Raw genomic sequence first — 72,089 nt, forward strand, 5'->3', positions numbered from 1 at the left:
CAACCAACTCGTGATGGCGTCGTTAAAATCTACGAAGGTGGATTTCAACTTTACCATTAAGATCGCTTGATTTGATAGCTTCCTAGTAAGCTGCAACATTCTATCAAGCAAATCATGATAGGAAATAAAGCCCGGGAATTGAAAGTTAAAAGCTGAAATCATCTCTTTTGTTGCAAAGTTTTGTTTTTATTTCAACTATTGCTAATTTGCTCAATTGTTATCTTTTGTGGGTGATGTATCTTACCTTAGAAACTTCAGCAAATATTGAACTGAATTCTGCGGCAGTCATTGAACCTGAGTCGGAATGAACAATTTGATTCCTGTAAAATTTTATTCTGGATATAGCCGCTCCTTCACTCAAATCAAATGGCTGTGGAAGCTGGTCTTGAATGATTAGTTTTGTCAGGTTTCGAAGAAGACAAACCATCAATGTTAGGTCGAAGTAAATCGATTGTGGATCGGAACCTAATACATAAAAAAAGAACTTTAATAGATGTCTATTTTAGTATCAGTTATTAAAACAATGGTGGAAGTTTCACATAATTCACGAGCCCGGTAGTCAAGCACTTTCTTGTTGACATGAAATATCATCGGTATATATATTGCAGTGACTTGTATAATCAGTGAGTATGGAGAATCCCAGAAATTTTCAGGGTATATGTAGAATCAATAGAAAAATTGTCAGGGATTCTACATAATAACTGAAATGAAAAAAAAGTTTTATTTATAAAGAAAATCAAATAATTTATCCTATATATCATATCAAAACATCATTCTAAACATAGATTGTAAAATGTTAAGCGCAACATATCAAAATGATAACCCAAATTTTTAAAATGTTAAGATGCTAAACACAATATATATTAAAATGTTAAACACAATATATTAGAATAATATTCTTCACATCTGTTTTCACCACAATATCCTTTATATCGAATCAGATTTTACGACACACCTAAGAGAAAAAGTTCAGTAAAAACATCTTAAAGTACACAAAAAAGGAAATTAGCAACCTAGAACTAGTTAAAGCAAGATAGCATGTTTTGTGGCCAGGCGATATCTTATTCAGGACTTTCATAAACAATTCCCATAATGATTATGTTTTTTTCTGATTTCCCGTTCCTTTTAAAGCTTGCTATGAGAATATTACACCAAATGCCAGCTTCCTCTAAAATTTTGATTTATCTGTCAATCCTTAGTTTTGCTTTTTTTTCTGTTTTTTTTTTATACATTTAGATGCGTAAGTTCTCTCAGTTTGACTTTCTTGTCCGTTTGAGAAAAAAAAAAAAAAAAAAAAAAAAAACACCGAAAAAAAAACCACCCCCCACAAAAACAGATGTTCCATAATCTTCTCCACCATTTGTTTTACATGTACCACAAATGACATGCTCTGTGGATTTAAATATCCCTTTGACACTGTTTTTTTTTTTATTGACAAACAATAGTAAAGTAAACGCTACAAAGGGAATGTTGATATTATTATCTCGAAACCCGGTGTTGGTTATATCTTTAAGATTATCCTCTGTTTAAAAGCAAAATTATTTCATCTGGCAAGGAATATGATAATTTGTCTATAATATTAATTATTTTATCAAACCAAGGATCCTTAAATTATTGACAATCCCTGAAATCATATTAGGGAATTTGTAGAATAATTATTATAATGTTCAGTAATTATGTAAAATCACTGGTCATTTTCAGGAATTATATATAATTAATAATGATTTTAGTGAGTCTACATATTCTCTGAAAAATCAGGGATTCTACATAATCCCTGATTAAACAAATTCACTGAAACATATACACTTTTTCAAATTTTAATCGTTATATGAATTTGAAATATTTGGAATACGAATGTTAGTCTATACCTAAATATAGATTTTCTTGGACTTATGGCACAATTTTTGGAAGTTTCAGGATTCAAATGATCTTTAAATTCGTATTCGATTTTTGTATTATACATATTTTGATTTGGACGCCATGTAGACTATACACACTTCTTACATATCAAATTGTAGGCCTAGTATCGCTGATTAATGTAAAATATGAACCAAACACGTCTTAAAAGAAGCATAGTCACCTGAAGGAAACAATAAACTCCATTGTGTCTGCGTAATAACATGTTTCTTCTTCAGCTTATCCAATTTCGTCAAGTTCTTTGACAAAACTGATTTCAAACCACCTGGAATAAACTCTCTATCAAATACGATTCTAACAGCTTTTGGTGAAAGTTTGATCAACAAGTTGGCGACTCTAAGAAAATGGGTTTCCTCTATCGAAAGTACTGGTACTGCTGCTGCCATACTAAAAGACAAGAAAATTGGTAAATATGGTACAACTGATAACAGATTTTGAGGTTTATGATTTGATAATTAATAACCTTTGATTTGAGAAACTTTTTGCAGCAATTGAAAAGCCAATTCTGATATTTTGAGCCTTTAATTCTTAAAACCTATCTACCTGGATTTACCTGTCTCGTGATGCATCATAATCATGTCTGAACGTTAAAAGTTACTTAACAATCTAAGATGCATAAACTCGATATTATGTATCAACAGTTCGTGTGTAATTTATTCTAGACGCCATCTAATTACCCACTGATGTGACCATACGAAGAATGCCGACGGTTATATAGTCCGATATTAACATAAACATAGATGTTAATAAATAGTGAACTCGTGCAATTGGATTTTTCTACGTCAGTTTAAATTTCATATTGTAGAATAAAATATTTCTTAATCATAGTCTTTACTTGTATATGGAAGAGTTTTTGTGGATAGAAACCATCGATCAAATGATTTGCCTTTGTTTTATTTTCAATGTTGACATTCTTTTCCGTTTGATATGAACACGCATAATTCATGCGTAATCCATCCCCATCTAAGGGGTTTAATTGAAGGTCACATAAATATGATTTTAATGAGGTCGAATTATTCACTTACAAGTGAATAATTCATGTGCGGTGTATATCTTTGCTTATTTTGACAAAACAACTGGACCAAATTGGATACTCAAAGCGAATTATTATTTCATTATTTCAATTTCATTAATAATTTATCTAAAAAAAAAACCAACAAACAATCATATCTCGTAGCTAGTGCACCTTTAAAAGTACATCAGTAGAATGAAAACAACTCGGATATTTTCCATCTGTTCCAAAGCTTTGTAATATAGAATTCGTATGTACAAAAATAGGTAACAAAGAAGTTTGACGTTGACACAAGTCAACGCTCCGGATCCATATATCATAATATGCTAAGTTTTTTATTTTGTTTACTTTTCAATTTAGCGATCCCCTCGGGTTTTAATTGTTAGTTTGATTTGTGTCTTCGTTATCAATTTAGGAAATTAAAACATTGGTAATCTGCTGTCGTATAAATTTAAACTATAACCTATATATATAGCTATTGAAAGTTAATACTAAACATTACATTTTTTCACATTATGAATGTTTTCGCGATTGATTTAATTGAAATGTTCCTCGTATTTCCTATTTTTGAAAAGACATAACTATATTGTTAAACACTTTTGATATCTATAATGCAAGATTTCGCGAAGAGTAAAGTAGCGACAGAAAATGAGTTACAGCTGCATTGAAAGTTGTGTAACTTTGTTGTCCTACATCAGCTGTATGTTTAGTTCATACTGCTTCCGGTATGAAATTTAACACAGGATTAGAGTAATTCTATACACCCACTAGTAACTGACACATACATTTAACACGTTTTTTTGTAAAACAAAACAAGCCTTTATTTGTTGCAGCTGTTTGAAAACATTGTCATGAAGCTAAAGATAACTGAAAAGATATGCCAAGGAGTTGTCCGTTTTAATCATACGTAACTCGTTCTTATTCTGCAGATATGAAGTCAATATATTAATTTCTTTTCATCTTAAATATAAATATTTTTGACGAACCGAAATAGGATCACCTTCTTTTCTCCGTACGCACATAGTTATAACATGTGCCTGATCACGAGACACTAACGATTATGTGTACATGCATAATACGTATAGGATTTTGACGTTTCATTTAAATGAATGTAGTTGAACATGTGCGTAGATAATTGTTGCGTACGAATAATTCTGTTTCTATGTAGTCTATAATGAGAATTGTGCGAATATTTTTCTATTCAAACATCGTGTTTCGTTGGTTGTATTGTATTCTAGAACATTGTAGTTGCACTGAATGTGTGATGGGAAAACAATGCAGGGAATAGAGATAATGCAGTTTACAAAAAAAAGTTAAACGTACACATAACAAGAACACAAGAAGCGGAAACGCACACAACTATATTTAAATTACAACAAGTACTTAGCAATTTGAAAACTTATAAAATAGCCATTCATTGTTTCGAAATATAAATTTTATTTATTAATAAAGTCAACAGTAGTTTACCGTTGTTCGAAATTAATAAATCGATTGAGAAGAAAACAGATCTGGGTTACAAACTAAAACTGACGGAAATACATCAAATAAAAGAGGAGAACCACGACACAACAGAAAAACAACACTAAAATGAAACTCACACAGAAACGAATTATAATATAACAATGGCCATTTTCCTGACTTGGTACAGGACATTTAAAAAAATGGTGAGTTGAACTTGTTTTTGTGCCTAGCCAAACCTCCCGCATTTATGGCAATGTTAAATATAACATTAAAATAACAACATTACATGACAGGACTACAGTACAATTAAATGGGAGAACATACAGGACAGAGAAGCACAATATAATAGCTATCAAAAGGTACCAGGCTTATAATTTAATACACCAGAGGCGCGTTTCGTCCACATACTTGTAAGACTCATCAGTGACGCTCAGATTAAAATGTTGGAGAACCAAAACAAGTAAAAAGTTGAACAGCATTGAGGACCAAAAGTCCCAAAAAGGTGTGCCAAATATGGCTAATTATCTGCCTGGGAAAAGAAAATCCTTAATATTTAGAATGATTCACTTTTTTCAAACAGTAAATTAATAAAAATGACTATATAATGGATATACATGTTAAAACCGAACGGGTGACTAACTCCAGAATAAAAACGAATACTTAAAACAACCTAAAGACTTGAAAAAAATAAGACAGTGAAACTTTGCCGAGAATTTATATCCTGTTTTGAGCCTTTTACAAATAAAATTTATGTATCGAGACAGTGTTTGTGTGTATTCTTTATAAAATGCTAATGCGAAAACTGTTCGAAATGAAAAAAAAATGGGATAAAAACAATCATTTTATTATTCAAGTTATTTGAGGGAACCACGTTAAAAAAATCCGCGAACCTGGACCTTTTGAATGAGGTCATAAAAAAAATTCTACGGGAACGCATTGCAAACATTTTGAATATCGTGCTACACGTTCAGTGACTGTAAATCTAAAAAGATTATGGTCTCTCTTTTTTTAAACAAGGGAGTGTAACCAAATATGACAGAAAACTAAAAATAAGGAGCCTAAGGCATAATTGTCCAAAAATTTTATAGAAACAGGTTAATCGTACATGAAGAAGCGTATCATACATAACACATAGTTCGCTTTCAAAATGAATTCATTACTAAAATAACAACAAACTTGTGAGCCGAAAGACAAAAGAAATAATTACCTCAACGACTTATGGATACGCTGGAGATATAATGAACAATATTTTAATATCTTCCACCAAAACTATAAACTTTAGGGCTATTATTAAAACAAATTAGTAAAGTGTTAGATTTTGTAGAGTTCATGCTGAGGTCAATATCGTTTTCCTTAGTCTGTAATGGTTCATTTCGAAGGTATATTTGATCGTCAATTTTCCTACATTATATGTTAACAGAAAGTGGAACACGACAGTGTCAAAGAGGGCAAGAGTATCTTGCTATCAAACCTTTACTTTTATAATATCAAATCATAATCAAAGTTTTACAATGGTGTAACATTGACCTGAATATCTTGCGAAATGTGGAGGTGATAATAATTTGTCAAAGAGAGACGAAAGATACCAGAGGGACAGTCAAACTCATAAATCGAAAATAAACTGACAACGCTATGGATGAAAATGAAAAAGACAAACAGAGAAACAATAGTACACATGACACAATAAAGAAAACTAGAGAACAAGCAACACGAACCCCACCAAAAACTAGGGGTGATCGCAGGTGCTCCGGAAGGGTAAGCAGATCCTGCTAGACATGTGACACCCGTCATGTTGCACATGTAATAACAAATCCGGTAAATAGTCTAATTCGGTAGGTCCCATGAAAGGGAAGGGGATTGTAAACTTGTCAATATAGTTTCTTGTTCCATTTTCTTATAATCATTTAGTTTGTTGCCGGTTGTGAACATTAAGTACTTTTTATACTAAAATAGTTTAATGAATACCTTCAGATATTCAATACTACCTATATTCAAATAAAACCAGTCCTCATTACCAACGTAAAATGGCGACCAGGATATATATAATTAACTAAGAAAGTTTTAAAATAACTTTCGATGACATTTAAATTCTTTTATATTTATATGCAGACGCATACATTTATTTAGGGTGAAAATTTCTGCACCACTTCATTTTTGTGTAATAGGTATGGTATATATCTTAACTTGTGACTCATGCATTCGACCAGTTTTCGATAGATTTATTTTTTTCTCATTGAAGTAGTCCATAGACTTTTTTTTAAATATGTTTTAATGCAATTCTTCCAGTGGTGTCAATAAGTACTATATGATGCTAACACTAATTCAGAAATTAAAAAAGAAACAAAGGTTTTAACTCACAGAAGCAAAATTGGCCTTATATGGTTTCGGCTTTTTTTAATGTATTTGTTCGTTGTAATTTAACCGTTGCGGTTGCTATTCATCCTTGGCTTTTCCAATATTTGGCTTTCAACGTTCCGGATAAAAGTGAATCCAGTAAAAGACGTTTCAAACGCATTAGTGTTGATTTCGTTTTCATAGCACTTGCTTGAGAGATACCGCTGCTAGTGTACCATAAGTCCTTGAGTTTATCATTAGCTCGAACTGAAATGATTTGTAACAACCCTTCCCTAAAATGTACGCCTAATATTTTTATAATTTCATTCTTATGCTGAGTAAAATCTGTCGAATTGAAATCAATAAAACAATGTACATACTATAGAGAGAAAAATAAGTAAATATTTTGTACTCAGGAATGAAAGTGATTTGCTATAATCATACCTGATACACAAGGTAATATAAGAGACAGAACATAAATGTCTAGTGCCTGACAGCCAGTTGAAATTGCATTGTCTCAATAATAAAACATTTTTGAGTTTATTGGCAACATTTTGATATTATTGAGTTTGCACGAATTTAAATCTAAAACTATAAGACGATATACTCGTATCTATAAATATACATTAATAATCTATAGCAGAATTCAGACATGGGGAAATTATTTTAAAAAATCTGTTGTAGTGCCATACTCTTGTTTGCTTAAATGTTTCGTGCAATTATTTCATGAAAATTTTCCAAGAATATGAAAATAACCACATGACAATTGACAAAGCATTAAACAAGAGATAAGCATATGGACCAAATGAGGTCGATCTATTATCTTGCTTGACGATGATAATCAACATAATGTATTTTATCTTATTTTTACAAAATTGAACCAACTAGGCTTCTGATATCAATACTTTATATAAATAACACTTGAAAATTGTGTGCATCCGATGTTTTTTTTCTTATTTTTCATGGTTTGGAACGCGCAAGTACTAACTTTTAAAAGCCAGTGATATATAAAATAATTGAGAAATTATTTTCGTGTTTATTGGTAACCTTTTGATGTTATTGACTGTGCACGATTTTTCGATATAAAATGATAAGACAATTTCTGTGTATTTATATATATTATATATACATAGATAGTTCATAGTAATTTCATAAATTTGCAAGCAATTCCGGCAATATACAAACAATCTGAGGATCTATAATTGATAATGGGAAATAAGAAGAAAACTATGTATCATTGGTACAGGATTCGCCCATAAAGTACGATGTGATAAGATACAACGGATAAAAAATATCTTTTTTGAAGAAAAAAAGGGGGGATAAAGTTACATGGTCCATATATAGTGTACATTTTAAGAGTCAAGGAAGTTTATTCCAATAAGTATAAATAATATACATACAGTGTTTAACTATTCAAGCCTTTTTTACATAGTAAATATTGCTGAAGATACCTTGTTTTATTTGTCATTTCCAAATTTAATGATCGACTTCATGCACAATGCATTTGTTAACCTAGGATTTGTTGATCAAATAACTACACACCTCACTGTGTCGTTGGTAAGTTGAATAAACCATCATTGATGCATAAACGCTATTTTCATCAACGTATCATTTGAGCAATTTGAAAATTCATACTCAATGGAAATACTTTAGAACTGAGAAATAATAGAGTGTAGAAAACATTGAATTGGCAAAAATATTGAAAGTTTATAGTGAGTGTATACACAAATATTCCTCAATGCTATTTTTATGCAAATACAAATAATTAATAAAACAAAAAAAAGCGAAAATAAAAACTGTTGTTACTTACTCTTTTATTACTAGGTTTCTATTTTAAAAGTCGAACATAACTCCTTTGTATGATTTACGAACAACAAACGGTTTTTTGAAACGCTTGAAATTATGAAACATTACAAAAATGCAACTTAAAATGTCCAACTATACATTTGAGTTTAATATTAAGACATTTAGAATATTCGGACTAAATCTTAAAACAGAGGAAAGCAAAAAAATACCTACAATGAAAAATATAGTTCTTTTTGTAAGAACGTTACCTCCTTATTGTTTCATGAATTTAAAAATGTTTTGTAGACCAATACCGTCAAATTGACATACTGTCAACCATGCCTCATTGCGTTACATGTTCAAACTAACGTTGCATGGTAAAAAAAGAGTGAAGACTATAAAATAGCAGCATTGCACAAACATTGTTAACTATATGATAGTTAAATACGCATAGCGTAAAAGTTCAGTAAAATAACAAATTTACGTTCTTTAATTATTGCGAATTGCAACGATGTCTATGAAAATAACTAATCCAACGACAATAGAAATAAAGATCACCCCAACATAGCCTATATATTCTGATGATGGACGCTTGTCTTTTGCACTGTTATGCTTTCGGACAAATGAAGACAGCCTCTTTTTGTCTACAGTCAGATTTCTCTGCAATTCTAACAGAACTGGTTTAAGTATTTCTCTCAATTCCTCAAGTGTGTGGTTTGTTGCGTTCAAGGTAGACCAGTATTTTAGTTTTTGTTTGTACTCACAGGAACACAAACATAGTGGCTCTGAAACAAAATGAACATTTTTAGATTGATCATTATGTTTTATAAAAGCTTTAAAAATGACGGCGCATGAATATAAGGTATAACACTTGTTAAATTTACTTGTTATTTACGCCGTTTATTTTGCCATTTAAAACAAGATATACTGTAATTATTAAAAAACACTGATATGTGTTAATAGTTGGAGAGAGAGCTCCGAGCTTCATCATATCGTTTACATTCTTCACTTCGCCCATATCAACTGATCAGTCGCTCCGTAATCCTCGTATTAACCCTGTAAAATGTGAGAACACATTATCAGCAACGTCACAATATCGGAAGAGAATATATCAGCGACATCCGAATGAATGAGGAGATATTATCAAAATTGCTTTTATAAACCTGTCTATGGAAAGGGAGCAAGACCAGTAATAGAGCGAGCAGTGATTACGATATCACCGAGCAGAAACACAATAACCTATTCAATTTTTTAGCAATACTGAACAAATGTATTTTCTTATTACTGTAGACAGTCTTTAGGCGCATCGGCTATGTATTACATACCTGGATACGTTTTAAAAAGCTTTTTTTGTTGATCCGAAATTTTCTAGATAATGAAAGATCATATATTCCAAATAATACTATGATAGTGCAAACACAGTATTACAAACCTTACCTGGTATTAAAATAATCCAGTCACCAGTATTTCCATATCCAGTCATTATACCTATTGACTGGATAGGGAACGGATTAGGATCTATCCAGGTGTAATATTCTCCAGTGTGTATTGAACCACCTTTTCCAAATTTTAAATGGCCGTTATGCCAGGAAATCCATAATTGACGAAAATTGTTACAATCCAGCAAATCTTCAACTGAAAAGCGATTTATTGTTTCACTTTTTCCATTCTCTCGTCTTCGTAAATAAACTTCGTCATTTGCACCGGCAATAAGTAATATTTCATAAAATGTTTGATGTGGATCTTTGCCTGGTTGCTCAGTCAAATATATTCTAGCACCTTTACATCCTTTAAATTCAAAGACAAGTGAGTCTTTAAAAAGTTCTGAGTTATTCAAGAATAATACGTGATCAAGAACATCTGGACTACCTGCAGAGTATGCACCAGCATTACCGGTATGGACTTGAATTTTATCCTGATCACCTGAAAAATAAACTTGTATTTCAACATGTTCAAAGAATAACTCTAGCTTGAAGACAACAATACAATAACGATATGATGGCAAATATCATTAGCATCGGCTATATGGTGCAACTTTATAACCACAAAGTTTCTTCATGAAGGTACATTGTAAATTAACTACGTTGTGACATTGTTAAGGACTCATTGATTATAAAACGTCTGAAGGTTACAACTGGTATGCATTTGAAGTTGTAATTGACCTTGATGACCTGTACCAAGTTAAGTAATGTAGTCTGTAATTAAGTGGCTAGTTGTGCTATAACAATGACAAAATTCCTAACTGAAAACGAATACCTTTCAACAGAGAAAACTGACAAATATAAAAGAAATATAAAATTAAATTAAATTATATAGTATTGCCCTTGGAAAATCATCTTAGCTAATTTTGAAAATATTTTTGCTAATTATGAAAATATTTTCCTGTCGAAGTTCCTGCATTCTAAGCTGTTGTAAAGCGTAGTTTTCGCGAACTATTGATGCCTGCGAAACAGTTGTTGACAGGAAATTCGACATGACCTGGGGGATAAAAAAATGTCAATTAAAAGAGTGACCAGTGATAAAAAATGCAATGAATTATTTTTGGTAAGACAAGAACTGATAACGAAACTGATCGAAACAAGAACACAGCGTTATCTATCAAAATAATTTCAATAATTATTTTAACGGCTATGGTCTGACCGCTATTTTGACTGCTAAGCTATAAAATTCTCGACGAGACACAGAAACATAAACAAACATCCAAAATTCGTTATGGATCATTAAGAGAAGAACTTCTTAAACGAGCCATTAAATGCAGCTGTCGAAGTACATGTACATCAAAGAATCCTATACTTAGCGTATACAACATAAGGTCTGTATTGACATAACTTTAAGTTAGGTGATGGCTCTACAGGCCGACGCAAGCACAACTGGTTTTGTGATTTTGATTTTCATTTAATGATACATTACAAGAATATCAGGTTGATTTACTTTTTTGAATTTTGGGTCCGCAATGCTCTTCAACTTTATACTTGTTTGGCTTTATGACTATTTTGATATGAGCATCACTGATGAGTCTATTATACACGAAACGCGCGTCTGGCATATTAAATTATGATCCTGGTACATTTGATAACTAATTAATGACCTTGACTGGCTAGACAGCCCTTGCACGGTCATTGTTTTACAACAACAGCAATATTTATTGACTTTTGTTTTGATGAACTTTTTTTTGAATTATTTGTGTTGTTAAGAAAACCATGTGGTATGATTGCCAATGAGACAACTCTCCACATGAGACCAAATGACACAGTTATTAACAACTATAGGTCACCGTACGGCATGCAACAATGAGCAAAGCCTATACCGCATAGTCTGATATAAAAGGCCCCGAAATGTCATATGTACAATTATTCAAACGAGAAAACTAACAGCCTTATTTATGTACAAAAAATGAACGAAAACAGATATGTAACATATCAGCAAACGACAACCATTTCATTACAGGCCCCTGGCGACTTGGGACAGGCACATACATACATACATAATGTGGCTGGGTTAAACATGTTATCGGAATCCCAAACCCTTCCCTAACCTCTAACAGTACAACATAAGAACGAACTATAAAAGCCAGTTGAAAAAGTCTTTAATACAAATAGCAAAACATGTAACATAAACACAGTATGACCGTGGCCGGGGACTTGTATATCCCAACAATAACAAAACACAAAGTAAAGAATAGAGAGTACTCGCTAGATCAAAGCCACTAACAACTAATAAAAATATCATGCATCTAAGACTAACTGATCAATCAGTTCACATCCAACATTTAATGGATTTAGTGTAAATACTTCATAAACCGTCAAAGAAAATCATGACCTTGTGCAATGCCAAGATACAGGTATTGACAGATTGTAGAACCATGAATGTGTATATGAATATAAGATTAATATATTCAGTTTGCTTTAATTTACTGTTAACAAAATCAATATTAATACCAAAGAAAACAATATCAATGACCTTATTACAGTTACTGTGTTGAATTAGAAAACCGTTAGAATAAGTTTATTTGAACGATCAATAAGTTTACAAGAATCGTGTCTAAACTTCCGGGCACAATAAACAACATTTCCGTAAAAATGCGGATATGCTATCCCGTTGGAAATAAGTTTGCTACAGGTACAGCCAAACTTTAAAGCCAAATCTTTATGATGTACACTTATAAGACGCATATAACATACAACTATAAGTAAGAATAAAATCTATTTTTAGCCTCAAATCTATGTTCAGTCTCAAATCGATGTTCAGCCTCAAATCTGTCTTCTTTCCTCAAATATGTCTTTTCTAGACGTCATTTTTTAAAACTATAATATTTTAATGTGAATTCACTTAAATTTGTGCTTATTGGTTTACCTCCAAACTGTTTGACCATTTGTGCATCAACGCTTCGTAACGTATGTAAACATCCTACGAACAGTCCTGACAATATATATCACATATAGTATTTATCAGCCTCGTTGTTTAGTTTTCTCAACTTTGCATCATCTTTTGTTAAATTGTTTGCTACTGACACCCTAAGGAATCATAAATGGTAAGCAAACTCACGAATCTCCTATGGATTTAACTTTCCCGATATGGTTCCGTAGGGGATCAGTATTGAACACTTATAACGAATTTATCCCACGCGGGACTTTTCCTACTGCATTTTATAGAAAGAGAAACAAGGAAATATAACAAAATCAATAGATTTCGTCACCTTTAACAGTAGACGTGACAATATGAAACCCATATGAATTTTATAAACCCCCTACAGATCCATAGAGTTCACCACGTGTCGGTGTTAAACCAATCACAACGTCATAAATTACCTCCGGTTCGATAATAAATAATTTTATTTATTATACTTATATATATAGACAATACTAAAACCTGCATATATATATAACGTTTTCGTCGCGCACGTTTATAATGGGTAAAACCTGTCCAGTGAAATATATACAGAATATCAACTTATTAAACTGTGCATTCAAAATAATAATACTCAATTGACAGTTCTTTGTATTGTTACTTTTTCGCATTTCTTGTCAGGGTGATTACATGAGTAGACTGTCTAGTATTATAATTTGCTAGATAAAAACAAAACATAACTCGTTTTTTTTCTCTACAATTACAAGAAATCTTCGTGATATTTTGTAAAAATCTCATATATAACATAAGGAAAAAGGTATAACAACAATAACGAACTCTTAAGGCAAACTCTGAAAGAGAAAACCATAAAAACTAACAAAATCAAACGCACCCAATTAACGTAATTAGTGGGAAATAACTACCATATTCCTGGCTTGGTACAATCATTGAATTAGTGGGAAATAACTACCATATTCCTGGCTCGGTACAATCATTGAATTAGTGGGAAATAACTACCATATTCCTGGCTCGGTACAATCATTGAATTAGTGGGAAATAACTACCATATTCCTGGCTCGGTACAATCATTGAATTAGTGGGAAATAACTGCCATATTCCTGGCTTGGTACAATCATTGAATTAGTGGGAAATAACTGCCATATTCCTGGCTTGGTACAATCATTGAATTAGTGGGAAATAACTACCATATTCCTGGCTTGGTACAATCATTGAATTAGTGGGAAATAACTGCCATATTCCTGGCTTGGTACAATCATTGAATTAGTGGGAAATAACTGCCATATTCCTGGCTTGGTACAATCATTGAATTAGTGGGAAATAACTGCCATATTCCTGGCTTGGTACAATCATTGAATTAGTGGGAAATAACTGCCATATTCCTGGCTTGGTACAATCATTGAATTAGTGGGAAATAACTGCCATATTCCTGGCTTGGTACAATCATTGAATTAGTGGGAAATAACTGCCATATTCCTGGCTTGGTACAATCATTGAATTAGTGGGAAATAACTGCCATATTCCTGGCTTGGTACAATCATTGAATTAGTGGGAAATAACTGCCATATTCCTGGCTTGGTACAATCATTGAATTAGTGGGAAATAACTGCCATATTCCTGGCTTGGAACAATCATTGAATTAGTGGGAAATAACTGCCATATTCCTGGCTTGGTACAATCATTGAATTAGTGGGAAATAACTACCATATTCCTGGCTTGGTACAATCATTTGCCACTAAAAAACCTGTTTTTATAGCCAGCTTTATCATATACTTGACATATAGCAATTGTTTATAGTTCAATGAAACATATTTCGACTAGTGATGACTCAATGCTCTTCAAATACTTTCATTGTTGTTTTCTATTCTTTTTTATTCGATTGTCACTGGTGAAACGCGCGTCTGACCTACAATTGTTTTATGCTTATAGCTATGATGAATTTATTTATCTTCTTACAGTTTACGCTAAATATGTATGTATTCCTCATCGTTACATATATATGCGCAAACAATGTAGACGTAATACAACACGGAAAATAACACATGACAATTGTGTGCGTCTGAAGTGTTTAACTGATTTCTAGCCTGAACAAGAAAAATCCAAGGATGTGCAAATATGTTGAAATGTTAGAAGGTATATGACCAAAAAGAGTACTGAGCTGTTGAGAACAGTCGGAGACACACAGTTTACAAGTAGTTGAATAGTTCAGCTACTTATATGTGAAAGTAACTTTTGGTAAATATTCTGCCTTCGTTGCGCTTTAATGGATCAATGCTCGAGCCTAAATTTTTTGAAAACCATTTGAGTTTCAAATGTTAAAACGTATGAAACATACTATTTTCAAGTTAGTCATGGATATTAAGAAACCTGTCAAATATCATGATTGGAAGCAATGTATTTTAAATCGTACCATTTCCAAAACTGTTGATTTGAACAATGATGGAAAATCCACAAATTACATATGTTCACCTAGATAGCAGTACCGTCTAAATAAACTCATCATAGATACCAGGACTAAATTTTGTATACACGCCAGACGCACGTTTCGTCTACAAAAGACTCATCAGTGAAGCTCAAATCCAAAAAAGTTAAAAAGGCCAAATAAAGTCCGAAGTTAAAGTAACAGTGTTTTGTTTTGTCTTTGTTTCTAATCTAATTCACAATATCAATTTCTTAGAGCTTATTCAGTTTCAATTTTTTTTTCAATTGTTAATATACCCACCACATGGCAGACAATTGGCATACATTTTCACCTTGAACAGAAGTTTACAAAAGCAATGATACTACGTTCACGATTTTTTCCTTTCATTAAAATAGCAAAGAATCAAATGGGAGTTTGTGATCATTTAGGGACAATGACATGAAGACATCTTCTATTTTATATTTCAATACCACCAGAAACAACAGAAAATGTATGTAAAAGTGAAGACAATTTGAACTCCCTTAAAATATTAAATTTATTAAATACGTCAATCACGGTCATACTTTAATTTATCCGTAGTTTCTCAATTTATCAACCTGAAAGGAGTAGGCCCTAAAATGGCCCTGTTTTAGCTGAAATTTCAAATTAGAATGTATTGACCAATATCGCAACGAAAGATTGGTAATACAGTGACTAGATATGAAAAAAGCCTTTTGATAAAAAGTTACGTTCCTGTGTTTTATTAATGACATCACTAAAAGTACTCATTTTACTGTTAAACGGAAAAAAACAATGAAAATGGCAAATTTCTTTTTATTATCGGACAGGAAACAATGAGCGCATAAGTCGACAAAAAATCTTTTGAAAACCTTTGTGTAAAGACATTATGCATGTCTAACTTGAATATTTAATTTGTCTGCTCTCTATGTTTCCTGTTCCTCAATTTGGTTGAAAATCGCTAATTTCGTATTTTGACCTATTAGGAATGTAACAATCAACGCTTTAGAATAGAACTTTGATATTTAACTTTCTCATATGTATTTTAGCCAGCTTAAAACATTTTTCATCTTGTAACATTGAACTTTATAATCGGGACCAAATATGGTCCTTAACGAACTTACATCTTTTAGAAAGGCATGTATGATCATGTAGTATTGTGTCGAACGGAGTAATGAGTTCTGAGCTGCTCAGAACACTCGGAGACTAACTTCAGCAGTTGTTTCGAACTAGGGCTAGTAAATCAAAGTGACCCTTTTGAGAATTTATCTTTAAGAGGAACCCTCAAACCTAAATAATTGGAAGTACTCAATGTATTAATGAATGAAATAAAAATAATCACACTGTATATATTTGTAGCTAATTCGTCTTCGATATTGCTCTTTGTAAATACAGCTGTTTCACAAGCGAAGCCTCTTTTGGGGAGATATACAATATTCAAAGATATTTTGATTTCTTAACGTACTGGTTTCGAGATATGATCTCTGTGTTTAATCTCATAGAGACATAATTTGGAAATGTTATCAGTTTAGAAAAACATAGTAGCGCCGATAATTCAATTCTTCTGAGGTCTACAAGTGGAGGTAGGTGTAGTAAAAAAATTAAGTATAAGTTTAAACTCTTAGAAGTTCAGGGCATAAAAATGTTGCAAAGATGCCTTTGAATAAAATAGAAGTGCAAATCAACTTTCCGTTCTGGTATATGGTTTTTCACGAAACTTCATAGTAAGAGTGGCACAGTTTTAGCCGCAAAAGGAGTTCCTATTCGAAATACCAATGTCTTTATTCACAGAACTTTTACCTCAACGCACTTGACGCTTTTATCTTGATATTTGTTTAAATTAAAAATATTTTCTATTGGTGTTCGATAACTGCTGTACCCATAGTTTGACTATTTTATTTATTATGTCTGTTTAGTTCACGCATCATTGTAAATATAACGGAATTTGATGAGACTGTTATCAAAGTGAGAGGTTTAGCGCTATAAAGCCAGGTTTAATATACCATTTTCTACATTTAAAAATGCCTGTACCAAGTAACTGTTGTAATTTATTTCAATTTCTGTTATTTGATCTTATTTTCATCACATAAAGGCAACAGAAGTATTCCGCTGTTCAAATTTCAAAATTTGATTGAGAGAAATCAAATCCGGGTTACAAACTAAAACCGAGGAAACACATCAACTATAAGAGGAAAACAGCGAAACAACAGAAACACTGAAGTGCAACAAAATACAAACGACAATACAACATACATAGAACTATTAGATAACAATTCAATCTGTCACTTGGACTTCGCGTGTATAACATCGACTGAGCATACACGAAAGCATATACGACATTGCTAATAACGGTCTCCGAATGTGGATATTTTAAAAAAACAGTGGCGTTCTCTGTGGAAAACGGTTGTTCCAAAGACAAATTAGGAAGTAAAAAACACTACATTTATACCTCATATCACAAATATTTTTAACTTGGTATGGTTTCAGAGGAGTTGCGGCTCAATGAAATTGGTCTCTTCCTTTAGTATTCTAGATTAAATGTTGAATAACGAACATTTATATGTTATTACAAGTTACCTGATTGCGAGAATTTCCTGAACATAAATGAAATTAATGGATTAAATGAGTCTGAAGGATTTCTAAAAGACTAACAATTGACTGAAATGACTGCTTTGTTCCGTTCATATTAAAATTACCGTTTCGGATCAAAATTAGTGCTCTCATGGATTATGATGCATAATGTAACAGTATGTAAACGCATTATGTCGTCATAAACAATCAATTATCTCTAAAATTGACGTTTGATGTTGTCTGAGAATATTTTGAACTTCTATTTTAATACATTATATTGTAAATTAATCAATTATAATGATAATGATCGATAATATCAATTGATTTAGTTTCAGGGGTCCTGCTCGATGATGTAGTTGGTTTATTTTACTTTAGCCGAACGAAATGTATCAAATGTAAACTTTTATGTACTAGTCAATGATAGATACGTCTGTCGATGGGCTGTTGTTATCCGATGGTATTATTTATTCAGTTTTCAGTCCTTCAGTATTGCCATTATTTAAAAAAAAAATGATTAACTCAGAAATTGTTAAGAAACTAGTGTTCTATCGGTTCTATCTCCCTCAGGCAAAGTTGACCTGAGATATATTCTGCTATTTCTTAAAGTCATATTTGATCATATATCTATTCGCATGTTTAGGTCCGTTCAAATATTTGAATATGATCGTTAATGATGCAGATTTTGGAAGCATAAAGTTTATCACGGGTTATTTTCATTTTCTATCTGGTACACTTATGTACAATCTTGTATTTCAATTTAATTTTCGTGTGACAAGAAAACAGAAACTTTCCTCACCCCTCACGAGTGTTTTATTGGTACATATGTAAACTTATTTTACATGTAATCGACAAGTTTTCGATATATTCAAATATTGCTTATAACAGTTCATAGACGTTTCTAAATATGTTAAATAGGATTATTCTAGTGGTGTTAATAAAGATTATGTAATGTGAATGATTAAGTCAAATTGTAATCAAGCCTATTTTACGGTAAACTATCGGTATCAAAGAGTAGAAACAGAAATGGGTACTTTGGTATTGATATGAATTTTAACAAACCTTGCTAATATTGTTCTTTCATAAATTTTGAAATTAAAAAAAAACCTACGGTTTCATCTTTTTGAGGCGAAGTTTGTCTCTGATGGTTTCGACATTTTTTTAATATCCTTTTTGGTCATATAAGTCAGAAAGGTCTTCAACTGTTTCTAAACAATTATGTTTAATATAATTCAATTCTAATATTCGAGCGTAACGTTCCTGAAAATTAAAAAATGCATAAAAATTATTCGGACGCATCAAATGTTTGAAGTGTTGTTCATTGCTCTTCAACTTTGTATTTATTTGGCTTTTTTTTAACTATTTTGATCTGAGCGTCACTGATGAGTCTTATGTAGACGAAACGCGCGTCTGGCGTATAATATTATAATCCTGGTACTTTTGATAACTAGTTTCATTTTTTACAGCATTATGTTGATACCTATACTGATGGACTGCTAGTCCCCGAGTATATCACCAGCTCAGTAGTTTGTGCTTAGGAACAAAACAGATTTTTAGCAACCATTTCTAAAATAGGTCGCTTTTAAAATTTAGAAATTATAAAGAACCTTATCCAGTAAAGCTCTTCGGACTACCGATATAACGACTTTTCATGTTGGTATTTAATTTTTAAGTGTTTGTTAACCCTTTCGTGCCTTTTTATTTCTAGTTCGTAAATTTGATCATTTCATTTGTAATTTGTTATTATGCTGATCAAACTCTGTCGAGATCAAATCAATGAAAACAGTGTTCATGTTATAGATATAAGTAAATATTTTGTACTCTGGAATCAAAAATATTTGCTAAAACATTCTTACCTGATGCAAAATGTAATTGAGAAACTATAACATAAATCACTAGCATAGTGCATGACAGCAAGTTAAAATTGCGTGGTGTCAAAAGTAAAATGTTTTTCTATAATATTTCCAACCTTTTTATGATATTGATTTTACACGAATTTAAATTCAAAATGAGGAGACGATCTCCTGGTATCTATACAAATACATTAATAATTCAAAGCAAGTTTCACTAAGACATAACTCATTCAAGAATTTAAGTCGTGTCGAGTTTATTGTTCCATGTAATCACTTCCTGCAAAATCTCTAGAGTGATGTTTTAAAACAAATGATAAAATAGGTAATGAATATCAAAGGGACACTTAAACTCATAAGTCAATAATTAAATTGACATCGCCACGACTAAAAAAAAGTTCACAAACCACAACATAGAAAACAAAATACCGAGCAACACGAAAAAAAAACAAATGGAGCGATCCTGATTCACATGGGTCGTCGTCCTGTTGCTCATGTACATACAAATCCGGTGATAAGTCTTCTTCGGTAGATAATATTCGGGGAAAGGGGGAAATGGATTGTAGTTACGATAATTGGAACATATTCGTTGTCATTTGTGACACGTATACTCCATAACGGTCATCAAGTCGTATTGGTGGCAGGAAAATGGACGAATAAACTCATCATAGATTCCAGAAAATTTGGTATGATGTCAAATTAACCACTTGAAACCCTTGTTTTAATAGCTTCCTTGTGGCAAGTTACCCAATATCAAGGAAATCATAATAGGAATATCGAATCAACTGCACATCAATAACCTTATAAATATATTATTGATTTTGCAGGATTTACAATCAAAAATGATAAAACGATTTCTTGATATCTATACAATGTACATATACATTAATATTTTATAGCAGTTCATAAAGCAAGAAATCATTAAAAGAAAGTTTTTTAATTTCAAATTGGGAATACTTGTGTTTAGTGTAGAAAAGTCAAATGCTTTAATACTATTACAAAATGAGAGAGCCTTAGATTTTTTATTCTGTTAAAGATCATTAATGTATTGTTTTTAGTATCTACATCTTATTGTTTATTTAAGTTATTCAACAATAATGCAAATGAAAATGTTAATGAAAAATTAAAGATGGTCCGTGTATATTTGCACCATTTTGAAAAATCAAAAACAAAAAACATCAAACGAGAGTTTCTTCATTTTTTTAATTTTTTTATTTCTCAAAAACCGAAATGAAAACAAAAGTGTTTCCTTTTTTCGTTTTTGATTTCTCTAAAACCAAAATAAAAATCAAAAGTGTTTCCGTTTTTCGTTTTTGATTTCACCAAGGAAGAGATTTGTTTTTAGTTTAAGTTATTTCTCGTTTTATAATGTGCAAAGATTTCCTATCTTGTTTTATGCGGGGTTCACACATTGCCGATTATTGCTCCCGTTTGAGATCAGACAGCAATACGACACGAAAAGTGAAAAAGTCGGATTAGTATCCTCAATTATCTGGAATGTCCTATCATTGTCTGAACGCAGTCGTTTTAGTTCGTAACAGATTCCTACTGGTCGGGAAGGGTCCGAATAGTTCGGCAAAGCACCCCGACAGTTAGGTGCGTCCCGTAGCATTCGGGGAAACTCAGCCGATTTTGTCTAGTCGGATTACAATCGTGCCTATGTCGTGACAGATTCTGCTGTATCGGATCGAATTCCTAACAATGTTCTGTGTATTCAGCACGGTGTCCTGTGGAACGGGAATGATCTGGAGAAGTCCCGACAATAACAGAATACAATACGACTGAGACCAGACAAAGCCGTTTGCAATACGATAGAGCGGACCGTGATAGGATTACGTTCCGACAGTACCTGATCATCCCGATTATGCCGACAGTTTTCGAACGGATAACTTCCGTCAGCGTCGGTTCACTGTCTTGTCACTATCTGATTTCTGTCGGATTACATTCGGTAGAATCGGGACGCAGTCGTGACAGACTCGGTCGAATTTTACCTGGCGAAATATACAAATCGAATTTCCATCCACGATTCACAGGATCTTGATCAGACTTTTGACAAATTTTAATCGGGAATGGTCCTGTCAAGGACGGCAGTAAAAATCGTGAGTGTGTGACCCCAGCTTTACAGTCATTGATAGTAAACATTGCCAATGTAAACACCCCGGTGTTCTTTCAAGATAATGTAGACAAAATAGACCGCCTGACTTCTGAATTGAACTACAGTGATAAATGACTCAAAGACTTTCAAATTACCTTGTTTATATCTTTGATAAAAAATAAATAAGTAAATTTAGATATTAAACGAATCACAAATTTAAATTGTACAATATAATATTATCTAAAGATGCTACATATATATAGATTGATTACAATATCACACTAACAAGGGAGGTTACTACTTATAAAACTGATAATAAAAACTAGCCCGGTCTTTACAGTATACATTAAGGGCATACGATACAGTTACAGGGGAGGTAATGACGTTGCTAACGTAAAATGTTATTTTCGCGACGTCAAACTATGACATATCGGGAAAAGATGCATTTTTCGACTATTTTTTATCATTCAAACTGATTTAATTTAAAAACGAGTGAATGGACCCCTATTTTTTAAAACGACATTTTGTTTCATTTTGCATGGAGATTATGTGGACCAAATTTTATAAAACTGTAAATAGAGGATTTTTTTTAATTTTGATAAATATACAGCAAAAAAATACGATTTTTTCTTAATTCATGACCATTTTATAAATATGAGTTATTTCTGAATAAAAAAATGCATAATTTTTTAGGATACTTATAAAATACAAAAATTACAAATTATCTAACAAAAAACAATTTGTTTTTATCTTTTAAAACAAAAAAGTTATGGCTGTCTTTCGAAAGGGAAAATACGGCCACAAATCCGAATTTTGAGCAAATATACAAAATTTCGACCTCATTTAACTCAAAAAGTAGCACATGAAGGTATATTTTTTATTACATATTTGATTTAAGCAGGCAAAAACTAGCCTATATGGAAATTTTCATCAAACTGTAAATACAGGATCAAAACTGTATCGTATGCCCTTAACAGTGGTTATCAGATCAATAGTGTCTAAATCAAAGATAATGTCGACGGATGCATCGATCTAACAAAAAAAGTGAGTGATCTTTACTTTTGAGTATATAAAGGTTGATCTAAGATCACAGGCACTTATCTCAGAAATTTTTTCCCCTTTATACCTTAATATAACATTAACACATGATTAAGGTATCAGATTTTTTCCCCTATATATCTTAATATAACATTAAAGTATATAGGAAAAAAAATTATGAGACAAGTGCCTGTGTCTAAGATGATTAGACAGGGCCGTAACTAGCCTCTATTACAAGTGAAGCAAAATATATTTTTGACGAGGGGTCTAGGGCTCATTCTCCCTAGAACATCTGGAAGAAATAACACAAAATCGTTTCTTTCAGAGCCTTTCTTAATCTAAAACGCAAGTTTTGTTTAATTTATTTGTTTGACAATGTTCTGGTCTCAGAGTAAAATATACAGATTCAGTGTAAGACCTCTTTTAGTATTTAGGGACAACATTGAAAGACATATGCAGGATAAAGCGAAACATTGTAATCCACATAGTAAAGTGTGTGGCTGTTATTTTTAGGATATGCATGGTTCGTTTCCTCGTTGAAGACTCTCCAGCTACAGTGGGGATCAATTCTAACCTCTCATCAAATCTGCCAGATTCAGTCAGGAGAACTGTTTTAGGGCAGTATGTAGAACTGTCATCCTGACACCTTTCAGACAGTTCTAGCTAGAACAGTTGAACTGATTTGGTCAGTTCTACTTATAACTGATTTAGACAGTTCAACCTAGAACTGCTCCTGTCAGTTCTACCCTAGAACAGTTGTATACAATTCTACGACTAGAACAATTCTACTTTAGAACTGTAATAGTCAGTTCTACGGCTAAAATTGATTATGTTAGTTCTATCCATCTTTGTCTCTTTCAAATATAAATAAGTCATATCATATTTACTAAAACATTCTCATCACAGCACTGTTTTAACATTTCTCATTATAGCGGAAACTACAATTCTGAAAGGTTTGGTCAGTTCTACGGCTAGAACAGTTTTAGACAGTTCTGCCGACAGTTTTACGGATGGAACTGTTTTAGTAAGTTCTGCTGACAGTTCTACGGTTAGAACTGATTTGGAATGTTCTGCTGACAGTTCTAGAACATTTTTAGACAGTTCTACCCTTGAACTGATCCTCACAGTTCTAACTAGAACTGATATGGTCAGTTTTGCCTAGAACTGATTCTGACAGTTGAAGTTCTACTTACAACAGTTCTATGGTAGAAGTGTTCTAGGTAGAAGAGTGCTATGACAGATTATTCTGACAGTTCTAATGATAGGTTAGAAGTGATCTCCACTGTATAAGAAAATGTGGTATGAGTTCCAATGAGACAACTCTCCATCCAAGTCATAATTATTATAGTTCAAAGTACGGTCCTCAACACGAAGCATTGGCTCACACCGAACAGCAACCTATAATGGACCTCAGTTCAAAGTATATGTACGGTAGGAATACTGAATCATTGATGTCGCAATGAACGTTGTGCTAGCCTCGACTGTAGGAGGTTATTGATATCTTTTTTTACACTGCTACCCTCTAGTCTATTCCAAAATTCACTGTTACTCCTAAATGAAAGGCGCTGGGAAAACCAAATAGTTCTGAAGTATTCGTTTCATTTCGTTGTTTACTGGTACCCCTCTATTCGCCCCTTTTCTATTTTTCATATTTTAATAAAAAATTTAAAAAATCAAACTTTCAAAAAGCGAAATAATCAAAACTGCACATTAAGTTTAGAACTTTTTAAGATCGATCAAATATCTAAACTATCAAAAATAAAAACGTAATGGCACAAAGAGAATAAATTTTGATTTGCTACGAACGAGATATTTTTCCATTGATTTTGTTATTCAATTTGTCGGCATAAAGATTTTTTTTAACATAATACATAGATCCATTACAGATAGCTTTGCTTTTTTCTGATCTGCGATTTTAATGGAGACATTGATAATAGGAACGTATCTGAATAAATAGGAAGATCTTGTATGAGTGCAACTGTCGCAACTATCCAACTTAATCCAAATATTTAAAAAAGTAAACAGTTATAGGTAAAAGTACAGCATAGAGCATTGGGTAAGATCGAAAATCAAGCTAAAAAGGGTTACAATATTACTAGTGTAAAACTATTCTGAACAGCAAGATCCCGATTTAGGTCATGTGCATACAAATACAGCAGGTTGAATATTAAAGCAGGCGCTTTTTTTTTAATTATGAGTATATTTATATTATATATAAGTACGTCTGAACTAGTAACAACTCTACGACAGATTATTTCCATCGGATAACCAGTGATAAAAGAGTGAAAACACATTCTGTATATATAATTCTTCTAAATATCAGCGCAAAAATATTACATCTGTAAATTTGCGGAAGCATTTTTCCCTCCCTGGCCGGGATTCGAACTCATGCTACTGAGATATCATGACACCTAATCGCCTTGTACTCTGCCCCACGCGCTAGACCACTCGATCACAAAGCCTCTACAATTTGGTGCCACGACATCTCAGTAGCATGAGGTAGAATCTCGACCACGAAAGAATACATATACATATATAATTTTAATTTGGATGTAACACGTCTTCTGATTGGCTGAGAGAATTTGTGTATCAGCTCTTAGACACAATTTTGACGTGTGACTGTGATGTTATCAACGTTTTTTCATGATTCACACCTTAACACTGGAATTTAGAATTAAATTATTAGGAATGATTGTAATATTTTTCTCTGTCTATTCGAAATAACATACACAAAATTATTATACTTCACGTTAAAATGCCATATTTTGATTGGTCAATACAAGGGTGTTAATTTACTCTATCACATGGCTGAGCAGGTGACAATTTTTTTTGAATGTCACCCGCTCGTCCAGACCAATCAAAAATCGATAATTTAACGGACAATGAATTGAATCTACATCAAGTTATTAAAGACAATGCTTCTACGTTTTGGCTCTGATTCAAATATTTTACTGTCAAAATAAAAAAAAAACATCTTGCTTTACTTCTGTTGATTTTTCTAATACCGTAACGTTGTTATGTACGTGGCGTCATAAAAAATACTTTTAGATAAAATCATCCGTAAAAAACAATAACGATAGGACATTCAGTATAATAAATTAAATAACACATAGCTGAGAGGGTGATGGAGCAGATTGGTAACCCTTGGCTTCATCGCGGTTGACGATGTTTACTCGGGGTAACAATCTTCTCTATCACCCTCTCAGTTATGTGTTATTTATATAGTGGTGCACACTGTTAAATAAGCCGCTGTGCGCGTTATTCAGTGTGAACGTATTTAGGACTGGAACAGAAAATACCCCTGCAGAGCAGCCAGGTTGATTGAAAGGACAATATCTCCAAAAGTTCCATAGAACATGTTTGTGAAAGTTAACAGACAAAGACGAAAGACAGCCGCTAAGTGATGAGAAAAGTTCACTTGTCCCGTTGGCTAGGAGAGCTAAAAATTGACAAAGAAAAGAAACATAACAGTGCTTTGACAGGAGAGGCGTCTCCAGCTAAAGAGGGACCACCCGTCAAGGGCAGGTCTGCTTCAGTCTGTTTAAAGCTATAAGTCAAAAGATGCAAGTTAAATGAATCATAATAATATTCTTTGATTGTTTTGGGAACATATGAAAAATAAGATATGCATATGTGACGTGTGTGCTTATTGCAAACATTATGTTGCCTAACGTTACGTATTTTATCAGTAAAGGTAATGAAAGAGCTAAAAGTGGGAAAATCCAGATTTCTCTAAATGTGGTCTGAGTGCTAAATCAGATTTTACGCCAAAAAATATATTTATTTAGTAAAAGATCAGGAGAAATTTTGTGTACAGTTCTGTCACCCAAACATTTTGAGAAATTAAAAAAAATGTCAAGTTCTGTACTTGTGTGAATTGGAATAATTCAGTAGCATGTATTCTTGATTATTTTAGCTCTTCTTTTTTAATTCAGTAATTATCATTATAATGAAACTGCTCTGGTATTCAAAGCTTTAAATTGTTTTTCTTAACATTTCATTCTATAAAATAATTTCAGGCATTTTGTAAAGTGCCTAGAAAATTTAGTCAATATGTACAGTGACTGAATCTTGCAGGCAGTTTAGAAAAATACCAAAAGTTTTCAGGCATTTTATAAAGCCTAAATTCATAAAATGCCTGTAACATATAGATATAGTTACGATACTGTTGTCAAGTTTAAGGATTGCATATTTTGGTATTTTCATTGATTCACTCATAAGGTCTTTCATCGGAAAGAAACACATTTATTCTAAAACCAGTTGTTTGGCATGCTACGGGTTATATTCTTCTTATATATTGTATGATGGTATGATACTAAACCCCAAACGGGAGGTATTGAGAACTTGATTTTCATATTATGATTCATAAGACAATATCTTTCAATCAGTTAAATCGAGGAACTGGCATGTCAGTGGGAGTTTTTAACGACTTTGACTGGTTATACAGCCCTTGCACAGTCGGTATCATTACACATTTGCATACTGTACGATTCCTTGCGACAATATTGTATTTGTCAAATGAATTTCGCATAAATTGAAGTATACACTGATATGACTTTAACCAATATATATGTTTACAAAAAAAATACCACCATAACATGCATACAGCAGCATCTATTAAATATCTGTTGTGTAGTTGAAATACTCTTGGAAGTATTTTAAACATGTATGTAAAACGTTTCAATATTTATTTATGTAAATTGGTAGGAAAATACAATTGCTCGGCAAATGCAAATATCATTGGATGAGCATACAGATATCGCGTCCCATTGCTAATTTGATAGCATTTTTGTAAAATGTTCAACAATATTAAGCAAATACCACGCCGTATAGGACCGTAAACATGGTAAAGGACAAAAGACGTGAGCTAATTACAAACAAAATATATCGAAACTATATTACCACAAAAAATGAAAACATCCAAAACATGGTAGACACCAATCATAGTTCTGGTTATTATAAGTGTCTTAAAATCAGTTCCCACCCATATGAATTTCATTCAAATTTTGCTTTATGAGTAAAACACCCTCATCTTCATGAAAAATCACCAAACGAATCAATCTGAAGAATCAACGACTCTTAATAGAAGTAGCATTGTTTTGGAACTTGTTCTCTAGGAGAAAATAATTAGAAACCCCGACCAACTCTGTGTTTCTTAATTTTTGCTAACTTGATTAGTCCGAGTGAACTAACATTCGAAAATAAAGTGTGGTAGTATTTCTGGTGAAATACAGATACGGTGTTATCATTGTCAGCAATCATAAGCATTTAGAAACACAAAAAGTTAGTGACTTTCAAAAAAATTGCCATTTTTACAATTGTCATCACGATAAGAATATTAGCGTTAAAATAGGGCTCAAGTTTCTGCATATTTTCTGTTAACTTAAAACATAAGGTAGAAATGACTAAACAGATTGACTCATGGACGTGCAATATGATGGATTGTTATTTTCCTAGCGTCCTATTGAAAATATTTCATGCATGTACATTATCAATTATCAATAAATACAATATAAAGGTCCTATGATAAAGGTTAATCGGGGTGAAATGGTGTTTGTGGTGGTGGTGGGATTAAGACTGGCCCTGCAAAATGCAACATATGGGGTCCTCAAAGAGTTGTTGTAATGGTTCTTAATGTGCAAAGGACATGACACTCCTCAAACAAGGCATCGGTGTGAACGTCCAAAATCTGACCGCACAAGGCTGTTAATTAAGACACTCAACACTAAAAAAGAGATCCACTTCAGCGAGGATTTTACTGCCAGTCATGTTGTTCTGTTACACAAGTGTCCAAGGTTAGGAAGAGGATCAAAGACTCACATGTACATGTATAACCCCGCCTCATTTTTTATGTTTCTGTACAAAGTCAGCAGCCTTTAGTACAATTGTTATATCTCAGTGTCATATTTTCTTTTTCGATAATTAATTAGTATAAATTAGGCAGTTAGTTTTCTCCATTTAATTGTTTCACATCTTTTTTGTTTTATACCAGGGTCTTTTATACCTGACTATGCGGTATAGATTTTCCTCATTATCGAATGGCGTACGATGGACTATAATTGCTTATATTCCCCTTTTTTCCACTCCTTTTCAGGTTATAAATGACCAATCCCTTAGTTTTGTTATGTTATGAATACTATTTTTTGTTTGTTACATAAAGTATATTTATCTTCTCGTCTATATTACATATGTATTATGTATAAGCCGATTGATTTGTAAATCATCTGTATTTAAAACACCACGTCCAGGTGTCCTGGACTGAGGTAATATCATGTGCCCCTATAGTGGAGTAATGTATAGAGAATTTAGAGATATTTTTTTGAATACGTATATTTTAACCGTGTTTGACTCTTTCTATTTGAGTTACACGAAAGTGAAAGTAGAAATGACACGTTTATCCTGAATTCCATATCATTATTGGAAGAATATAATTATCGTCACACTGGTAAGACAAAATAACAATTGAAGAAAAAGGATTCCAAATATTTAATACTTACGTTGGGGTTTGGGGAGGCAGGCGCGGATCCAAAAGAGGGGGGGGGGGGGTTCTGGGAGTTGGAACCCCCCTTTGTTTTGAACGATCAATGCATTTGAATGGGGACGTGTAGTTGGACCCCCCTTCTTTGTCCTGGGTTAGGAACCTCCCCTTTTTAAAATGACTGGATCCGCCCCTTAAAGGGGACATTGAAAATTTTTTTGACAACATTTGAGCAATTCTCTATTTCAAACATGCTAGCTATTTTGTAGTCCATATAATTATGACTTCTTGAAAGGCTTTTATAATATTTATTTTTTTGACGCCTTACATCGACAGTTGATGTAAGGCGTCAAAGAAAAAAAATATAATAGCCTCTTGACGCCTTACATGTACATCGACAGTCGATGACAGTCGATGTAAGGCTCAAAGAAAAAAAATATAATAGCCTCTGAAGACGTCATAATTATTTTGACTACAAAATAGCTAACATGTTTGAAATAGAGAGTTGATCAAATATTGTCAAAAAAATATTCAATGTCCCCTCCCAGGGGCGGATCCAGTCATTTTAAAAAGGGGAGGTTCTGGACTAGCTATTTTGATGAATACTTTGTCAGAATATAGATCATTCAGCAGAAGAGTAAAATAGCACTTCAACCACTTATCAATCAGATGTCATATATAAGACTATATGGTACAATGTATCTCTTGTGTAATCATTTCTAATGTTTGTTTTATGTGATTCATGACCATCTTCTATTTATTTTGTGTACACATATCTTAAAAACACAGATGATATTATTATTTAATTATTTCCTTTCAAGTTTAATCTTAAAATTTAATATATTTTAACAGTTCAAGACAATATCTGGCAGTCAAGTATACTTTTGTATTATAAACTTGAATAATTCCATGTCCTTCAGACTTAGCATGCTTAGGAAGAGTGGTCTTGAATTTATTTTCATTCCTCATGGTCATGATTGTGATGACATGAAAAATCAAAGCGCGAAAGCGCTGTAAAGGCAGTTAATTACAAGTTGTGTGTATTTTTAGTCCAATTATATCAATCATTATCTTGCATATTACAGAGGTGCATGCTTCCAGTATTTAAAATTTAGAGTTCTTTTATACCTTGATTATCTATGTTTATAGTCTACTGTTTACAGTATATTTTCAGTACCTCGCCATGGTACGTTCTTTTAAGACATATATGAACTTTCCTTTTAAATAGACTATTCTTTATTATTGATCCAATGACTCTCATCCTATGAAAAGAAGTTCACAATGATTAATTAGTCACCGCACTGTGTGTATTGCAAGAACATCAAGTAACATAATGTTAAATGTACATACATTATACATGTACATATAGCAACATGTCTACTCTTTTGATGACCATACTTTTATCTAGAAACTATAATAACTCCAAGCCAAATTATTTCTAAGTATAAAGTAATTTATGAATGAAAAAGGTGTTTTTAATTAAGAAAACAATGACATCTGGTGGTCATAATATTTGTCTCATTAGCATTTTAACCACTTCTCCATATTTGTAATTAAAACAATAGAAAAAAATGATTCAACCACAAAACAAAACTTACTTGTAAATCTCTGAAATTCTCTATACTGTATGAGTTTTTCTCATTGTTTGAGATTGTACAGTAACAGTAACACCTGTAACTGCTTATACCCATTTCTTTATCTTATGCACTTTAGTTTGATAAACTCACTGATAGCATACCACATCTCCTTATTTTATATACATTACAATAACATGTAATTGTAATTTAAATCTATACATCAAAACAAAATGCATTAACCCACTTTCGTGGATGCATCCTTTGGCACAATGCAAGTTCTAAAATTATGCAAAATAAAACAACTACTATTACTATCACTATAGTAAATATTATTTCAGATGAAAGTTTTGTTTTACATTCCATTTACAATTTCACAGGATTTGTTAAAATTTTGTATATTTTGTCCAATAATTTGCTTTATATACAACCCTTTATTGGAGACTTTTCTAAGCCATATAAAAAGTTTTCAAACTAATTCAGGTTTTCTTTTCAAAAAAAAAAATTGCATATTGATGGCAACATCTATTTTAGCAAAAAAATCTTGCACAATAAAACCTCCATCTGCCATCACACTGTCACTTGGATCACATAATTAAACTATTATACATTGTTCAACTATTTGATGCTCATAGATACAACCAACATATGCATTAGAGACAGAGTTTACTAAACCACCGGGTGTCGAACATACAAGTTTTGTTTCTGTTTTTATATGATGAAAAGGTTGCCTGTTGAGCTCTATGTGCTTAACGTTTTTTCACATGACATTCTGTGCTGTCAATAATAATCCTAGTTGAACAATTTGAAGGGTAACTTTAATTTGAAGTTAGAAGGCAAAAAATACCTGACTAAACAACCGCTAGATGGCCAAGCCTCTCACCACTGTTTAGACATAAAAATAAATCCATGTTTACACGATATTCTTAACACTGGATTCAAATATTGAAAACAATTTAAACAGTTCAAAGTTGGTCGTATAATGCCTCAATTTCATCAGCCATAAAAAAAATGATTTTCAACTGACACGCAATCAATTTGAAAATATATGTATCGCAAACAATGTGCTGCTGGGCCATGCTTGATCGAAACAAATAAAAATTTACTATACGACTCTAAACAGGTATAAAAATGCATGGATGTGTCATCCTTTGGGGAATCTGTGCTGAAAACATAGGCATTGGTGGTGTTTGCGTAATTCTGTGAAGCTCAACATAAAGTGGTCAGTTGGTGGTGGACAGTCATGATACCTTTCTGCAGGATGAATGACTTCTTCATGAAGAGCAGTTTCACAATCGAAACTTTCCTCTAGATTTCTGCTACAATATTCATCCAGTTTAGTTCTTTTGGTTTCATGGTAAACTGTCCTAATTTTTCTTTTTGTGGACCATTCAGTCTCTTGCTTGGTGCATGAAAATAGGCTGGAAATGGCAGCATAGACATAAGTCTCTGTAAGGTGGGTTTGTGCTCTGAAAAAGGTTATAAAACATTAGCTTTTTTGAAAATTCATAAACACTAATATGGTGGCCTGACCAAGATGTATGTATATCACAATGAAAGTATTGACAGTAATGCAACTATTATAAAAATACCACCTATTCCCGATAAAGTCGTATCAGTTTGTATTAATTGGTCCGGTTTGGTCCAGATATGCTCTGGAATTGTGTTTTTTCCATGGAACCTTGTCATGAATTTTAAAAACCATTTCAAGTCTTTTTTGGCTTCGCCATTCCAATTAATGTGATGAACTTTGCGTGATACAGTTCTGAGTAGAGTAAGCAAGCGTGCAATGAATAACTTTGCATATCTAATACAATTAATTGATTCAAGCTTTTTTCTTGTGATAGTTTTCTAAGTCAATAATTTCTCAATTACTCCTTTTAATTCACCTAATTTGTCATTGGGAATAGAAATTGTCATGTTTACAGTGTCAAATTGTTTTCCAAGGCCTACTTCGATTCGTCCAACTCGGGTTAGTAGAGTCTATCGAGTTTACTCGACTGACAACCGAACCCTCCGAGTTTGACCTTTTGAACCTACCCGAGTTAACTCGACATCGGGGCAGGTTTAGCGAGCGTCAAGTAGTTGCAACAAATAAAAGTGATACAAATAAACTGGTATTTGACAAAATACAGCCGAAGAATAAAGCTGACAAGGGGAATTTATTATTGCATGTATTTCGGAATCAGCCAATATTGTTCATGTGTATATTTGGTCCTCAAATCTCTTCAACTTTATTCGATCTTTTATAACATTTTTGATTCGAGCGTCACTGATGAGCCTTTTGTAGACGTCTGGCGTAAATATTAAATTTTATCCCTGGTATCTATGATGAGTTTATTATCAGCTGTCGGTGGTTAGAAATACAATAGAAATTAATTGTTTTTCTTTGAACGATTTCTTTTCAATTTTTTTTTAACTCAATAACAAACTATTTTTCAAAAGCAACCAGGATCAGGACTTTTCTTTGTGAAACACTATGTAATATTTTTTTTATTTTAATGCTCATCATAAAAACAATTTTTCACCTCCATTATAATAGTCAACTCGATGGAAGAGTTTTGACTTCGATTCGGAACGGTTGCGCACATGCGCATTAGCACTGACCTTTCAACTCAGAGTTAACCCGAGTTGGACGAATCGAAGTAGGCCCAAGATGATCATATTTGTGTCAGGTGCACAACACTTTTGCTCCGCAACTTTAAAACCAAGGTCATCAATTAAGGTTTTGAGAATGTTAAAACCATTCCCGGCAAATTCTGTCGTTTCGGCTGAACCTATATCGTCTATGTAATTAACACCATTGTAACCCATGTTTCTGTACATGTACATTATAGCATTTGTGGTCCTTTGTGCTGCCATAGCCCCTGTACGCAAGCCGAAGGGAATTTAAGTGTCAAAGTATAACTTGTGATTCCAGACTAGTTCTAACAAATGATAATCATAGGGATCAGCCGGTAACCAACGGTAGCATCTCTGTATGTCCACTTTGTACAATAGACAGTTGGGACCCACGGCCTCTTTTCGTTTATAAACTGTACTAAGTGATCAGTGGCAGGGTAATGCAATGTGAATGGGTCACCCATGTTAGTATATTTTGGTATGCCATCATTGACTAAAGTACCGGTGTACCTATTGAAAAGGACAAGTTCATGATAGTCCTTCTCTCTATCGTATCTGTTTTGGGAACAGAAGACAACGGTGAGGTAGCTAAAGGAACTTGAAAAGGGTTGACCTTGAAAGGGCCAACTAAAGCATTATATGATATATTCGTCTATGTGCTCACTAAAAACAATGCAGACTTGTGATTTCTAACAATAGTCTCTGGAAATTCATGTTTGCTATAGCCAACAGGCCAACCAAATTAAAAAAAAATCTACAATTTTGTAGTCATAATAACCATGTAACAATTTTCTCCATATAGGAATGTTCATTGTTGAAGGAACGGGTATTTGTGATCCAAGATAATTTGGAACACCTGATTTAAAAACAATATCATGTAGAACAACAGGATTTTGACACACCTGATTATTATTAATATCATAATTAACATTATTTTCAATATTTCTACATGTATGGTCTACACTATCAATAACAGTACTTTTAAAACATGTATCAACATTTAATCCGCTTTAAAATTTTGAAGGTGTAATTAAAGGTTTTGATTTTAAATTGATTTCATTATCAATTTTATCATGGCTATCAATAACATAACTATGTGTACAAGAATTGTCAGTTTGTGTTGATACATCTATAGTTTTAGCTGAAATACCACATACTTTTCCTAGACATAGATATGTATGTGTGCAGGAAAGTCATGTTGCCAATTTTGGACATAGTCTCAGCTCTGAACCTCGACCTCGACCTGCATTACCCTGGAACTGTTGATGACTTTGACAATCTTTTGCAGAGTGATTCATTATAGTTTTTCGTTTTATCCAGCATGAACTACAGAAATGTTCCTCTGATAAACCAAGATAAAATTGAGAATGGAAATGGGGAATGTGTCAAAGAGACAACAACCCGACCATAGAAAAAACAACAGCAGAAGGTCACTAATAGGTCTTCAATGTAGCGAGACATTCCCGCACCCGGAGGCGTCCTTCAGCTGGCCCCTCAACAAATATATACTAGTTCAGTGATAATGAACGCCATACTAATTTCCGAATTGTACACAAGAAACTAAAATTAAAAAAAATACAAGACTAACAAAGGCCAGAGGCTCCTGACTTGGGACAGGCGCAAAAATGCGGCAGGGTTAAACATGTTTATGATATCTCAACCCTCCCCCACCTCTAGCCAATGTAGAAAAGTAAATGCATAACAATACGCACATTTAAAATTTAATTCAAGAGAAGTCCGAGTCTGATGTCAGAAGATGTAACCAAAGAAAATAAACAAAATGACAATAATACATAAATAACAACAGACTACTAGCAGTTAACTGACATGCCAGCTCCAGACTTCAATTAAACTGATTGAAAGATTATGATTTCATCATATGAATATCAGGCACAATCCTTCCCGTTAGGGGTTTAGTATCATACCATCATAACTTAACATATATGAGAAGAACATAACCCGTGTCATGCCAACAACTGGTTTTTTAATAAATGTGTTTAGTTCCGATGCAAAGACCCTATAAGTGAATCAATATTAACGCCAAAATAAGCAATCTTTAGTGACCTGACAACAGTATCGTAACTATACCCTTCTTGATAAGTCTATTTAAAGGTTTTGTTAGTTTCTGAGGTGAATACTGACCTTTTGTGCTTTATAAAGAATATTTCCATAAAAAATTGGATGTGAAATACCTGAACGTATAAGAAGTCTGAATGTTGAGCTATATTTACGAATGATGTCCTTATACCGATGATAAAATTTAGTAAATGTTTTGACTAGTTTGTGATATCGAAAACCCTGGCGTAATAATTTTTCAGTAATACATAAATTTCTCTCGTTAAATTCTAAAACATTGTTACATATACGAGCGAATCGTACAAGTTGGCATATATAAACACCGTAAGATGATGACAATGGAACGTCACCATCTAAAAATGGATAATTAACGATAGGAAATGAAAAATTATCTCTTTTATCATAAATTTTAGTATTAAGCTTTCCGTTAGTGATATAGATATCAAGATCGAGGAAAGGGCAGTGGTCATTGTTAGTATTAGCTTTATTTAAAGTAAGTTCAACAGGATAAATTTCTTTAGTATACATACTGATGTCGTCATTATTGAGAGCCAAAATGTCATCCAAATATCTAAAAGTATTATTAAATTTGTTTATGAGATGTTGTTTCGATGGGTCTTTGCTGATTTTTGTCATAAATTGTAACTCATAGCAATACAAAAACAGGTCCGCAATAAGTGGTGCACCGTTAGTCCCCATTGGAATTCCAATAACCTGACGATATACGGAATCTCCAAAGCGAACAAAAATGTTATCTAGTAAAAATTCAAGGGCATATATAGTAACAAAGCATGTCCAATTGACATAGTTTTTTTTATTGCTACTAAAAAATGACCTAAAAGAGTTTGAACATATATATTCACATTCTGACTTTTTAAATGCCCAATGGAATTTAATTAGGTGGGTGAATTTTTTCTTAATGAGAATGTGAGGCAATGTGGTAGTATTTTTGTGTAATTCTTTTTTTATTAATATTTTTCAAGAAAGCATATGCATTCCTGTCATTACTACATCATACATTAGCATAATTACTGCTCAAATAATTCTTTGTATCATATATCTCTTGTAGGAAATCCTTATAATTGTAGCATTCACCAAAAAATCTCAAAGGGGCCCTCAAACAGATTACATTGAATCGTAATCCAAAAAATTATAACGTCTTGAAGTATCCCCCCTTTTTTTAATTCTAAAACGATAATTGCGGTTGTAAACATACTTTGTTTTAATCGCATAGCGATTATATAAATAACTGTTTATATGTGCCTTGCAAACAACAGCTGATTGAGATGGACTCTACGGTTTTCATCGTGTTCTCGTCCAATCTACGTATGAGCCATAGCGTTGATCCAAATTTTCCTTCTTATTAAGTCATTTGGAAATCCTCCTCTTAAATGACACTCAGGTACACAACGACAAGTTTTACTAGGCATCGACATTCGCTACACAGTGCAGAAACGGAAGTTGGTGACGGTATCGGCCGGTCTCACTAATTAGAGACAAGAATAATTTTAGCGATATGAAGCGACAAGAAGAAGAATTTAGTGACAAGAAGCGACAATAAGAAACAAGAGACACACGTATCGCTATTCTCTCACGAAGCTATTCTCATTTAGTGTTTCTATTTGTGTGAGATGTTATTAACTTAGTGTGAAGCCACATCAATTAATGATGTTCATATCAAGGACGACGAGTTTCAATGTTAGAAAGGAAATGATATTGCATGGTTATGATTCAATAAATTCTTCAAAAGAAAGTTGAAAAATCTTTGTTTTGATTTCCATTTTATAGCGTGTGCATAGAACATATTCTTTATATTTTATTATTAAAAACTTGACAATCCATTTCTTCTTTACAAAGGTTTACTTTTCCATCTATCAATGTAATATAAACAATTATTTTGTAACTGTCCCTTTATGTAAAAAAATGCATATTTTTTCAATATTTATAGGGAATAAGATGTTTTAATGATATTTTTTATTTATTTCTTGTCGATAAATAGTCTTCTCGACGCTTCTTGCCGTTACATTATTTTTCTTGTCGTTTCTTTTCATTTTTTACCGCTTCTTGTCTCTAATTAGTGAGACCCGGATCGGCTACCACGGTGCCACCTAATCAGGAACAATAATTTCATACTTTTTATAACTGAGACCGAAATAAAAGTAACGTCATACGGCTTCACGTACAGAAATGCGCGTTAACTTGTATAATATGCAATATAATTCATGTTCAGTTGACCTTTAATTGTAATATCAACGTCTGAAATTATTCAAAAACGTCTAGATTACAGATAACACTCAAAATTAACCCGACCTCTTTTCAAACGGAATTCAAATAATTCTAGTTTGTCATACGGTATACTGCTTATAATATGAAATACAAATATATCAAAAGTTTTTTAAAACGAACAAAACACACTGGTCGTTTTTATTTCCCATGCCAATGTAAATGAAATGAAACAAAAAAAAACACTTTTATACCACAAAAAAAAGAGGAGAAAATGGAAGATTTCAGGATCTCACTTCTGGCCAAATGCCCCACGTAGATGTGTTAGACATCGCGTAAGGAAACATTTACACGACCACTAAAAAGGCATTAAAGCACTGCCTTTAAAAATTTGAAAAATTGTTTCAAATGTTTTCTATAGGGGAAACGGGAGTATATATTCTGCCATAGGCAACAATACTTTCATTTTGTAAATTTACCATGTTTATTATAAAAATCTTAACAAAATATTTATGTGTGGTATTAGTACTTTATTATTATGTTTCTAAAATTGAAGTCAAATAGTATTATGACCAATTTCTAACGGAACTTGTTTAAATGCTATACTTGCCCACCGTCATTTTACACAAAATTTTCAAATATTTCTCTAGAAAATATTTCAATAGGTTCCATAGTTTATATTGTAAAGAACAATGTACACACTGCAATTATTCATAGACAAACGATAGATATATAAAAATATATTGTACCCTTACATCCAATCACAGTCCTTTAAAGATGACGTCCTTCACCTGCCTTGGGTACACAAACGGCCAACTTTTAGCTGAGAAAATGTAATACTACTTTTTTCCCTATACTGTGACGTAAATATAAAGAATTCTTTTGACACAACCAATGCAATACTGAGTTATTGAATAAACCTTGGCTTTGATAAATACTTGCATGTCCCCACTTCTCAAAGAAACATGGATTATTTTATGTCACCACCCCTATATGATGGTTTAACTCTTTCTATATTTCTTTCGGATTAGGCTTAATAAACTACCGTCAGTGTTCATTTATGACATTAACTTTTTCAAGGATCTTGAATGATAATGATATTAGGTTTAATTGATATCTATGATAACATTGATCTTCGTCAACTTCTACATAAAATCCAATGAAGGTCTGAAAAGCAGGCGAGACATATCAGCAATGTTGCTGTTGTTGAATAATACAAGCATATTTTTTTATGTACAAAAAAATGTAATTAAACAAAATAAAAATTACTTAATCTATTACTCTTTTCAGATCACATGGACACTCCAGTAAAAGTATGTTGTGGGATATGTGAGGCCCAACATGTCACAAAAACTGCAGATTTCTGGTGCCCTGAGTGTGATGAAGGTCTTTGTACCGAATGTAAGAGTCACCATAGTTTTTCCAAAGCAAGTAGACATCATGCAATTATTTCGATTGATGATTACAAAAAATTATCCACCGATATTTCAAACATAGTGCACCACTGCATAGAACATGAGAAAAAACTTCAAATGTATTGTCCTCGTCATGATCAACTTTGTTGTCTTTTATGCATTTCAACAAGTCATAAAGATTGTACAGGAATGTTACCTATTGATGAAATTGCGAAAACTGCTCAATCCAGTGGTTTGTTGGAAAGTTTGCAGACATCGTTAGAAGACATGAAAAGCAACATTTCTAAAATAGTACAAGACAGACAAACAAATCTTGTAAAAATTAGAAAACAGCACCAAACAATTTATGATGGACTTAAAAAACTGCGAAAAAGAATCAACTGCCAATTTGATAAACTAGAAAAAGAAACTGTTAAACAATTAAACACTGCTGAGTGTAATCTGAAGACGCAAATTGGGGATCTGTTAAAAGAACTTAAAGATAAATCAGATAGGGTAACAGGATTACAAAAAAACATTTCAGATCTTATGAATCATGCATCTCAATTACAAACTTTCATAGGAAGCAAAAAGTTAGAAGAGAAGATCGAGTCTGAAGAAAGATATATTCAGTCATTAACAGAAGATGGCCGCTTGAAACAGCTTTCATTGAAATGTGCGCATAATGAGTTGATTGAAAATTTACTCAAAAACATTTCGTCATTTGGTTTGATATCGATGGAATCTAGTCCACAAATTATTAAGATCAAATTAAGAAAGATGAAACAAGCTCAGATAATGTCTGCCAGCGTGGTGAAAGAATCTTTTGATCATGTTGATGATATGAATGCTGCATTCTCAGGAAAGGTTGACATTTCAACAGACAATATGAGTAAGTATTGCATAACTAGTTTAGCTGATTTTCAATTGGAAAATATGTTCATGCAGACTCTGATATTTACAGTGATGATTTTTATTAGTAAATTTACAGATTGTAGCTACTTTCAATTTTTTTTAGCTCACTGGACCTAAAGGGCTATATGAGCTTGCACCACCACTTAACATCGGTCATGTTCATCGTCTGTCTTCTTCATTGTTGTTGTTGTTGTCGTAAACTATTTAGAAAATCTTCTCCTCTAAAACTACTGTGCCGAATACCTTTAAACTTCATGAACTTTGTCTAAATGTTATAAATTGTATCGGAAGTTTTAGTCAATCAGCAAACATAGCAACCTTGGCTAAAAATAGAGGGCAAATATAGGTTTGGGTTTATATCTCAAAATCCAAAGCATTTAGAGCAAATCGGAAGAGTTACATTTGTAAAACTGTTCGTTAGATCAAGGTTGATCATCCCTGAAGTTTTCAGACAAACTGAACAACTCAGTGTTGGGTTGGGGTTGCTGCCATTAAATTAGTAATTTAAAGGAAATTTTGCAGTTTTCCGGTATTATCTTGCATATTATTGTTAGAAGATAAAGATAAACTGTAAACAGTAAATATGTTCAGCAAAGTCAGATCTACTAAAAAGTTATTATGACCAAAATTTTCAAGAGACCCTCGAAGCAGCTGGGGGATTTAAATTAAAATCGATCGTTTGTTTAAATATTTTCTAAAAATGAAAATTAAATCGATGTTTTTTTTCAAAAATATGAAAAAACGTTTTGGTCACCGTTTTTTTCCCTCCTAGCTACAGGTTGGGCAAAATTGTAAGATTTTGTATATCATGTATATATATGTATATAAGGCCAAATAAAAATATATGTGTGGTTCCAATCACCCTACCTATCCTACTTTTAGTCTTTATATTAGCCTACCCTAAAGATTTTTTTGTCATTTTCCTTTAAGCACTGTTAAATTTAGAATGTTGCTCCCATAGACTCAAGGTAAATAAAAAATGTAAAATTAAAAAAAAATCCCTACCTACCTACCCTGACATTTTTCAGATGAAACTGGAACCACACATACTTTTTTATTTGGCCTAATACATGGATTGAATTTTGATTTTAAATCTGAGAAAATAGCTCTAATAATATGTTTTCAGTAAAGACAAAGAAAAAATTGGGTCACCAAACATAATATACAAATATGTTTAATTGCTACATATTAAAATAGGTTAATTCCCAACACATTCTATTGTAAAAGTTACTTTCTCTAATTATCTCCCCTTCCATTTTAGTTGCCTTCCTTTGTCCATGATTATAGCTGAATCAATTACAAACAATTCTTTATACAATCGGCCTAGCCAAGATCAGATGTGCATTTCATATTGGGTCTATGTTATAGGCTTGTAAAGACAAGAAGATAAACTTTACATAAGTAATACATCTTTGAACTGAAGATGAGAATGTAGGGTTTCACAATGAATATCAAATATCATGTATAGGTGTTACCGTTTTGAAAAAAAAACACTAAAATACACGCTGAAAATGGGCAAAATTACACGTTATGTTGTTTCATTTAAAATTTACCTGTTTTTATCAATTGATAGTTGATAAGTGAACTTAATTTGAACTACATTATTGGTTCACTGTTATAGACAATTTATTCTTCTTTCTTTTACTGGTTGTTGCAACAAAAAATCTTCAGTGGTTACAAAGTTATGATAAAAAGTTGAATACTATGCGCTTGTTATGCAATTTTGCACTTTTGTTTTTAGCTTGCTCAGTGTAGTGATAAAAGAGAAAAATAAATCAAATTTATGCTATTATGTGTTTTGTTTTCTCTTTTAGTATATACATTATCAAAAACTACCTCATTTATCAAAATTGCAGTACCCTAGCTGGAGATATATACCATCAAAGTTGGATATACAAATAAAGTGAAAAAATGTCTTGTCCGTAGACATGCATTCCCTAGTAAACTGGAAGCATAATTACATTAATGTTGCATTGCTAAGTTCCTGTTCTTTTGTAGATATGAAAACACTACTAACATTTTTTTCTACCATCTATTAATAGAGGAAAAAATTCAAAAATATGTCAGAATGTCTTGTCCGTAGACACATGTCTTGTCCGTAGACATGTCTTTTTATCAATATTGCTTGGCTTTATGGGTCTTAATTAGTCCTATGTGTTGTTTAAACTTAGAAATATCTTATTTTTAATAAATAAATGGTAATTTAAGTGTTCTCAATTTTTGTAAAATTACTTTACAGGAGTGGATTTTAAAAAGTGTCAGATTATCAGTCATAAAAAGCATACCTTATTTTACTTCAATATTGTTTATTCCAGTTGATGCATACCTTAAAAGATTAACTAAATCAAATGAAGAAAAAGTATTTCTCTCTCTCTAACTTTATCTTTTGCATTTCAGTATTAACAGCAGAATTGATGAGGAAGTGTCTACGGACAAGACACTTGTACATAACAAGTATTAAATTCAATTATTTGTCTGCTATGAAACTTAAATCTTATTTATAGGTGATGAAAGTTATCTATTCAAATTAAAACTCAGTATTTTCAACATGAATATAGTCACAATTAATTCTAACAGATTTTTTTTTTTAACTGAAATTGTCTTGTCCGTAGACATTACCACAATATATTTGTATCCAATTTCCTTGATTTCAGCCTAATTTGATAGGTAAATTGTATGTTATTTTTTTAAGAGAACTCATTCAACTATGTCAAAATTGAGTTTTAATAATTGTTTGATTGTTTTAAGCAGTCAGATATATGGATTTCAGTTAAAAGAATATGTCTTCAGTTTGGCTTAATCAATAAATTATTGAGATATGTAAAGAATTATGGGTACATTTTTATATTTTCCAAAATTTAAAAAACACAGCTTAAAATTTAATTAGTAACTATTAATCTTAACTTTAACAATCATCTTTGAAAGCATTTAATTGAATATCATTAAAATGTCTTGTCCGTAGACATTATCAAAATGTATTTGTTTCCTTTTTCCTCGAAGTAAAGCATCATTTGATAGATAAAGTTTAACCTGATAAAATGTATGTTTTTTTTTCTCAAGAGAACACTTTCAGCTATATCAAAATTAGGTTTTAATAATGCATTTCATTAAATATGAATACAATGTCTTGTCCGTAGACAAAACATATAAATTGTATTGCTAAGTTTGATTGTTTATTGTAAGAATATGCATCAAGTTATTTTAATGTTCTATACACCAAAAGAAAGGTTTTTTTTGGAAGTTTTGTTATTTAAAGATAATTTTAGATACAGTTTTATCTGATAAGATTAATGATAAAAGAAAGCTACTGTTGTTTGAAATAACTGTGAGTTAAACATGTTCTTGTCATTTTTTTTTTCAATTAAAATGTTTGATATTCAATAATTCTAAACATATTTTGTTGTCTTTGTCATTGACCTAAAATCTGACACTGGTGACCATGTCTTGAAGCCAACCATTAAAGAAAATTATACAGTTTTTAAACACCATTTATTTAATAAAAATATTAAATATTTCTTCCAAAAACTGCATGTAATTATATAAATGCTTCCAGTGTTAGCCTAACGATAGCAATTTTTCATAATTTAAACCATTTTTGAACCAAAATATCAAAATAGTTTTTCCCTGAGGTGATACTCATTTTTGACTTCATGTGAAACACAAAATGCACATCTGATCTTGGCTAGGCCGAATGCAATAATTAATTTTGCCTTCCACTGATAAATTAAAGCAATTTTTACCCTCCAGTTCTAAAAATATTTTGAATAAAATTGAGAATGGAAATGGGGAATGTGTCAAAGAGACAACAACCCGACCAAATAAAAAAACAACAGCAGAGGGTCACCAACAGGTCTTCAATGTAGCGAGAAATTCCCGCACCCGGAGGCGTCCTTCAGTGAATTTTTGAAGTCTACTTTGCAAATTGGAGGTATCTTTCTTTGACCATAATGGTAGTTGAATCAACTACAACCAATGCTTTATACAATGCAATATTCAATTTTACTTCCTATTGATAAATTAAAACAATCTTTTCTATTCAGTGCTTACTAGCACTTTGATTACCGTTCTAGGGTCATGGCGCTTTACAAATGAATAAATTGCTGATTGTTTTGTTTCTGATCTCTAACTTGAGTTTGTCTGAACTAAATTTAATGAAAAGTATATAATACTTTTCACCACAAAATAAGTCTAAATTCAACTTTTGAAAGTGTCACTTTTACAGTTCTTGAGGTATTTCCCTTTATAGCATTAAATGCTAGCGGGGGCATCATCTGTGTCACTATGGACACATTTCACATTAATGGTTTAATACATCAATAAATATGATGTCATTTATTGTATTAAAATGAAAAGTCTAACATATGAATCATCTTTTACTCTCGAAATATGCACATTTCATTATAGATATAGACCGATTGTTATTTTTAAAACACCAGATCCACTTGCTCTATTAAGACAATCTGTTCATCATAATGATCATGTTTGCTAACATTTACAAATATTCCTCTCTGAGACTACTAGGCCTAATACTTCAAAACTTTAATTGAACCATCCTTTAAGTTAGTAAAACTTGTTTAAAAACTGTATCCAAGATTTTGATCCATTAACAAACATGACCCCTATGGCTAAAAATAGAACATAGGGGCTATTTTTTTGTAAATGCAGTTAATGGCTTTTATCTTAAAACAATAAAACAGTTAGAGCAAAAGTGATATGGAGTAAAAGTGATGAACAATTTAAGATCTATCTGCTATAAGGTAGACCCATTGGATCAACAATTGTAGGGTTAAAGTTGTCTGAAATAGTTTCTTGTTATGAAATTTTACTGTTTTTGGTTATAATCTTTAATATTAAAGGGGCACTAGCTACGAGATATATGAAAAACCATATATATATTTTTTTTTTTTGGCTCAATCAGTAATGAAATACAAATAGTGAAATAATAATTCCTTTTTCGTAGCCAATAAGGTTCAATTTTGTCAAAATAAGAAAAAAAACATTGATTATGTTAATTTCACTTGCAAGTGAATAATTCGACCTCATTGAATCCGTATTCATATGAACTTTAATTTAATTCCTTAGCTTGAGATGGATAACACTTGAATTGTATGTGTAAAGTTATTTAAAGGAAGAGAATTATAACATTGAAAGTGAAACAGAGGTAAATCATTTGATTGACTGATTCGATCCACAAATAAACATTCTAATACAGGTAAAAACGACGATAAACATTTATTTTTTTATCTGTAATATGAAATTGAATATACCTAGAATAATTCAACAGCACGTGTTATCTATTTATATCTATATTTATGTTTACATCGCTTATATAAATATGGTCATCGGATGACTATAGAGGTCAACTCGATAAATAATTAGATGGCGTCTAGACTCAAACACACACAAAACGAAGCTACGTATTTTCATGCCTGTGCCTTGTTCCTTGTTTTATTTAGACTTATAATAGTTTGGATAAATGTTTTTCATTGTTTTAAATCAAATGTGAGAATTTGATTAAGAATCGCTTAACATGAATTTGACAGCTAGTACCCCTTTAAAATAGATAGAGAGTAAATACAAAAAAGCAAAAGTAATCAGCTAAGTAGGATCCTCAAATAAGTCAAATGATCAGCTAAGTAGGATCATCAAATAAGTCAAATGATCAGCTAAGTAGGATCTTCAAATAAGTAAAATGATCATCTAAGTAGGATCTTCAAATAAGTTGAATGATAGAACTAGTCAATTGACTAGTATTAATTATTGCCCTTGAAATGATTATTTTTTTATCTATCTGTTATGAAGTTTTCAAATAGATCAACAACCCATTGTTTAGTTACTGTTGGAAATAGTTTAGTATACCCCATGCAATTTCTTGCATCTTGTTAATTGTGACAGTCATTTCTGTCCTTGTCATTGCAACCCCTTTGAAACCACACGAAATAATATCATGAAACTTTATACTTAGTATGGACTCATTTATACTCGTTGGATACAAACTTCCACAGATTTTGTTGGTAAAGGGGAACCACGTTTTTAAATGTTCAAGGAATTACAAATTTCCTAAAGGAATATATGCAGATATTGCCAAAACAACGTAATTAGATATCCACGAAAAGGCAAGTTTTCCTTTATCCACGAAAATTGGTATCCACGAAAAAAAATGAATCTACAGTAGAAAATAAGGATATACTATATGTAGATGTGCATATCGACTGAAAATAATAACTCATTTTTTTTTAGGAGTTTTGCCCTTTTGCCCTTTTGCAATCATTGTCCTCAATACTCATTATACTGCTGCAACAGTTTGTCATCTAAACTACTCTGAAACTACACAGCAGAATATCTTAACTTAATTGTAAATAATAAGGACGTACTTAGTATGAAGATGTGCATATCACCAGGAAATTATTATTCGATTGGTTTTCTAGGAGATACTCCCCTTTTTACTTATTGGCCTCAATATACTACTGCAACAGATGTCATCGCAACTCATCTGAAACTACACAGCAGAATTTCACGAAACTTTGAAATTATAAGGAAATACATGTGTATACCAACATGAAATTATATTAAAAAAAATGTATAGGAGTTTGAACTTTATATTGGCATCCATATACTATAGTCTGTCAGTACTGTGCTTGTCATCGTATCTCATATGAAACCAATCCACTCCATATTTTTTTTATGTACCTTTGTAGATAATAAGGACATAATATATAAACATGATAAATGTGCATATCCACAAGAAATTTTAATCAATTGACTTTTGTAGGATTTTTGAGTCTGTGACACTTAGTCATCATGAAAAATTGTTTACTCAGTGTGGTGTATGTTACCGTGCTCACAAAGTTTCTTTAATTAAGATTTACTTTTTAGCTCACCAGGGCCCGAAGGGCCCCATGTGAGCTAATGCCATCATTTTGCGCCCGTCGTCTGTCGTAATCTATTTCAAAAATCTTCTCCTCTTAAAAATTGCTGGGCCAAATATCTTCAAATTTTAACTAAATGTTTCTTAGAATATATAGTTTATAAGTTATATCCGAAGTTTTGATCCATCGACAAACATGGCCGCCATGGCTAAAATAGAGGGTACAATTGTACAATTGATCAAGATCCTTCAGCCCTGAAATTTTCATACGAGTCGAACAACCATAAATTGTTGAATTGCTGCCACTAAATTTGTAGTTTTAAGGAAATTTTGCAGTTTTTTGTTGTTACTTTGAATATTATTTAAGATAGATATAAACTGTAAACAGCAATAATGTTCAACATAGTAAGAATTACAAAAAAAGTTGATAAAACAACAATTGTCAATTGACCCCTTAAGGAGTTATTTCCCATTAAAGGCAAGTTTACACAATTTGTTATCAAGTTTGTCAACATTTAAAAATCTTCTCCTCTGAAATTACTGGGCTAAATTCCTTCACACTTTAAATAAATGATCCTTATCGTATCTTGTTTATCAATTGAATTGGGAGTTTCGATCCATCGATAACATGGCCGTCATGGGTAAAATAGAATATAGGGGTCAATTGCAGTTTTTATGCCCCACCTACGATAGTAGAGGGGCATTATGTTTTCTGGTCTGTGGCTCCGTTCGTTCGTTCGTTCGTTCGTTCGTTCGTTCGTTCGTTCGTCCGTCCGTTCGTTCGTCCCGCTTCAGGTTAAAGTTTTTGGTCGAGGTAGTTTTTGGTGAAGTTGAAGTCCAATCAACTTGAAACTTAGTATATATGTTCCTTATTATATGATCTTTCTAATTTTAATGTCAAATTAGAGTTCTGACCCCAATTTCACGGTCCACTGAACATAGAAAATGATAGTGCGAGTGGGGCATCCGTGTACTGGGGACACATTCTTGTTTGCTAAAGCTTTTAGAGCAAATCTGTCAAGGGTAAATTTGTTCAATTGGTCAAACTCTAACAGCCCTAAAATTCGGACAAATCCAACAACCCATTCCTGAATTGCTGGCCCTAAATTGGTTATTTTAAGGAAATTTTGCAGTTATTTGGTTATTATCTTAAATATTATGGAAGATACAGATAAACTGTAAACAGCAATTATGTTCGACAAAGTTAGATCTATAAAAAAGTTTCAGGACCAAAATTGTCAATTAACACCTTAAGGAGTTATTGTCCTTGAAGGACAATTTTACACATGTTGTTTATGTTTTTTAACTTTAAAAATCTTCTCAAATGAATCTATTATAAATTGTATATTTGTTTCTTGTACGTCAAGAAACTTAGACTCAATGGCTAAAATGGAACATTTGGCAATGTATGGGTAAAATGCATTTATTTGCTTGATGAACTCGTAATCATCACCGGAGGTATGACTTAATCATGTTAATTGAATCAAAGCTAATTTTTCGTAAGAATCAAATTTAAGGTAACAGTAGTTAAAAATGAATTTGTATATAGTTTGAAGCTGTCAACTTGAAGTTCATGTTCACCGATTTGACTCAATTTCTCATATTTTATTTTTAACCATGTAAAACATTTATCCAAATTACAAAAAGTCTAAAATAAACAATTGACTGGGCATGGGCTCAATAATGTGTTACAAATAAGCTTCGTTTCATGTGCATTTAAGTCTTGACGCCATCTAGTTAACTATCGAGTTGAACTCCGAAGACCTCCGATGGTCATATTGATAAGCAATATAAACATAAATTTTAATAAAAAAAAATCGAAGACACATACCTTATCATATATATTTTAGACAAAAATATATTTAATTCATTTGTCTTACACCATTATATCAGAACATGATTATCTAAATCAACATTATAAACGTTAGGAATGTAGCAACACGAAACAGAAGATGGGAAATCTTGTACTCCTAACTTTACTTTTCTTTTATTTCAAAATAAAAATTACGTACCTATTCATATATATATTGTAAAAGTACGGCTTTTATGATTTAATTTACCTTATTTCATATGCATGGAGATATTAATACATTTGAAAAGAAAATTGCATATACGACAGTTCTTGGTTGATTTAATTCTAGCTAAATTTGCATTATTTTATTAATGACTACAGTGCAATACTCTTTCAAAACCTTCTGGCAAAGTTGACCTTAAATGGATTTGGCTATTATTTATAGGTCCAACAAACACAATAAATTTCATGCTTCCAACCAACTTTTAAATTTTCTGGATTTCACATGCGACTGTCATACAAGTGAGAGGTTTAGCTAGCTTTAAAACAGTTGTAATTCACCATTTTCTACTTAAGAATATGCCTGTACATTTGTACCAAGTCAGGAATATGACAGTTGTTATCCATTTGTTTGATTTGTTTGAGTTTAGATTTTCCATTTTATTATATGAATTTACTTTTTTGAATTTCCCTCGCAGTACAGTAATTATGTAAATTTACTATTTGGTATTATATTGCTTTAACTGTTTTTGGTTCTTATTCATCATTGGCTTTCAAATATTCATCTTTGAACGTCAATGATTAAGATAAATCCAGAAAAGGTTGAAAGGTTGAAAGTTGATCGGAAGCATGCAATGATTGTGTTTGTTTTGTTTTATATGTTTAAAATAGATATTACTGCGTATTTTATTTCTCATTGTTAGTTAATCATTGCTTGAAATTTTTCTAAAATACAAAACAATAAAACAACAGTACCGTGACTAAATATTTTTGTGGCAAAGTTATATTTCATTACAGGTAAAGAGTCTCAAGATAATGCTGCAGCATGGGCAGCTTACTATGCCCAGTTCTACAGCAATACTGAGTATGGACAGACGCAACAACCAGTTCAACAGTCACAGCGAAAAGCACATCAACACCCTGGTAAGCGGAACCAGTTTACTTTCAATATTTATATCCTGTATGTTGAATTATATTGGTATCTGTACACACACGTATTGAAACATTTAATTTAACTTGTGATACACAGTGATCGCTTTTACACAAGATGATTATACAACTGGTATAATGAGACTTCATTGCTAGAACATAAAATTAGAATTTAATTTGAATATCCCTTCGGCAGTCATGTTAATTACTTAAATAAAGTAGGCATTATCAATTTGGGGAAATGTATGTACAATGTAATAAAAACATGATACGTTCCAGATGGAATTGTATGAAAATCTGGTATGCCACAAAACTAATACACTAAAAAATGTCAAAACTTTTGAGACGGTATTCATTTTTCGGCGCAAATATACTTGATTAAAATTGTTTTCAACTGCAGTAGTCAACCAACAAACTGGCCAGCCAGATTACAGCCAGGCTTGGGCAGAGTATTACAGACAACAGGGAATGTTTACACAGGCTGAGAAGGTTTTACAACAGGCTGCAGCATTACAGGCAGGAACAGGTGGTCATCAGCATAAACAGCATCCTTAGTAAATACTAGTATCTAGCACACATTTTATAGCTGCAGTATTTTATTTATAAAAAATGCTTTAAGTCCATATTGCTTATGTTTCTTTTATCTGTATTCATAACATCCGTCGTCTTTTCTCATCGTCTTTCGTATGCAGTCAAATTACAGCCAAATTTGAAAATTTGTCTCGTATATGCAGTTGTGCACTTGCTTTTGTGATGTTTTATTAATTTTATTAATATAAAAAAAAAATTAAACATGATGCGCGGTGAAATGAATCTTGATGAAGAAACCTGGCTAATAATATAAAAAAGTAACTAGTTTTAATTTGACACTGATATTAGTTGTGCTAGTAAATAATTGAAACAGAAGTTGTGTGTGTATTAATATATGAAAGAGAACTAACATATATTTGATACAAGCGATATTCATCAACCGCATTTTGTACATTATTCATATAATATATTATAAGAAAGTTTAAAGATGAAACAAATGGAAATCCAAAAAGCCATTTCAAAGGATTTAGATAAGAACTTTATTTGTTTAGAATTGAAGGGGATAAAACATACTGCAAAAGGTATTCCAAACTGAGAACCAAGAGAACATAAAGTAACATGAAATATTTTTAAAACTGTTTATTTAATCATGTTATGAGTTTGTATGAAATAAATTATACTAGGAGTGTCGATGATGGGTTGTAATCTCAACACGAAAAGAAAAAAGGTACACTGTAATCCCCTTCCTATGATAAAATATAGATTTCGAGCAATTGTAATACAACCGGATCTTACTGTCATGTTAGATAATGATTAACTCAAGCTCTTATTGTAGATAAAACGTTATAACAACTAGATTAGCATTGAAACAGTGGTCCATATCATTTGTGTTTTATTGTTGATTTACATGTATGATGATAATTAGGTATGATACTAAAAAGAAATCAAATGAGGTTAGTTCCGTAAAGGCCAGTGAATAGTAAAAAGGCTTTGTCATAGCTTTGAGTCAAATTTGATATATAACTTTAGTTCTATGAACTATAACTGAAAATCGAAAGTAGTAATTCAATTATCGCTTTTAATGACTGAATTTATATAACTGACACAATTCCTTCAAAATATGTGAACATTTGTAATGAAAGCACATATAATGTAATAAAAAAAATGTTCTTAAATATCTATTTAAATCATTAAATCAACAATTTCAAGTACATAGCTTTTTCTTTAAAAAAATATATGTTGTTGATACAAACATTTCCGGGTCACCTACTTTGTTTTTTGTGTATTAATCAATTCATCAACTTGGTAGTAAAAAACGACTAACTTCGATGTTTTGGTTTTTTTTTATCACAATGAACTCAACGTTTAATGCTGTACAATGCATACAATAAAGACGGTGACCTAATAATTATCCTATATATCATTAACACGAAAATGAATGTATTATACGCATATAGTTTTTAATAAAAATTTATGTATTTAAAATTGTAGATTTTACAAATATTCATCTATTCTTAAAGAAGTCGACCAGTTATATTTTAGAACATAAAAGCAAAAATTGAATTAAGCATTTTTCGATTTTCAGTCATAGTTCAATCAGTCAAAGATGTATGCATATTTTACAAAAGTCTGTGTCATAGAAGATTTTCTGTAACTTGACCTTAAATAATAAACGATTGATATTACCAATGTTATTTCAACTGATCGGGAGGAGCTTACATTTTATTTTGCATAGGACAGTCTATTTGAAGATGTGTGTGATAAGGATGATTGCCGTTATAATTATTACTGATTTCTAATCACCTATCAGTGTCATCAAAGAAATTTACAAAACAATGACTGGACACGTCATCGATGAGATTGTCCTAAAACACCTATCTATAGATGGACTGGTTTATTATGAGCCAACTGGTTAAACTCCGCCAAGTCAAGTGAAATAAATCGAGTAATAACAAGCGATGGATAAAAATATCCGATCTTAAGGTCAAAACAGTGATAGTTGAATGTGGTTGTATATATTAGATATAGATTTTTTATTATGTAACTGTATAACCAATTCAACATTTTTATTTTTCCATTCCCTGTGTGTTGTTTTAATACAGACGTGAACACCAGCTATAATTACGAATATTTGTTTGTAGTAACTTCAGTTTAATTTCAACGTATGATAATTTACTTTCTTCTTATTACTGTAGTGTATAGAAAGTGTCATACGACGTGTACAGTTATAATTGACCTATTGTATATAATATATAGGTTTATGAAAAACAATATGATATGCATTGCAATGCTTGTCGTTTTTTTCAGTTACAAACCACAACAATATTAAATATGTTATGTATTGATCGCTGGAAGGTCATGACTGACGTTTCGTTAGTCAACGTTGTTGCAACGTTGTGAGAATGTAATTTTACGTCATGTAAGATACGACATAGAAGAGACATCAGGACAACATTGTTATAGCTTTTGATAACGTCCATCTAACAATGTTGTGCCTATTCCTTGGCTGTAAAACTCACTCCACAAGTGAAAAGAGTCAATCTATTTTAATTATGTGATGATTTAAACAGAATATTATGGATATTTCCTTATGAATTTTCGGTTTTAAACATATTAAGATTATGGCTAAATTGGTCTTTATAAAAAATATTATTATTTACTCCATAATAATTGTTCTACTGTAATTGTGTGTAAAGAACAAATGATATCTTATGTTCCGAATAGTTTAATGTTATATTTGCAGTTTGACGTTAGTTTTGAACCGTAAACCAGTAAACATTATATAAGATACTATTTATTATCAAAGATTGATTCTTGTGTAGTGTATCATTATGAGCAATACAAGTACACGTGACATAAATTCACTAATGTTTTTATCATTAAATTAGACGTATAGGACATAGTAATTAAGGAAAAAATATACAATTTCCATGTGTGATGATGTGTAATTGAAGATATTTGTGTTTTTTTAAATAGAACTGTTATTTATAATTGTGTTATTGTTATTTTAGAGTTTATTTCTATGCTGGTTATTAAATCATTTGAACCCTATAAACAGAGTTTGTTACTTCTTGATCCAGGGTACGACCCTGTTATGAGATATCAACGTTGTTGTAATGTCAGGAATAACGTTGTAGAAACGTAAGTTAACGTTGACGTTAATGCGGCGAAAAAAATACATTGTCACGACGTAATTATGACGTAATATTGTTTTGCTGAGTAACTCATTTTATGTTATATTATTTTTGATTTCTATTTTGCATAATTAGCAAGATGAGCGATTTACGCTCATAGGAGCTTCTGATTTTTTTTTATTAACTAATGATTATTATGAAAACTAAATTATCGTTATAGCTTGACGACACAAATGCATAATACTTTTGCATATGTCAATAATCCAAAGGATGCTCTTTTATTCCAATCTCGATTTTGTTTTAAATCGTTTCATTTTTTCTCTGGTCGATATTTCACAGAGATTTAATGATATTTCACTGACTATTGCTTGTGTACTGTTAGTCCTTGAGAGTGTCATCATCCCAGTAGTTCCTGAAACCGTTCTGCTCGTATTTATGTACATACTTATGATAATTAATGGATGAATGAAATTTAGAAAATACTGTTTTCATTTCTTTTAATGATGTTTTGGCTAAATTCCCCATTGTTTTTTATGCAGCCATGCTGAATGGTGCAAAATTAACGTTAAACACACGTCAGGAAAATAATTATGTGTTTCTATGACTTCCTGAAACTGTATACACCATTTTCGTCTGCTAACAACCAAAATTTATATCAAATTGCCTTTTTTTAATTAGTGTGGAAAGTTTTTATTTATCAAATTAAAGCAGTTGATTAGAATAAAGTTTTCTATCGGTATCTTTAATATATTAAGGAATGCTGTTAACTGCACTTTAATAATTGGTACCTATAAAATTGTAATCAAATAATATTTAAGTGTTTTATTTTTATTATTCTTTATTAATTTGTTCATGTCATGCCCTATGCAATTTTTGAAGAAAGTAGGCATGGACGTTGTTTATATATTAATATCAGCGAGATGTAACATGTTGACAAACATGATGCCTATCATGTTTACATGAGCACAAAGCATTTTGAGAGAGAATTATTGATTCTATTGGGAACATAAACTCATTGAAATTCCATACGCCAGACGCAAGTTTGCACTAAAAAACATTGATATTTTATATACGACAAATGACGCATTCGGTTAACCTAACTTCTTCAAATAAAGGATTGAGAAAGTTATAAAAGTCGTACTGCCATTTTACCCAGAAATGTCTACACCGGTGTGTATAATATAATCTTATTTATTAGAAGGCTCTTTGTCAAAACGTAAGTAACACACATTTTCAAAGTTTCATGTACATATGTATTGTGAATTGACAAGACAATCAGTTAAACAAAAGTACCTATACTATTGTTTGACTTAGCTTCACATGAATATAGCTTATTAGTCACTTACAATTGTACTTTATTATCATAAAACATTACGGCCTTTCATATTATTTTTAATAGTTATCAAAGGAACGAGGCTTGTAATTTAATACGCCAGACGCGTGTTTCGTCTACATAAGACTCATCAGTGACGCTCATATCAAAATAGTTAGAAAGCCAAACAAGAAAAAAGTAGAAGAGCATTAATGACCCAAATTTCCAAAATGTTGTGCCCAATACGACTAAGGCTATGTATGACTGGATAAGAAAATCTTTAGTATTTCAAATAATTCAAACAGTTAATTTATAAAAATGACCATATAATTGATATTCATGTCAACACCGAAGTGTTGTCTACTGGGATTATGATACCCTCGGAGACGAAACGTCCACCAGAAGTGCCAACGACCTAGTGGTATAAATAGTTATCAAAGGTACTAGTCTTATAATTTAATATGCCGGTTTAACTAGTTAACAACAGTAGAACTTTTCAGGATTTTCATTAAATGGTTTTCCAAAGAAGATATTAGTTTGAAGTAATTCCGTTCAACAATTCAAACGAGAACTATATAGGAAAAATCTATATGGTAACTAATGCCTACGCGTCCTATATATTTGTGCATTACGGACAATATGTATTTGATCATGATTTCTTCTTTCGGTCATGGCTTCTTTGGTTATTGAAAAATGTACTATAATTTTAAAGGATGAAGACAACCGAAAGGGTAAATGAAGAAGCAAATCAACGACAAACCATTCAACGACAGGTAGACAAAGTCTTATACATGGTAATAATGAGTCGATCACCTACAGTATAACCGATCTATCCAATACAAACAAAATGATAATTTACAACAGAAAATACTTTTTCACATATATTATCAGACGACTACAGTAATGATTACAACGATACAGAAATCTGACAATACCGGTCATGCCACGCCTTTGCGTCCTTAATCCTGGTCATATGCTAGACCTACAATAAGCTGTTCAAAATGATGATCGAATTAAACCTTGGCTGCAGCCATGACAAGGCACTATAATGTCATTTTTACGTGTAACTGAATATAGACATAGATAGATATAGACGACAATTGATCTCAACCATTATACAAGTCCCGATCATCCTGCTCACGTGTAAAAATATGTACTGGTATTTAGATAATGAAAATAATTCACCTCATTTATAAATGAAAGTACATGTGTTTGAATGTAGAACACAATAATTCAGCTGACGTATGAATATAGTACATGTATTAAGAAAGAGAAGACAACAGTTAAGCTCAACCATTGCACCAGTCCCGATCGCACATTCATTATTTAACCTTAACACCAGCAATGTCGTTCCTCAAAAATATATCACAGCTATAGATATCAGGAAGTAATTTGATTTTTACATTTGCGGCATTGCTTAGGCTCTTTTTCACCAAAACAAATCGTACGACAAAAATTAATTGCAAGAGTATTTTTTTCTGGTTTTATTTTTATGTATGTTCATTTATTATTTCATCTTTTGTTTAAAAAAGTATAATTTATTTCCCGGTCTAATTAGAATACAAAACAGTGCAAAGTGAAGAAAACTGACGACCTTAACTATCCAGGTACTTTGTTTTCATGGTCGATTTCTTAATCATTATGAATTTTGTAATAGCTTTTATCTCAATATTCTGGTGGAATTTTTTATATTCTTTTATGATTAGAAGTAATTCTTTGTTTAAACATTTATCCTGATCACAAAAATAAAACTGTCCAGAAATTTTGATAATCTTGTACAAAGCAATAGAAAAGACGAGTCATTATTGAAAACTAATCTGACCTCAAAATAAAATATATGAAATAAAAAAATAAGATATGAAAAGCTCGAAAATTATTTTGAGAGTGTGACAGCCGCGGTATTGTTTCCGGTGACAGTTTTTGAACAAAGCATTTCAAAAGGTTTTGATGGAAAGGGACGACTTAGACAGAATAGCCGTGGTGGCCATGAATATGTACAGGGATTGGAGCATATCTTGATAATATTTATTGATAATAAGTAACAAGTTACCAGCTACACAAACATGTATTGTGTGATTCACTTGTGATGCCATTATCATTATACATATGTTTCACTGATGTTAGATTTTGATATATAAAAATAAATATCCATTGATGGTTTTGAAGACTAAATTTTCTATTTTATGCCATAAATATTTAACACAACTATGTTCACTTTACAGAATTCATTTTTTATCTCTAATGCAGTGTCTTGTTTAGCAATACATTTCTGAAACAAACAGTTCAAGCCACACGTACATGTATACACCTTGCTAAAAACTCAACCTTTCCTTGCCTGGAAAGTTTATTTTAAAAAGTCGAGGGAGTCGTCTTTTTCCCGAAAGGACAACAATCTTTTCCCGGATTTTTTTCGGTAGTCATTGGAAAATTTTGTTGATGTCCTACGAATTCAAAGAGTTGGTCAGAAACAGTCCGAAACAATTATCTCTTTTAAGAAAAACTTCCGTAAAATAAACACTCAGTCCAAACAATAAAAAGGCAATACCCGAATTCAAGATATGTACCCAAGCTCCTGTAGATTATTTATCTGTGCATCACCCTAACGTTCCTACATGTATTTGGTAACTTCGTACTTTTAAGCTCACTTGGCCCGAAGCATAGGTAAAATGCAGTTTTTGGTTTCTATCTCAAAAGCTAAAGCATTTAGAACAAATCTGACAATGGGTAAAACTTATTCAATAGTTCAATTTCTATCAGCCCTGAAACTTTCAGACGGACCGATAAACCCATTGTTGGGTTGTTGCCACTAAATTGGTAATTTAATTATTTTTTTTTTAATGTGTTGGTAATTATTTTGAATATTATTGAAGATAAAGATAAACTGTAAACAGTAATAATGTTCAACAAAGTAAATATAGAATATAGAAATTGTCAATTGACCTCTTGAGGAGTTCTTGTCCATGCAAAATAATTTTACACAATTTGTTCATCATGTTTTCCAACATTTAAAAAATCTTCCCCTCTAAACCTACTTGACCTAGTACTTCTAAACTTTAACCATATGTTCCTTTGGGTTTATACATTTTATCCGACATTTTGATCCATGACCGCCATTGCTAAAAATAGAACATAGGGGACAAAATTAATTTTCATGCCCCTTTTATTGTCATAATGTTTTTGGTCCGTGCGACCGTTCGTCTGTTCGTCCGTCTGTCCCGCTTCAGTATAGTCAATTATAATAGTCAATTCACCCTTTAATGACTCATTGCCCTTAAAATGATTTTTTTAAAGTTTAATTACCTTTTCAAAAATATTCTTCTCTCAAACTACTGGCAAAATATGTTTGATGCTTCAGTCGAATATTTTTTTAGTGTATTTAGTTTATAGATTGTATTCTGAGATTCGATCCATTAAAATACATGGCAATTTTTTATAAAAAAAAAACATGGGGTCAAATAAAGTTTTTGGCTTTCAACTCAAAAACTAAAGCAGTAAGAGCGAAACTGACATATGTGAAAGTGTTAAACAGGTTTAGATCTACCTATCAAGTAATTATCAGGCAAATAGGACAACTAAGTGTTCATTTAAGCTCACCTTGCCCGAAAGGCCAAGTGAGCTTTTCTCATCACTTCGCGTCCGTCGTCCGTCGTCGTCGTCCGTCGTCGTCGTCCGTCGTCGTTAACTTTTACAAAAATCTTCTCCTCTGAAACTACTGGGCCAAATTAAACCAAACTAAGCCACACTCATCATTGGGGTATCTAGTTTAAAAAATGTGTCCGGTGACCCAGCCAATCAACCAAGATGGCCGCCATGGCTAAAAATAAAACATAGGGGTAAAATGTAGATTTTGGCTTATATCTCTGAAACCAAAGCATTTAGGGGAAATCAGACATGGGGGTAAAATTGTTAATCAGGTCAAGATCTATCTTTTACAAAAATCTTCTCCTCTGAAATTACTAAGACACATTTAACCAAACTTGTCCACAATCATCATAAAGGTATCTAGTTTTAAAATTGTGTCCGATGACCAAGTTCGCAAACCAAGATGGCCGACATGACTAAAAATAGTACATATGGTAAAATGTAGATTTTGGCTCATATCTCTGAAACAAAAGCATTTGGAGCAAATCTCACATGGGGGTAAAATTGTTAATCAGGTCAAGATCTATCTGCCCTGAAATTTTCAGATGAATCGGACAAAAAAAATCTTCTCTGAAACTGCTGGACCAAATTAAACCAAACTTGGCCACACTCATCATTGGGGTATTTAAAACAGGTGTAAAATGTATATTAAATGTATCACTACACTCAATTTCCGAATACATTCTATGATTTATATGGCCTTAAAAATCACTCATTACAATGACTTCCTCGTTTATGTTAAAATATTCATTCATCATCAACTTTGGCAAAGATTAAAAATGATGAACCTTGATGTTTGGATATGGATTACAACAATCTCACTTGGCTCATGTTTAAGGTACTATTATATTTAGAACTTTTAATAGTTATGGTATATATCATTAGGTAACGAAGTTTTCTATTTTTAAATTGTACAGATACAACATTATCCTAAAATGTACTAGCGCTGCTTTTGATGCATAAAAATAAATGTTAACTTTAAAAAAATAAGTCAATTTATCACTGACGGAAAACACGATGTGCTTTTCTGAATTTACCACATTAGGAATGCTAAAACATATATGTCAAGCCTTAACTTTTATCCATATCTAAATTTATATGAAAAGAACTCGAAATGCCATTCTAATATTTTTTTGCAGTTTTGTACTAATTTGAAGAAGTTTGAAGTTAAAATCCGATGCAAACATGTAAGAATTTTTTTTTTATAAAATAAACATATTTGCTATTCCAAATGAAAGGTAACATGGTACTGATATGAAATATAAAATGACGGTCATTTTCACGAAACAAAACGTTGGGTCTAACTACTTTTAAAATATTTTTTATCAGGAAACGGTATTTTTTTATAAGATCATCATGGCTAGTGTTTAAAGAGGGAGATCTAATATAACCTAGTACCTTGTCTTTTTATGGTCTATATAGCTCCTTGAATTAGTTTCCTTCGGTTGCTGTCTCCAGCCTTTTTTTAGTGTTTTCTGATGACACTTTATTATCTTGAAATTATGATAGTGGTTATATGTCATGGGAACGACATTAGATTTGTCCAAAAACAGTCTTTGTCCTATCATTTGTTTTTTAATGTTATTACTTTTGCTTATTTGTAACCAAAATACAGTATTGACTTAATATTTATGGGGAATCTTATCAATCAAAGAAATAAAAATATTCATATACCATTTCATTTTGGTATATATATAGGTGCTAATAATTTTTGAAATAAAAGATTGATTTGTAAAGGTATATTTTAAATCAGGTCACTGTCATCGGAGAAAAATCTGAAAAGTTTCGACCAGACATCCGATTAACAAATTGATTATAAACGATTGAAAATAAATGCAGAAAACACATTAAGGACTAACAAATTGTTAGTATTTGTTTTTGTATATACCGATGCTCCTTAATTCTGAAAGACTTGATCAATTTATTGTGCCACTAGACTTAATTCCACATGTTAAGATATTCGGTAAGATAAATTCGGAACACACTGTGCTAGTGACCAAATACGATATACGGAGTTCGGTAAAAAAAAATTGGGGTGATAGCGACGCGGATAGAATTTGATTTTACAACATATCAAAGTAAAAAAAGTACTTTAAAAAGAGAAGCTAAGTTAAGCATTCCTTAACAGTTTCTTTTCTATTAAACATCTTAATGATGGACTTTTATTGAAGCTTGAAATTCTAAGTTCGATAAATATCAAGCTTGTCCTTTCGGGTATTTTTAGTGTTTTATTTATCTTTTGAAAACTTGTCCTGACAACCAATTTAATTAGGAGACAATGGTTTTAGGTAGTACATGTATAACAATAACAAAATACATGTATGTATAATTGTGATAAATTAGGTACTGTAACACAAAAAAATGTTAATGAAATATATGTCAAGAGAGAAGTTTCAACTTCCACTGAGGAATAATACTGATGCTTATACGAGTAACAGTTTCAAGAGTTATTAAAATGACTTGTTGTCAACCACCTATATAAATTATTGTGGGAAATACCTACTCATAACTAAAATCAAAACAGTGCATATAACGGCCAACAGGGCATTATTCCGGGGCCAATATGGGTTAAACCGTTTAATGACGAAAATTCCACGAAATGATGTTGCCTCGTGCCATCACAGACATTCTCGATTAGTATTACAGACCGTTGACATAAAACAGGGTCTAAAACAGAGTGCCATGTAAACAATAACCACATTTTCTTATGAGACATTATTTGTTTAATGGTAAAACATTTCTAGCGAAGTATAACAGCTCCTGTGTCATGTGTGTTTGCAGATTACATATTATATATATCATATGGTCCTATAGGATACTTTTTTTTAAAGATATTTTCAATGTGGTGTTTTTCGTATATTGGAAGGCGCATAACGCTTGTCACATCTCCCGTGGAAGTAATTGTTTATATTGCAGTTTAATACTGTACAATACGCCGTAGAGAAAAAAAAGTTTATATTCTGTAATTAAGAAATAATTGATGCAAGCTATACTTTATTGTAGTTTTAACATGGGTAGGCATTATATTCGTGATTATTTTTGCCGGAGCGATAGTTAGTACATAAAGTATAGCTTGCATCAATTATTTCGATTCTGAATAGGACAATTAAGGTAATTTCTATGTCCGATAAGTATAAGTGTAAAAGACTTTGTGTAGGCTCTTCCATGAACCTCACGTTTTTGTTTGTAAAGAAGCAAACGGCTGGCACTGTGAATTTTCAGAGGGTGGAGTTTGAACAGCCAGCATGAACGGTTGTCGTATCTAGGTCAAATATGTCAATTTCGGAATGCAACACATAACAGTCATAATAAATGAATTAGTAACATCATGTGCACCAAGACTTTGAAAGCGTTTTAAAGTTAAGAAAATATATTAAGTGCATGCTAATTTGATAAAATTCATTATTTTGAAGAAGTCAATATACGCATGTGCGAACAAATTTTATTGGATTGAGAGCACTGGTTTGTTCACAAAACAAAAGAAGCACGTCATATTAGAATATGGTGTACACCTTAGTACAATTCTATATAAGATATCTCATAAAGTATAGTAGATATCTTATCATAATTTCTATGAAATATCGTATATAGTAGTTTATAAGATATCTTGAAAAAAAACTAGACTACAAGATATCTTATATATATATAATTATACGAAGTTCAAATAAATAGCAAAACGGTTTGCCATAGTACGTGTGGGTATTAAAATTAAAGCAGCAAATATGGAAATCATAAGCGTTTTAATTCATCCAATCAATAGCAATTGTTTATTGAAATAAATCTGACCTTAATAATTGTTATGTCCTCTCTTTCTGCTTCAGTGGTTCTTAATTTCCGGAAACGATGCCACACAGTGAATATATTAATGCCCATAATTAGACCTATATATATACCAACAATAACAATATATAACTGCAATCATACGACATAAATTCTTTCCTGTCAAATAAAAGAAAGATACCAGAGAAACATTCAAATTCATAGATCGAAAATAAACTGACAACGTATAAAAAAGAAGATGTGGTATGATTGCCAATGAGACAACTATCTACAACGCCATGGCTAAAAAAAAAGACAAACAGATAAATAATAGTACACAAGAACCAACATAGAAAACTAAAGAGTCAGCAACACGAACCCCGCCAAAATATGGGATGATCTAAGGTGCTCCGGAAGGGTAAGCAGATCATACACCACATGTGGCATAAATAACATAAACTGTTCAGTTGCAGTGCTCACAACACACAACAAAACAGCATGTAGTTCAATGCTTGTCTTTGGTTTATGTCAGTTATATTTGTTTTTCGTAAATTGGGTCGTTAGAGTTCTTTATAGAATTCGTGAAATATTTTTGATGTCGGGGCCTTTTACAGCCGACTTTAAGGTATGGTGTTTTTTTTTTTTTCTCAAGGCCGCACGGTTGCCTATAATTTCCATCACATCCATTTTATTTGAATTTTGGTGGATAGTTGTCTCTTGGCAACCATACCACATCGCCTTTTTATATTCAGTAATAATAGTCTTCAAACAGATTGACAAGTGGACAAAGAGTAGCTCGTTTGACACAAAAGAGTCGTACTAATACTGAAGGGGGTTTCGTTCTGATGGAAATTCGTCATCCAAAGTTTCTTGTTTTGAGTTTTAAAAAGTTGGAATTGTTAATGATAAGAGAGTAACCATTTAATTTCAAGGGTGGTTATGGTTTTTTGTCGGAGACAGAAAAACAATTTCGCAATCAATTTAAGATTTTCAACGCTACCAATCAAATCATTTTTTTCCAATATTTAACACTATAAGATATTAGGATAATCTGGATTCAGAATATTTTTGATTTGTCATCTGCTTGACCAGAATCTTTGGTTTTCTTTATCAAATAAGGGATCGAAATATCTAATTTAGAAAAAAAAACATAACCCCACCAGACCCGTTTGATGCTAAATGGTCGTTCCTTTCAATAAGAAAGTCGATAAGCTGTTAATTTTGATGTAAAAAAAAACTGTATGCATATCCCTTGAAGTTTTTAAACTTTAGTCAGCGTCCTTAGAAGATCTTTCGTTCTGACTTTTTTAAGAGGTTTTCTATTGGCACTCAGTATATTATAAATATCTTAAGAACAGATAGGATTGAAAACTTGATATGGAAAACGAACTGCTGAAATTTAATTCTAACTTTTGAAGTCAGGGGGTACTGTTGATTTATTATTATTCGTGGGATAGCAATTTTCGTGGATTTCGTGGGTAAAGGTTGAACCACGAATTCAAATGTTCAACGAAATCCAAAAGTTCTATAGGCTTGTATGCATACTTTGGCAAAACCACGAAATTAAATATCCACGAATATGCAATATTCACTGAATCCACGAAATTTGATACCCACGAAAATAAATGAATCCACAGTATTACAGAAAAGAAGTGTGTTTGGTTATTGCATCACATTTTTAATACGTGTGCTACTCTCATACGCAAAAAAGATCCACATAAAGATTCTTTATATTTTGTCTAAAAATCCTCTAGATTGTCCCATTGGTTACTATGGAAAATATTGTATACGAAAATGTGATCAAGAATATTATGGTATGGACTGCCTCCACAGATGTTCCTGTGAGGTAAATGAAATGTTAGTTGGTGTATTTGTTACGTTAAAGAAAGACATGACCCCGTACACTGTAAAATGTGCTCCAAAACTACATGTCTTAGACTGAGTATTACAAATTCAAATCTTGTAATAGATACAAGTTACTGTCCGGTTTTGTCATAATCTCCAATAAAACTTTTATTTTGAAACCAAATGCCGTTATTTAATGATATTTCATCAATTAAAAAAGTTACAACATCACGGCCGACACTCGGCTTACCGAGAGATAGGTCGGTTAATCTATATTGAGTATGCGGCTATATCGGCGGTGGGTCTGTTAATCGGGTTGGCTAAAGTCTGTTAATCAGGTGTTATCGTGAAAATCAGTACAAGGTCAGCATGTTTCATTGTATTACTTTTTAATTATATTTATATCATAAAAACTATTCATGTCTGACAAAATGATTTAGAGTACTGAATACAGTGGTGTAATTATTTTTTTTCTAGCTTCAATAAACGATCTATAAAATGAAAAGGCAATTTACTCATCAATAAATTTATACACATTTTACTCACACAAAATGTACACAAAAATGACCAGTTGGTTGAGTTTACTTGCATGCAATCTTTTGAACATCGAAAAAAGACTGGCATTATGTTTGTTTACCATATTAACACCAATATGTGAAAAATCTACACGAAAAACTGTATTTTGGTGACATAAATCAATTTTTGATAAAAATATGGTCTGTTAATGGGTCGGATGTATAAAACTCGGTCTGTTAATTGGTCTGTTAAGAGTTATGAATGACATTACAAGTATAATTTAATTGCTATATGGGATGTTATCTGAATAAAGAGATTTTAAAAAGTGTAAAATCAAAGTAATATTAATTTCATCAAAGAATGGTCGCATATATCATGTGGATTCTGTTTCATTGATATAAATGGCACCAATTTGTCATTTACATAGTTAACAAGTACATACATCAGAGATAAACTTCGTAATGTTTTGATTTGTTTTATCAAATGAACTGAAATATGTTTATAATGCAAACAAATATAGACAAACCTTTCAACATCAACCTTTCTCTACACCACCTTGAAGGTCACTCGATACTCAAGCACGTTTGAGGACTGCGAGTCGGCTAAATGACTTACGATATCATAGGAATACATCATTACTCAAAAAATAAAATTAATATTATGCATTTATTGTGATTTACAGGAATATAAAATTGTCTTGTTGTTACACATTAAATCAGCACCCAACACTAATATAAAAAAAACTTACCAATGTCTATTTCTTGTTTAGAACCACGGTTTAGAACTTGGTACAGACATTCCCTTAGGCGGCAGAAAATGAGAATGATGACTCGGTACAAAGGAAAATACATACCGAAAATAAACTTCTCATAGATACCAGGATTGAAATTTGATATTCACGCCTTATATTTACGCCAGACACGCGTTTCTTCTACGAAAAACTCATCAGTGACGCTCGAAGAAGATGTTTAAAAGGCCAAAAACAAAGTTGAAAAGCATTCAGGAAATACAACTAATACCAGCGTCACACATCAGCGTATAGCTCCGGCGTGTTAAAAATCATTTACGCTGCCAATATGCTTTAAGCGTGTATTGGGCGTACTAGAAGCGTACCTAAGGCTAAGCGTTTATCCGGCGTTCAAGAAACGTATGTTGGCGTATGTTGTATGTTTTTATGCTGCATACACATTTCCTCGGGTTGTAGCGTTCATCAAGCGTATTTACTTTCCTTCAGTGGCTAGAGGTATAGGGGGAGGGTTGATATCTCATAAACATGTTTATCCCCTCCGCAATTTTGCGCCTGTCCCAAGTCAGGAGCCTCTGGCCTTTGTTAGTCTTATATGATTTTTAATTTAAGTTTCTTGTGTATAATTCGGAGTTTATTATGACGTCCATTATCACTGTACTAGTATGCATAATTTTTAAGGGGCCAGCTGAAGGACGCCTACGGGTGCGGGAGTTTCTCTCTGCATTGAAGACCCATTGGTGGCCTTTGTCTGTAGCTGTTCTATGGTCGGGTTGTTGTCGCTTTGACACGTTCCCCATTTCCTTTCTAAATTTTTACCTTTGTTTTTCGACGTACTTCAAACTTATGCAACGCGCTTTGAACGATTGCTAAACGTTCCTATGGATTGAACTAACGTATACCGACTTTGTCAGTTGTCTCTGTACGTTTGATGCACGATGGTCTATCCGCCAATGTGTGACGCCGGCATAAGGTAATCTATTCCTAAGGTAGAAAAGCCTTAGTATTCCAAAGAAAACGCATGGAATTTAACCAGCTGAATTGCAACGCATAACAGATTCATAGATGTTACAGACTTTGAAAAGACAAAAAAATAAGGCTGATTGATAACTTGGCGTAAATAATAAATTCATGCGAATTCGAGCGGCCAATCAGTCCATATAACGCTAATTTGAAATGACACACCCTTTTAATGAAATGCAGAGAATTTTTTTTTAAATAAAAGTGCTCTTTCTATAAGGATACTGTTGCACCGTATTGTAATTTTTTCGTTATAAGTACATCTCATTTTTTCAATGTGAAAATATAAACTCAAGGTAGTAAGACTATTGTCGTGGCTAAATAACTCTTAACTGACACGATTTAAATTGTCCAACCCATTAACAGACTGTATTCCCCTAATATTCATTAAAATGTGGTAAAACTCAACTTATATAACAATTATGAAATATTCATCAATGACAATTGATTTTTTAGAACCAAAGTACTATTTTGTGTCCTTTAAATCATATCTAAAAATGGTTTTTGGCCTTTTATCTAAAATATTGCTATGCGTACAAGCATAAAAATCACATACTTGCGCGACGCCTTTTCGTTTTACTTAAAATTGCGCAGACTATACATTTTTTTTAATGGTGGGAAATGTTCTATGATAGATATCATTTTGTCAGACACTTTTCTTTTTTTGATGTGATTCTCATAATGTGCCAAAAAATCTGTATATTTAACAGAGTTTAACATTAAATTGTGAGTTTTACTCTTAACAGACGTATAACCAACCCGATTAACAGACCCACCGCCGATATAGCCGCATACTCAATATAGATTAACTGACCTATCTCTCGGTTAGCCGAGTGTCGGCCGTGAAAATAGGTGTTTCCTTTAACATTCAATTTATAAATTTGTATTTTGCCCTCTTTTTTTTTGCATGCCGAATCGATGTGCTCGCAACTGCGTGTTAGCGTATAGAGAGCTACGCGCCTGCTAATTTTGTATCTGATTTTCGCGAAGTGAACACATATCTAGCGTATTCAAACTCCAGACAATTGCTCCCGAGTCAAAAATAAATATGTTATAGATTTGATGGATTGACTTATCTTTAAGTTAATGACTTGCTGAATCGATTTTGGTACAAAGGTTTATGTAAACATCTTGTTACTTTGCTGATCTGTCAACGTGAACTATCTTAAACGGACTGATCAAGGCTGGGTTAGACGCAGCAAATTACCATATACTATGGAATGCATGTATGTATGCCACTACAAACTATCCAAACTATCCATATTCAGACGTTTTAGGATTAACTTTTTGGATTCGAGCGTCAGTGATGAGTCTTTTGAAGACGAAACGCGCGTCTTGCGTTTATAAAAAATTTAGTCCTGGTATCTGTGATGAGTTTATTTATATACTAAATAAAGGCAACAGTAGTATACCGATGTTCAAAACTCATAAATCGATAGAAATAAAACAAATCCGGGTCACAAACCAAAACCGAGGGAAACGCATTAAATATAAGAGAATATCGTCACACAACATTAATAAAATTAACGGTACCAATTTTCTTGCACCAGATGCGCATTTCGACAATACATGTCTCTTCAGTGATGCTCGTGGCCAAAATATTTGAAATCCAAAGTTTATATAAAAGATGAAGAGCTATAATCCAAAAGGTCCAAAAAGTATAGCCAAATCCGTGAAAGGAATCCGAGCTTTGCATGAGGGAGATACATTCCTTAATTTATAATAATTTCTATCATTTTGTAACAGTAAATTTTAATAACACAAAAAATCCGTATTTTCATGCCAGTACCGAAGTACTGGCTACTGGGGTGGTGATACCCTCGGGGACTAATAGTCCACCAGCAGAGGCATCGACCCAGTGGTAGTAATAAAATTAACGGTACCAATTTTCTTGCACCAGATACACATATACATGTCTCTTCAGTGATGCTCGTGGCCAACATATTTGAAATCCAAAGCTTATATAAAAGATGAAGAGCTATAATTTTATTCAATGTGACTTAATTTCATTGTACATGTTGTATATACATTTGTCTTGACTATCAAATTTTTCACTATTCACATTTCAATTAAAGTTATGGTTGATCTGTAATAATTGATAGTTGATAGTTGATAGTTGATAGTTTCGCCATCGTATGTGACGTCACATTTTTGTAATTACGTTGACGCCTGGACTGATTCGGGTGTGTCTTTTCTGTGTTAAACTTTAATAGCATTATGCATTCGGGTTTGTAATTAGTTAATACTTCAGTTTCATTATGTATATCTCTTTCATATTCATTTGTTAAAATTTACTGTTTGCAATAGCATGAATTGTTCTATATAATAAGGATGTTCTTATCCCGGTCATAAAAACAATGCCGTATTTGGCAAAACCTTTTCAACTTTTGATCTTCAGTGCTGTACAACTTTGTACCTTTTTCACTTTCGATCTTTTATATCTGGGCGTTATGTATTCGGGTTTAGTTTTCTGTAATTAGTTAATACTTCAGTTTCTTTATGTATATCTCTTTCATATTCATTTGATAAAATTTACTGTTTGCAATAGCATGAATGTTCTATATAATAAGAATGTTCTTATCCCGGGCATAAAAACAATGCCGTATTTGGCGAAACCTTTTCAACTTTTGATCTCCAGTGCTGTACAACTTTGTACTTTTTTCACTTTCGATCTTATATATCTGGGCGTCACTTGTAAGTCCTGTGTGGACAAGGCGCGTTTTTGGCGTATTGTATTTTAAACCTGATGCTTTTTGTTATCTATTAATCATGTTTTTCTTTGTCTAATATGTTCTCCTATTTATTTGTATTGTAGTCCTGTAATATTATGTTGTCATTTCAATGTTATATTTAACTTTGCCATTAAAGTGCGAGGTTTGGCATGCCACAAAACCAGGTTCAACCCACCACTTTTATTCCCCTTTAAAAGTGTCCTGTACCAAGTCAGGAAGATGGCCATTGTTATATTATTGTTCGTTTCTGTGTGTGTTGCATTTTAACGTTGAGTCGTTTGTGTTTTCTCTTATTTTTGAGATATTGAGATAAGACGTGGCACGGTACTTGTCTATCCCAAATTCATGTATTTGGTTTTCATGTTATATTTGTTATTCTCGTGGTGTTTTGTCTGATGCTTGGTACGTTTCTGTGTGTGTTACGTTTCGGTGTTATGTCGTTGTTCTCCTCTTATATTTAATGCGTTTCCCTCGGTTTTAGTTTGTTATCCCGATTTTGTTTTTTGTCCATGGATTTATGAGTTTTGAACAGCGGTATACTACTGTTGCCTTTATATATCTACAAAGTACTAGTTCAACAGGTGTTTGATAAAAGGAATTATACAATAGAATTAGCTTTGAATTATGTAAAATCTACGAATTTGTGAAACTTAAGACATTGCTTTACCAGACCTTTATTGCATTTATTCAAGCAAAAACAGATATGAAACTTGAAAGGAGTAGGTCCAGTAAGACCCCTTTTTGGCCCCAAAATAAAGCAGTTTTACAAAATTGTTAAAATGTAAACGTTAAGTTATTTGTTGGAAAAAAGAATTTTTCTGCTACATAAATATGGGCTGTTTTTGACAATACAGACGTGCATATATATCGGGTACTAGCATCATTAAGTCATGCTATATTACTGAAACTTCAAAATTTTAGCATTTGAGTTAAATTTTAGACGGTTTCCTTTTTAAATGAAAGTGGCCGCATTTGTGTTCATTCTTAATATTGAAATGTGCATTCTGTTTACATGTGGCGTTGTATGTGTGCTGAAGGCCTTTTTCATTCACTGAAAGCTCAAGCTATTTTCATATTATTAGTCGATCAAATCATATCTATTATTGGCTCATAGTCATTTTCCGTTTGTGTTATCTAGGGCAATTCTTCCTCAACCTCTGACAATTTTTAGTCTTCCCTTCCACGAAATATTGGAATAGAATTTTTTTTAATAGCTTTCAACTTTTTTCCCGACAACCGAACAGACAATAGTTTAAGCTGACCATGTGCAAAAAGTATATTAAATGAATAGCTAGAAGATACATGTGTCCTTTAAAAAAACAGCTGGCATATAACTTAAAGGATCGTTATGATAATTTATGGATAAATTATTTAGTTTATTGTATTTAAATATCCCATCCGAGCACACCCATGAGCATGAATGTTAGGCCCGGTGTTTCTGCTGTGTTTGGGGAAAAAATCCCCGAGTCCGGCTTCATCAGTGGTCGACTCAATAAGTTGTATATTGACGTGTTATTTATGTTTTTTGTTTTATTTCGTATATTATATTGGACCATACACCGGTTGTCTTTGAATAACATATTAGGTGATTATGATTTATTTTTTGTGAGATCAGTATCATATTGTGTTGTGAAAGGTTAAGCAGACTATACCCATTAATGCTTTGATAATAGTTCTTGTAAATTTGTATGTCTTTTATAAGCTATAATAGGCTGGTGATTAAATATGTTCATACAATTAGGGTTTAATAAAATAAGGTTCCAGTGTTTTGTAATTATATTTTTTAGTTTTTGTATAGATGGTTTGTTAACATAACTAGTGGTTGTTCCCGTTTCGTCGGGCGTTGTATAAGCAAGTTTTCCCTTTCTATATTTTGTGTTTCAATTGATTAAAAATTTCGTTGATTTCATATATTTTATATCCTCGTTTGAGGAGACGTGTTTTAAAAGCTTCTAACTGTTTTTTAAGTTCAGTTCTGCTACTGGTGTTTCTGATGTATCTCAATACTTCAGCTTTGATAAATCCTTTGAAAACACTTTTCGGGTGTGAGCTGTATCTGTGTAGATATTTAAATGTTTCAGTTGGTTTGATATATGTCTAGTATGACTTCGTTAAAGAATCTTTCTCCTTTGTATATGACAGTGTCCAAGAATATTGTTTCATTACGGGAAAATTCGTAGGTGAACTTCAAGTGCGGGTGTGTAGTATTAGCTATTGTAAATGGTTCGTGTATTTCTTCTATAGGCCCAGAATATATAATCCAGCCATCATCCCTAAATCTGGAAGTCATTATCATTTTGTTTCTGTGCTGAAAGCGTTGTAAAACGTTTTCAAGAATGACAAACATTGTAAGGTCTGTCAATTCAGCAGATGCCGATCCGCCCATAGGCACGCCCAAGGTTTCACGGTAAAGTTTATTGTTAAAAATAAATTCATTGTTTTCTAGAACAAGCCTTAATAGGCGAAGTATACTGTCCTTTGTTGGAACTTTGATTTCATACTCGCTCGGATCAATATTGGTCGGTGCCGCGTTAGTGGCTTCTAGTATTTCGTTAAATGTAAAGCAAGTGTACATGTTTTTTGCTTCTAATGTTACTAGATAGCAGTCTCTTTGGGGTTTTATATTTTCAATCGAATTATCAAAACTTGACGTATCTTTTATATATGTATATTGTTTTTTAACAAGTGGAACAAGAAAATAATCGATATAGTGCCCAATATTGTGTAGGGGCGTACCACACAGTGATACAATTGGTCTGCCCGGAAATAAATTTTCTCGTCTAGCTGTTTCATTTCTCTCCATTTCTGATAGTATATTTTGGGATAGTTTATGTATTTTAGGCAACAAATAGAATTTTCCTACTTTAGTTGTATTGATGTTTTCTTTCAAATATTTGAATGTTATATTGTCAATATAA

The 72,089-nt window shown here is 32.2% G+C and overlaps 1 protein-coding gene across 1 annotated transcript; it reads left to right on the forward strand.

Moving 5' to 3' along the window:
• The first annotated feature begins 29,206 nt into the window (after nt 1-29,206).
• On the forward strand, nt 29,207-53,521 carry LOC143072199 (uncharacterized). Its single transcript, XM_076247026.1, has 4 exons — nt 29,207-29,289; nt 39,108-40,103; nt 49,804-49,929; nt 50,336-53,521. The coding sequence occupies exons 2-4, from the start codon at nt 39,113-39,115 to the stop codon at nt 50,488-50,490; spliced, it is 1,272 nt and encodes a 423-aa protein (XP_076103141.1). The 5' UTR covers nt 29,207-29,289; nt 39,108-39,112; the 3' UTR covers nt 50,491-53,521.
• Nucleotides 53,522-72,089: the final 18,568 nt, after the last annotated feature.

The sequence above is a fragment of the Mytilus galloprovincialis genome, chromosome 4, assembly GCF_965363235.1.
Source record: "Mytilus galloprovincialis chromosome 4, xbMytGall1.hap1.1, whole genome shotgun sequence".
Taxonomy (NCBI): Eukaryota; Metazoa; Mollusca; class Bivalvia; order Mytilida; family Mytilidae; genus Mytilus; species Mytilus galloprovincialis.

Bases quoted from the DNA above. Each gene is read 5' to 3' on its own strand.
- LOC143072199 (XM_076247026.1), top strand. From the start codon at position 39,113: ATGGACACTCCAGTAAAAGTATGTTGTGGGATATGTGAGGCCCAACAT. The intron at 40,104-49,803 runs GTAAGTATTGCA...ATTTCATTACAG, and splicing joins CATTTCAACAGACAATATGA to GTAAAGAGTCTCAAGATAAT. The intron at 49,930-50,335 runs GTAAGCGGAACC...TTTCAACTGCAG, and splicing joins AAAAGCACATCAACACCCTG to TAGTCAACCAACAAACTGGC.